The sequence below is a fragment of the Cottoperca gobio genome, chromosome 23 (genome assembly GCF_900634415.1).
Source record: "Cottoperca gobio chromosome 23, fCotGob3.1, whole genome shotgun sequence".
Taxonomy (NCBI): domain Eukaryota; kingdom Metazoa; phylum Chordata; class Actinopteri; order Perciformes; family Bovichtidae; genus Cottoperca; species Cottoperca gobio.
The window spans coordinates 6,878,762-6,950,850 of NC_041377.1; the positions used below are offsets into that span (position 1 = coordinate 6,878,762).

Sequence of the window (72,089 nt, forward strand, 5' to 3'; positions counted from 1 at the left end):
ATTAGCCACTTAGGATTAAAGTGCAGCTGAGACGGATGAGAATGCCATTAGTGTTGCAGGTATTTGATCATCCCAGTATTGGACACATTGAGATGTTGACTTGATGATGGTGCTGGAGGAAAAGTCAGAGGATTACAGAAGTTATTAGGATTCATCATCTCGGCAGCATGAAGATCTGGTACCAAAGTTCATCCTGTAGTTGTTGAAATATTAAGTCTCTGAACACCAGGCGCACCATGTACTACCAGTGCTGTCCTCTGCACGTCAGTCCACCTGTGTGCTAACACCTTCCTAACCTGACGCCGTCATGTGTTCAGGTTGGCCGTCCTTCTTTGACCTTATGAAGGAGGAATCCATCACTGTGACGGATGATTTCTCCTATGGGATGCACAGAGTGGAGGCTACCTGCAGCCAGGTACACTATAAACACTGCACGACACCCTAACAGCATCTGTTGTTTTCTCCTTTAGCACAGAGTCCATCATATCAGAGGCATCATATTTTACAGTGTACAATATCATACCCAGCCAAGGTCTGCATCCCTTTGACCAAAATGTGGATCTTCTGGATCCAGTAAAAACAGCGCCCCTCTGCACCCACGCTGTATTCCACTTTTATATCTTCTGGCAAGTGCACATGCCTGATACTGTAAAACCTTGGTGATGAGTGATGGCACAGCTCGTATGTTGCTTTCTCTTAAAGCTAATCTGTATTTGTTGAATCTAACGACGTCATCATTTTAAGGACGCTGTTATGGAGTAAAGGTTATATACAGTGCTTTTAACTGCTCTGTTGTTCTTATTCTCCAAACCTTTTGGGTCAGACCCCCCCCCCCCCCTTTAAACAACAGAATCTGTAATTGGATTCTCCCATCTGTCGTAGAAATTCAGCCGATACAAACTAAACCAAAGGGTGGTGAGAAGTAAATCTATTATACTGAAATATGGATACTTGGTTAAAGAAGTGAGGAAGGAATAACAAAACAGAGTGTCAAACAGTCTGTCGAGACGTTCAAAGTGTTGGAGAATACAATTAGACTACTGTATATGGTCACCTAGTGGGTGGCTATGTTTACAATCGGCTGTGCAACTAAGCACACGCAGCTGATACAAGAGATACAAGAATGTCAAGGTGACCCGACCACAGTGTACTTTGGTCTCTGTCTCTGTAAGTGGGACAAACACTAGATGAGCATATAGAAAATAAGACAACGTATGAGACAAATCAAAATGACCATTACACATCATAAGTACTAAGCAAACCTTTCATAAGAACAGGAGAAACTGTTGACTCGGATGAAAAACACTTCACGGGGACTGAATCGACTGTTTGCCTTCATCGCTCGCTCGTGTGAAGTTTAGCCATCATTTAAAACATTATCAACTTGTTAGCAAAATTCCAAAAAGCTGCAAATCAATCTTCCCCATTGTGTTTCAGTGTGGCGCTCACCTGGGACACCTGTTTGAGGATGGACCAAGACCCACAGGCAAACGCTACTGCATCAACTCGGCCTCATTGGGTTTCCAGGCCAAAGATGCGACCTCCTCCACCTCCGAGGGTGGAGCTGCCGGCAGCTCGGCGAGCGATGGGAAGACGGAGCTCTGAAAAGACACTCATGAACCACAGCGGACTGACACCTGCGTAGGGAGAGCTCACATGCATACAATTAGTTCTGGTTCTGTGGTTTTGATTCGCAATGTAAAAGTAGACAAGGTGATAATAATGTGAAAGGAAGGAAGGAAGGAAGGAAGGAAGGAAGGAAGGAAGGTAAGGTGCTCAGGCCTCACACACAGACCCTGTACCATGTATAATCTATCACAAGCTTCCAAAACAGTCAAAGCTGCAAGACTCACTGTATCAGCTGATCGCCTTAAAGGGAACTTCTTTTCCCTTAATACCCTTTAATGTTCTAGATCTGGGTAGTAGTAGCATTTGGCCTGCTAATTTAAGTGCTGTGTAGTAGTAGACACACACACACACACACACACACACACACACACACATATACATATATATATATATATATATATATATATATATATATATATATATATATATATATATATATATATATATATATATATATATAGTAAAGCTTTTTTATATTCTAGCTAAAACTAAATATTTTATTAGAGTATATTTTTGAAGTGATATTTGATACTGAGAGGTAGATTTGATGACGTCGTCTATGCAAGCGCTCCCGTCAGCAGCGACACAGGCAGTGACGGAGAATACTGTGACAGTTAGCATCTTATTGTGGCCTTTTAGGTCACTTCCTGTGTTTGTCCCTTTTTTAGTTTTCAGTTTGTGTTCACAGCTTGAATTATAACTGTTGAATAAATAAATGAATAAAATATGGAGAAACACTGTGACTTTCTTGTTCCATGTTTTTGAAAAGTGTTAACCGTCATTATACAGCTAGAGTTACAGTTATAAAGTAATCTCAACTCAAGGTTTACTTACTAGTTTCTTTAGAGCTTTTAGGTTTGGATGTGCCAGCGTCCCCTTGAGGAAAGTAAATAAATCCTGTAAACAAACTTGAAAACCGATTAGAAATAAATCAACTGATGAGAGTGAGTAAAGAAAAAGCCAAATCAATAAACAATTAAGGATTAGAAAGTGGAAAGAACGTCGGGCACCTCGTCTCAAATGGATGTTTTTAAGTTCTAAATGATGTTTTGCATTTTGTAGTAATCTCACGAGTCATGGGAAAACGCCAATTTGTCACATTTAGTTTTAAATTGTAGTGTTTGTTATTAAGACGATGGCCCCTGGGCAAGAAGGGCCCCTATTTAAACACACACACACACACACACCCATCATCATCTATCATTGTTCCTATAGCATGAACTTAAATGTTAGTGGGCATTAAAACTAATAACTATCAATTGACAAAGGTATAGTATTTACATGCAAACTAAGCCTTAATTGGGAACACCTGCAAAGCTCCTTGCCTCACCATGCACGGCGCATGGCGGTAGTTTAGTGAGTCACGATTATTATTTTTATTATAAGAAATAATACAGACAACATTACAGTAGAGGGGTCTAAGTTAAGGGGGTCTGCAACCCGCGGCTCAGGAGCCTCATGCGGCTCTTTAACCTCTCTGTAGTGGCTCCCTGTAGCTTTGACAAAAAACAAAAACATGGAACTAAATATTTATTTTAATGTATTTTTTGTTGCGCAGTGGACAATCTTTCAAAGGGAGGCTGTTGTGAATTGTTTAAAAGCCAAAGAAATGAACACCACCACCATGTGGATGAAAACACACATAAACGGACATATTAAACATGCCACTAATCTTTCCTTCTCTTCAAAAGAGTTTGGTGTTTTCCTTTTGTTGAAACAGTTAAAAAATATCAATACGATCGCAACAGTTTCCTTTATTGTCATTCTGTAATTTCATAAATGCAACAAATATAGTATAACTATATATAAAATGTATAAGCTGTGTTATCAAATATGTTTACGGCTCCAGACAAATCTTATTTGGTGGAAGAGGGGGCAAAATGGCTCTTTTGATAGTAAAGGTTGCCGACCCCTGCAGTAGAATAACACAATCCTTAAACATTAAGGATTAAGTCCGTGTGTGGGAAAGACCTGATGGCTAAGCCCCAGCAATGAGAGCGTTTATGTTCTGGATACAATAAGGAATATTTAAAAGTGAGGTGTGTTTACACTGCAGAGTGGCAGTATAAAGCTGGTGGTGGTGGGGGAGGCTGGGAGGAGACAGCTGGAGCATTTTAAAGCGCCGTCCCGAGGTCACACAAACATCGGGAGGGCATCGGTAGGAGGAAATGATCTATTTACAGACAAGATTCCTGAAGTTCTGATTAGATTTTTTACAAAATGCGGATAAAACGTTGCTGTTCATCGTGAAGAGGGGAAAAGACAATTGAATGCAAGAAAGCATTGAAACAAGCTCAATATTTTAACTGTACACATGTGTACTAACGAAGACCTTGACTAATTGCCTCACTGTAAAGTTAAACACTGAACCACAATGAAACGCTTACAAACAGCTGACTGCCAGCCTGCACACATGCTCTGCAACTGTACATAACTGCTGAGCACGCTGTATTTGTACTGAAGAACATTGCGGTGGGACACAACAAAACAAACTAGGCAAACTATTTCACTTCAGAGTTGTTTGTTACATGCCCACAGTGCTCATTTAGAATTTGAACTGACACTGTAAAGTGTCAGACTGCTGCAGGGATGATGTATTGTTGTCGGCCAACATGAAGGTTAGCGTTGCTCTGGTTCCCTCGACAAAAAGCTAAGGGGAATTTTTCATGGGATTTTGGATTATACCAGAAAATAAACAAAAGCTTATGATAATCTTCGCAGATAAACACCATTTTATGGAGCGTAAATCACCAGAAGTAAAACGCTAATGTTAGGCTATAAACAAACTTCACCAAAGATGCATGACTTTAACCTCACCACCACTGAGGAGATGAGTTTCCCTCTGCAGTCTTATTTAGCCACAAATTCACAAGTGGGGTATTTATTGCCGTATTTGATGTTTTAAACTTGAATATCTCTTAAGCTTGTGTTAACCACAGACCTTATGTCAGGCATTTGACCAAAAACCCATTCAAACAACCCATTGACTTTGAAACAAGCGAACCAGAAGTGCAAAAGTACTAACGCGTGCTAACACTCCTGCAGCACTCACTCACTACTGACAGTGTAGTGTTGCTCCTATGCTAGCCCTAGTGGTAGTATGAGGTAGTTTCCATATAGAGAAGGGAATAGTGTCTTTATAGTCGTGTCCAATGCTATAACTACCTCACAACCGTAATTTAACATGGCGTCAGGACTTCTGCTCGACTAGAAATAGAAACAGAACTTTTGTTCACTAATTGTTCTACCAGATCTACAAATCTACAAATGGTGGGCCGTCTATAAGCGTCTGTTGCCCTAGTTTTTGTCGTGTGTCCCGCAACGTTGGCACTAGTTGTCCCTTGTCTGCGGCTTATGACAAGTCAAGATGGTTGTATGATTGCAGAGTACTGTGGATTAACATTAAAGCACTAAATTCAATTTATACGATTGTAAGTTTGGGTTCAGTTACCTTGAGTGATTTTGGCTGATGTGAGGCTTCCATGTTTGTTTGGTGGTAAGGAAGTATTTGATGCGTATTGCCGTTATAGTTCAGGTTTAGGTGAGAGAAGCTTGTCCTGTCACTCTGTAAAGCTAAGGTCATCGCTACAGACTTTATATTTGGCCTGTTTGGGTCTGAAAAACAACTTTCGCGACATAAAAAGAAGACAAGGAGACAAGAGCTGAGTGACTGAAATGTAGCAAAACGCAAGTTGGCCATTTAGTGTATGACCCAGTGAGCCTGGATGATGGCTGGTGTAATGTGTTTTCCCCCCCAACTCTTTTAATTTATTAAAACAAAAAAGATCTTCCGCCAAGTGCCCCCAACAAAAGATCGGTCCAGACGAGAAAAAAACAACACTTTTCTCTCACATAGAGATCCCACATCCCATCCCGTGTGACCTTTGACCTAGCCTTAGTCCAAGTTGGTGTGTCCAGCACCATAATTCGTCCTGAAGATTTCAAGGTCCCTTTAAAAAATAAAATAAGAATAACACCCTCTACATGGGGGATAATTCATAAATGGCTTCCACATGTTCAGAAACCTTTAAGCACAGAAGTGCAATATTTGCTCTTGAAGGGACTTTGCGCAGCGTTTCCTTTGGAACAAGAGGTTTGTTTGCGGGGGCACTATTACGGGGGTATAATACAATTCATATAAAATAAAGTTTAAAAAGTAATTTTCCATGACCTTTGAAAGGATTATGCTGCTGACAAAAAAATCAGACATTGAAACTTACCATTTGAAGTTTAGTACAACCGAGACTTGAACCTCGCAGGCCAAAATCGGGTCCCATCCAGACATCCGGTCTATCATGCCATGTAAAATATTATTTGACTTTGCAGTCTGTTTTAAATGTACGGTTAAAATTGGGTACATTTCTATGCACAGGCCACCAAATCCGGGGCATGTCCCTGTAAAACGGAGACGTCTGGTCATTATATGCTTGGATGTGGTAAGGGGTTTTGGTACTTATTAAATGTAATTCACCAGGGAAGTGTAACTATACTGCAGACCCAAGTCTCTGCTAACAGTGAGAAGCAGGGTGACAGCTGTTTCATTCGAATTGCAACTACGTCACATGCATGTCTGGTTTCTAAAAGGTGTAAATTCAGAGGATCTGAATGGAGAACCTCCATTATGTCCTTCTTTTTACGCCTTTAAGCTGTTGAATGGGGCTGAAGCACTCTGCAGCACTCATAGAAGCATTGGCCATTTAAAGCAACATTTAAAGGGTGGTGTTGCTTGCTGTTGCAGACAGTGCAGGGGCTGGCCAACACTCTCAGCCTCTCTGGAAGCAGAAACAGGAGAAACAAAGGAGGGGTTTGTCTGTCAGAGGAAATGGCAGGACTGATGACAATTGGGGATGGGACAGAGTGGAAACATATTTAGGGAAGGAGAAGTGAGAGGCCAGTTATTCTTAAAGCCAAGGATGTTTGGAATATGTTACCTACTCATGTTGCTCTTGATTAATTAAGAGGGCTTGGAGGGGCGGAAATGGGGGTTGGGGTGGGAATTTGGGAGCACTTAGCGGAAGAAGCAGCTCTGGGATCAATTATGAACCTGGGGGCTCCGGAGCCTCCTCTTTGTACCCACTGTTGACTTCAGAGAATCTGGGACCGAATGACAGTTAGTCTTTAAAAAGACACGGCAACGCTGTAACACTGAACAGGGCTACTGGGGCATCTGTACTCAAATCCTTTTCCTTCCAAACATACATCTGGAGGAAAAGACTAGATCAAGGCTATGAGCCAGCCATCAGGAAGAAAAGAGATATGAGGCCACCCAAGAGTTATTTATAGAAATAGCAGGATAGCAGCAGGTCCTCACACCACTGGGTTCTACTCCCAGTCGTGAGGACTGTGGGAAACTGAGCAAGAGTTATAATTCAAAGCGTTGTGAGAGAGATGTGCATTAGTGGACGTGATGCACAATGTTTCTTTTATGTAACTTCACAGAAGAAAGACTTTTTACATTTGCATAAAAAGTTTGCTAACCCTAATCTCTTTAATGTCATGCGAACGTTACTAAGTTAGAAGCGTTAGCTTAAAGGATAAGTCCACATGTTTTCAACTTTATCCTAATACTTACATGACGCTGGAGCAAAGAAACATGTGAGCGGAAACACAAAGAGGGAAATTTGAGACGTAACGACATCATCGGTTGTCTCAGCAAGTGTGTTTACATTCAAGTGACAGCGCCCTCTAGCGACCGCAGTAACTACGACGGGGGCAAAAGCAGGAAGTCAGGTGACCGTATTGTAGAGGACGAGGAAGTCGGTTCAGGCTTTTAACACAGAAGACTGCTGTTGGTTTGCTGTTCGTTCCTTAAGCTTAACCAAGTGTTTATTATTGTCACCTAGACGACAAAGCTCATCAAACCTTAGCAAAGCGGTCCCTGTATATGTGTGTTTAACAACACGTGCACCATCGTCATGCAGGGATATTGAATTCATCATCAGTAATAAGTTAAGATTTAGTTTATGGCACTAATATCGAATAAGACTTTACAAAGTGTCTCACAATACATCAGAACATGATGCACCAAAAGCACAATAAGTCTAAGCACACACACACACACACAACACACACACACACACACACACACCACACAGTTGTACTAACCTAACATATCCAGACATTGACTTACTGCATGGAATCATAATTTTACTTTTAAAGATGAACACTACAAATTAGAATGTGTGCACGCTGGTCCAATCTACACATTCTTCTTGTGTGACATGTACATGTGGGAAATGCCTTTTTGTTTTGTTTGTGTCACACTTAACCAGTTACCTTTTTCCTCAGAAGTAATCTGCCAATAAGATGTCTGTTCTGCCCAACACTACCTCTACACCACTGCTGCTTCTGCTATTTGTACTACTGTACTGCGTGTTTCTACAGCTTCCTCTGCCTCCCCCTCTTTCCAACCACTACTAACACAATTTGTTTTTTTTGATAACGTGTCTTTGCCCCGACAACTGTTCTCCCTCCGACTCTGAGCAGCTCACAGATAATGTCAGTCTGGATGGGTGAGTGTTCCTGCTGTTTGGGTAGTGACCTTGTTTGCTTTGAGTCTGCACTCACATTCCTCACATTCCCCACAGCCATCCTCACCCCCCCCCCCCCTCCCTCCTTCTCCCCATCCAGATCCTTTAAAAAATCAGTTTACCCACCACGCAACCTCTCACCAAGTGACAATGCTCAAGACAAGATTTATCTTTGCAAACATTTCTCAGAGTCAGAGCTGCTCTGGACGCAGACATCATGTTATGGGTGTTGTTGAAGCCTGCCTCAAAGAACTGTTAAAGACTGGACTGCTTGTTTATTCATTTATTTTAAATGTATTTATTCCTAATGACTTTAAGGATCCTCTGACTTTTCATCTAACGCAACTCAACCTGACAGTAAACAGACTTTATTTGATTTTTGTTGGTGCCACAGTGTAGAAATGGCGCTCCAAGCGACTGGTTGTTAAGTACAAAAGAGAAATGAAATATTTGGATTGAATCCTCAGAATCATTGCTCGACGATAATGTAAACATGGGGGTCACTTTCATTGCAAATGCAGAAGATTAGCAGCTATAGGAAAGCAGCTACTATAGTCGGTGCTAGGGCTAAACGATACGTATACATACATACATGGGTTACGATTCAATCTAATTGAACATGTATGGTATGGTACCAGGTATGTAATGTAATGATTACCAAAGCCTTCATTCTTCCCAACACTGAGAGAGCGCATAACTTTGCAAATTAAACAGTTGAGGTTGCTATACATCAGCATAGTGTCTCGCTAAGTGTGCTCTCAGAACATACTTTGTAACAATTACACATGTTCATTTTGTACTCTAGTCTATTTCTTCTGGATTAAATGGATAAACGCTTCAGAAGTGTTGATGGTTTATCTTGTAGGTAAGAAGTCAGTGTGGATGGTTGGACATAAACATGACGATAATCTTTCCCTTAGTAGATTTAGACACCTAAACCTAACCGAAGCTCAGTGTGTAAGGCAACGGTGAACGCCCTGTTTTGAGTTTAAAACCATATGTCATGCATTATTTTCATTATACTCATGTATGGGTTTTTGAAACATAGTGTGTTGTGCCGCATTGGAAAAGCTGATGGTCTAAAGTATACATGTATGTGTGTGTGTGCAGGAATGGAGGAGGCGTTGTTCCAAAGTGATACCAATGACCTGAACACTCTTAATGTGGATTAGTGAAAAGTTAAACATCCGCTTGTTGAGACACGCCTGGAGCATGTGAAAAGAAAGACACCTAGCCTGTTGGCTTTGAAGTGAGCCAATTCTACCAGCAGCTGCTGCTGTCACTTCTGTGTGTCTGCCCCATGGAGTAAGCAACGTTTCCTGCCTGCTTTAGGTAACTTTCCCCCCATAAGAAAAGTGTAGGGTGCTTGGGGGGGGGGGGGGGGGGTCAGTTTGAGCTTTTAAAAGTTTCCTTGGGAGCGTTGGAGAAAGATAGTAGCAGCTGTTCTTGTTTTGAAGTGTGCTAAATGTTCCTGGTGGATGACAAAAAAGAAAGGAAAGAAAAGAAAGAAAGAAAGAAAGAAAGAAAGCCCGGAGAGTTGTTTGGTTTGACACATCTAGCTTGTACAATCCAGTCACTTAAAAGACTACATATACAAATATAGGCTGTAATGTCTCTTTGGGTCTATTATGTAAACGTTTATTTCCTGCATCTTCACTGATTCTTTTTTGTCTAGCCAGTCATTACTTTTCAAGGTGGGTGGGCTGGAGTCTATCTCAGCCAGCTTCAAACACCCTGGACAGGTCTCTAGCCCGCTGTAACTCTTAACACAGACAGACTGTAGACAGAGAAACACACAGACATATCCCATTCATAACAGGCATTCGGAAAATAGACCAGTCTGAAAAACAAATCGAAAGTTTGAAGGAAGGAAACACACTTTAGACAGATTCTTACGGCTCTGGAAGGTTGTCGAAGCAACGATCCTTGGTGTCTTCTGTTGCAACACGTGTGATGTAAACAGTACAATTACATCTTTTGTGGTACAAAGTAATCCACCTGGATTGTGTGCTTGCAAATAGTTGATTGGCCAACGATGTGTGTTGCTGGATGATGTCATTGCGCTGCGGCAGGTTCAATCCAGGTTCCTAAAACCAGAAGGCTCTCGGGGTGGCAGTGTCTAGGCTACGGCATGGATTGCCATGAAATCTTCTAGAGGGATTCATGGTTCCCTGAGGATGAATCCTAATGACTTTGGTGATCCTCTAACTTTTTATCTAGCACGACCAGCAGATTAACATTTTTGGCTTTGCCTATTGTTTTGCCAAGGCTCTCTGTAGCCCCTTTTCACACATGCATGCACTGCAACCCAGAAAACTATCTAGAAATGACCTGCTGTATGTGAGAACGCAATCATCCAGTGATGGCCTAGTGGTCTAGTGGTACGCCTTCTGAACAAAACACTAGAAGGTCGGGAGTTCAATACCAGTGCTGCCACCATTGTACCCCTGAGCAAGGTACTCAGGTAACCCTGAGTTGACATCAAACAGGCTCTATCCTGCCAGCTCCCTAGTAATAGGTAATGTCTGATTCAGCCCATGTAGTAATAAAGTAGCTCCTTGTCCAGAGATTTCACTGTGAGGGAGTGGACATGTTGATTACAGTTCATTTAGCTGATGCTTTTGTCCAAAGCGACTTACTGCAAACAATCGTGAGGATACAACTCCGAACAGCGAGAATCTTGCAAGTACATTAGCTTCAAATAAGCCAAACCAATATAAGTGCTAGATACAGAAATACATTTTTATTCATTAGTGGCCAAGGTGCAGTCGAAACAAGTGGGTTTTCAGTCTGCGCCGGAAGGTGTGAAGACTTTCTGCTCACCTGACATCAATGGGGAGCTCGTTCCACCATTCTGGAGCCAGGATAGCAAACAGGTGGGTTTTATTTGAGGGGCATTTGGGTCATCCATTGAGCTGATTGGCCGATGCAGAGCGAAGTGAGCGAGCTGCGGTGTATGGTTTGATGCCTGGATGTAGGAACGGCTTGATGATGACATTTCTATCGCTGTTGGTGTGAACCTGAAGAGAACAAACACCCCAGGGTGAATAAGAAGGGCCACTTACACGAAGACGCCAAAGAAAATGTCCAGCTAGCGAGACAACGAGATTCGGAAACTCTGTTGTTTATGACCAGTAAAAGGGAAACTCCAGACAATGTACGGATCTGATTTTCCTGATATTGTCTGGAGGTCATGTGAGAAAACGGCTTAGTGTGAGCAAGCCATCTGTGTCAACGTAGTAATCTCATTGAAATGAATGAGGAGGCCGTATTTATTTGATGAAATGCTAATCTCAGTCTCAGCAATGACCAGTCCTCCTGATACAGATCAATTTTACATTTTAAGATCTTTCCTCAAATCAGAACTAATACTATACACTGTTTGTAGTGAGGCAAGACAAGGCAATTTTAGCTATAGCGCATATTTACACTATACACTACACTATATACACTACAAGTAAACTCAGTGTGCTTTATAAAAAAGCACAATGCCCAGTAACATGTATAGAGGTATATACAAATTAAAAAAACAAGAAAGAATGCAACAAAAACTAAAGAAGAACAATAAAGTGTTACATGTATATAAAGCATATTCTATTGCAGACGTGTGGAGGAACTTTGAGATGCTCTTGAGGGGCCTTGAGGCCAGCAGATGGAGCCTTCTCCCTACTGATTCTGAGTGTGCCTAATAAAAGATGGCTGGGTATTACTGTTAACCAAAGAGAAAGTCCCGCTCAGCCTTTTTAAAATGTTATGTTTATAACTGATCATAAAACAAAAGGTGGTAATCATGTTTGCCAGCACATCAGCATCACAGCAACACAAGGTTACTAAACCTCTCGTTATAAATCTAAATATGGTGAGATCTCGGCAGAATGCCCCTTTTAGTTGTAATCTCTTCAGGGTGCTGAGAAAGAGCCCTTAGTATAGACTATGTAGCAATGTGACCTCCGACCTCTGTGGGTGTGGTGGCTGGATTCCACCACAAATCCATTGGAGTCAACTGCACTGCTTTAAAGGTCACTGTTTTTTTTTTCTCCTTTTGCTATCGCCTTCCTCTGTATCTGCCATAGGAAGTAAACACACCACTTTGTGACAGAAAACACGGAGGAGAATCACTACTGTGAGGTTCAAATCATTATCATGTTGGTGTACAGTTATGACTTCTCCCGAAAGACAGGTTAGTCAACCTGAGCTCGCTGTTTCAGCTTCATTTAAAGCACTGACTTCACACAGCACTCAACAGAGGTCAGGATGCGAATGTTTCTGGCCAAAGGTCGCAGTGCAATTAAGTAGGGTCAGCTGTCTGGTTATATGAGGCCAAATTACAATAACATGGAAGCAATGACGGGCACTCGAGTGCAACCGGCCAAATAATGAATTCTAATTGGAGACGACATGTAAATAGAACAAAAAGGCCATGTTCAGTTTGAAGTTGGGAGCACACCAGTTTAGCCTTCTCCTGGCAGACCTCTTTAAAGTCCATCAAAAGACCTTTAATATGAAATAATGTTCAAAATAAAATACGTTGTGATAATGAGGAGTTTCGTCAACATTTAACTTCTTGTAACTTAACGTAACATATATTAACATATGCTTCTGTTACTTCAGATCAGGGCTTTAGTTAAGATCACTCAAAGGTCCAATGTGCAACATTTCCTCATTAAATCATCCAAACAACGACTAGACCTATGTTAGATATTTTGTCTAGTTGTGTACTTACATTACATTAGAGAAATCTGTTGATTCGTTTCATTTGGTCGCCGTATCCCCTTTGTCGTGCGTAATGGTTGTTTAAGCCACATTTTTAACATATCCTTTTAGATCTTTATTCTTTTTAACTATATATTTTAACCGTATGAAGGATTTTAGTCACATCTGGATCTTAAGTTATCAGAGAAACCAGCTGAGCAAACGTTAGTGGCAGCCGAACAGCATCGAAGAACAGTGTTTTTTAAAAACTTTTTTTTTACATAAAACTCCTTTATTCAGTGTTTTTAAGTTCTTTAGGAGACGATGAGACTTCTGCGGATAATTTGGTTTCCGGTTCAAACCTCCTGAACGTCTGGATCTTAAGTTATCCGAAAAACAAGCTGAGCAAATGGACATCCTAGTCCGCCAAATAGCATTGGAGAAACACTGATTTTTAAGAAACTGCTTTTATTCAGTGTTTTAACCGGTGGGTGTAAATTGACAAAAAAAAGAACAAGACAGTATCCACTCAATATTCTTCACACTGTTGTTTTACTGTTGGTTATAGTAACACACACACACACACACACACACACACACACACACACACACACACACACACACACACACACACACACACACACACACAACACACATACACACACACACAGTGCTCTGTGGACAGACAGGCAGATTGATGGCTGTCTTTGTTGCTGATATCAGATCTGGTCTACCTGCTGCAGTCAGAGTTACAGCATCCAGGACCGGGACCACACAGTCTGATCATGGCCATGTTCTGCCGGGTGTTTGTGGACAAACAGAGGTCTGCACGGAGCCAGGCTGGTCGGGGCAGGTCAGCAGGATCCTGGGAACGAGACCTGCCTTCACTTGTTCCAACGGTCGCCCACTACATCAGAGTTGCTGCCTTGTTGGTTGTATGAGAGGCAGCAGAGTGCGGAGGAGGGGTTCTCTCCCCGCATCTTATCTTTTCCCATTGCCAACATTAAACAATGGCTATCAGATGCACCTGGGTCACGAGTGTTGAAGATCTCATATAACATGCCATGGCACCTGGAAGACCCTGTTAGTTCTGGATCCGAGGTGAAGGAAAGTTCATTTAAAGAGATGAGGAGTAATGCCTCATGCCATATAAAAGTCACAGCAGTATAACATCTCATAGACTATTAATAGACATGAGTACCCTTGAGTTCACAAGACCCCCATATCACTCTTTGTATGTCTTTGGGTTCTAACGGTCCACTAGAGAGAAAGGAAGAAGACATCCGGCACAGATCATCATTTGTCTGGATAAGCACTGCCCATGCTTATGGTCACCTCTGACATACATACCCCAAAACACACACACACACACACACACACACACACACACACACACACACACACACACACGCACACACGCACACACATACACACACACACACACTTGGTGTCAGACACAGCCTGACATGTGGATGGCTTATTTTATCGACTAGCTTCTACATTTAATTTGTTCATTTCCTCTCCGACAGAGGGGATGAGCCCAGAGACAGCTCTGCTCTCACTACAGTAACCTCTCACAGGAGCTAAGTGTCTTCCAGGAAAGAGTGAGCATTGAGGAAAGAGAAACTGCGTCTGCTATATTTAATTGGTTTAAGGACACCATTTTGGTGCGAGACCCTGAAAATCTGTTGGAAAATAATGTAATCTGAGAGTAGATAGAAATAGAAATGCTCAAACAGTCTGAATTTTGGCAGACGGCCTCTGAGTACTGCGCACCATAAATGCATCACATATGTGCCGCTGCTTTGACGCAGCCCGGGAGGAACATATCTGAAAGGGAAACAGTTAAAACTGACTTTGGGTGGCAAAGAGGCTGCGGTCAAACTCAGATATTTGACTGTGCTGTGGACAATACCTCCTCCTGCTTTGCAAAAAAAGAAGAGAAAAGGACTAAGAATGTGTTTTTTTAAATGCAATTACCAGAAGCTGTTTAAGAGGAAACATGATGTACAAGTCCCCACATTGTCCAAACTGTTGATCTTAAAGCAAAGCTGCATTAGAACATGTTATTCTAAAATTAAAGGATAAGTCTGCCATTATTCTGTTTCTTCCTTATAGTCAACACATTCCATGAAAAGACCTACACCAACACTGTGTTAGTTTGTCTCTCACTACTGTCTGACATCCCTCCCTGTCTACAAGTGGTTGGTTCTTACTGAAGAAGTTAATCTTTAAAAACACATCACATACATATAGTATATATATATATATATATATATATATATATATATATATATATATATATATATATATATATATATATATATATATATATAAAGTTTCATTTACACAAAATGCTCGGTCACTCAAACTGGTGAAAATAGTACATTTGGTGGGGACTATTTTCAGCGGTGGATTAATCCACATTTGTGCTCTGGTGAGTATTTCTGGCAGCAGGACGGTGTTTGTGGGATTGAGTCAAAATAAACTGCAGGAACATGTCACCCAGTGCAACAGTGTGGCTCACATTAATGGTGACAGTGGAGCTCTATGACACAGAGGAAGAAGATATATCACACACACACACACACACACACACACACACACACACACACACACACACACACACACACACACACACACACACACACACACACACAATACTTGTTAGTAAGATATGTACGTTTTTCATTTGGGCCTTTTCATGAGATTTGATGACAATAACAAAGATACATCATTACATGTTATCAGACTTATCCTCTAAAACTTAGTCAATCCTAACCTGTAACTCCTGTAAATCTTTGAGGCTGAAGACTAAATTAAATGTTAACATGGAGGTTTTTTGCAGCCCCATTAGCATTCAACGTGTGTCTGTGTTTGAATCTATTATTGGTTGCCAATCATCACTTAAACCCACATAAATGCATTTTCAATGGTCTTGTAGGCGCAAAGTACACATGCATTTTTATATTTTAGATCTAATTAAGTTTTACAGTTTAAAAAAACCTGTTTACATTGAACACACACTCGTACGGGGGCAAAAATACTTATTGGAGATAAAGTGTGTACGAAGTGCTTGCTGGATATTTCAGTCTAAATGATTCAGCTGTTGGCCGGCTGCTGCTTTGAAAGCAGCTTTGCCAAGAAGTCCTTCCTGTCTCGCGTAGCTCTTTGTGTCCGCCTTGTTGCCTTACACTGTCTGTAGAGGGAATAATTGTCACTGTAAACAATGTGCAACACCGAATGTAGTTTCATACAGAAAACTATGTTTATTTAGCTGACCAGAGCCAAAAATGTGTCCATTAAAGTGTTAGGAATGATGAGCTCCAAGATCAGAGCAAGATGAAATCCATAATAAACGGTTTGTGTATGAGGTTTAATACAAAAAAAAGAAGAAGATAGAAGCAGTAAACATGTCTCTTAATCTTAATCGACATTACAAGACTGTACATAAACAAAATGATCATGTAGTATGACTACAGCTTCAGGCACATATGCAAACCAACCATAACTGGCTACAGAATGCCGTACACAATATATGCCTGTCATTGTGTTGAAGTAACATTTTATTCTAACCCTCCCATTAAGCATTTATAAGCAGTGTATGAATAATTAATAACTGGTTTACAACACTTGTAGTTGCATGTAAGTGTAAGCAGATATAGAGAAACATAAAGGATGTATTAATGTACTTGTTAACAATAATATACTTCTGTCATGAAACATTTAGAACTTGTGTAGAACCTAAAGACAGATATGATTGACAATCTGATACAACAGTTGCAATGATACAACATATGACTATGAGCTATTCTCTTAATTAATTATCTGTATTAATAAAGCATCTGTAGACACCATGACAACTGAGCATGAGATGTAGCTGAACGCTGAGGGATAAATCTAGTAAGTGAGCGAAGAACTTTTTGTCAAACTACTATTTTCACAGTCAAGAATAAACCATTGAGCGCAACAAATGCACACAGTAACGAAAGAAAATCTGAACTATTACGAAAAAGAAAAGAAAAATAGTTCCTCTCATCCCGGTCCCTGCCGACAATGAAGATGATGACATCACCGCTTGTAGAGAAGAGGCTTGGTAGGATTTCCCACAATAATTACAAGAATTTTGGCAACAACAGCCGTACAAATGTTACTAATTATAATACTAATTCTGATATATTTATCTGGTGGGCACTTGAGCCAAAGAAGGTGAAAGGTCACTAGAATAATGACAGTCCTCTGTGTGTCCCTGCTGCTCAAATCAATATCCACTCTGTCACACACACACACACACACACACACACAAAGCTTTCTATTTCATTGCAATAACACATTTATTTCCTCGTTTCATTGTGCTCAACTAGAGCTGCGTGCCTAGCGCAGACGTGTGCATGAAACCACCCCTTGGTAATGAATCTGTGCAGCCATTGATTGTATTGGTTTGATGCTGACGCCGCTCTGTCTGAAGGGGAGGGGTCTACACAAAAACCCCTTCTTTGGGGGTCCAGAGGCTGGTTTTTTTAGTTTTTTTTTTTTTTATGAATGAAGTGAATACCAGCTAAGAATCAACCACACATTCTCCCAATAAATCCACTGTCTCTGTGGGAGGAAGTTATGAAAATAAATGTTTTTGTACACAATGTGCATTTGAATGATATCCCTGTTCAAAACTCCGTATGTGGCTGATATTCACTGAGCATTAAGATACTTTTGCTTGCAGTGGCCAGTGTTCTGCAGTGAGAGCATGGAGCGCAGGCTGCAGGACCGTGGGAAAGGTCCTCCACGTAAGGCACTTTATTCTTTGTGTCTGTTGTTCTTGTGTAATTGATCTCACTCCACGTCCACGGCAGAGTGCTTCAAAGCCACACACTTTTTTTTATGGCTGCACCATTCCATCAAGTGAAAGTATTCTACACGTCTATCGATAGGCTACATGCTGAGCATTGTTTCATACACATTTCCCAAAATTCAGCTTGACTTTGGGATATCCACTAGAATTTCAAATAAAGTTCTGTGGGTTTGAACAATGCAAGATGAAGACATACTTATATCTGGAGAATAAGTCTTCATACAGCCTACTGTATGCACTTAGTTACTCTGCAAACAAAGTCTGCTGGGTAGACGCTGGAGTCTTCCTTCATGTCAGAAACAATTCATGGTTCAGGTTTAACATCCTTACATTTGCATCTGTGTCTACGTGTGTTCTGAATGATAAGGTTTGCGGACAGTGTTTTAAACACACATGCTGATTAAGGATTGTTGAAAAAGGCAACGTTTCCATAAAAAAAACATTCACCTGAAAATGTCAGCTTCACAATAAAAAAGGCACTCTTAACCTGGAGAGTTTGAACATGTGTTTCACATTTTAATTCACCACACTTACAAAGCCTATGCAAAATGTAGCTAGGTTTCACATTTTCACGCCATGTTTGAAAAACACTTTATTAGCAAAGTTATTCTTATAATTATTCATTAGGGATTCAAAATGTTTTGTATAAAGTTACATTCCAGGCGAGAATAAAACAAAGTTATTTGTTATCACACCTACAATTAGGCTGAGCAGGCGTAAATGTATTATTTACTTCTCCAAAATGACAAAATGTTTGTAACAGAAGTTACTGCTTGTATCCATTCTTTTTCTAGAGAGGCGATATTTCTCCCCAACATAAAGAAAATACTTCATATTTCACAAAGGTGAACTCTGAATGGCTGTCCAGTATCCGACAGCAGCGGATTCCATTGAAACGTGTGAAAATGTGAATTTAATTCATAAAATGCGGCCTGCCATGTCTGGCCCGCAGCCAGGATTCCGTCTCCTCTCTGTTTTCTCTGGCTCCCATCCAGACCCCCCTCCCCCGCCCGTGTTATCCACCCACGGGAGAGGTGATTTCTTTCTTTTTTTCCTTCTCCTTCTTCTTCTTCTTCTTCTTCTTCTTCTTCATCTTTTTTTTTTTTTTTTTTTAAACCCATCCTCATTGAGTGGGTACTGGTTTTGGAGTGGGCTGTGGATGCGGTTATTATGCCCACACTTCTCAGACGATCCGTGCCGAGCTGTCACGCCTCGCTGCTGCATGGTCCTGCCCGGTGCCGCGGTGTGTTGTAGCCGAGTTTGAGTCGGAGCCGCTCGGTGTCTCAGACTCCGCCGTCTCCCCCCTCCCCCCCCCCCCCCCCGGTGCTCTGTCTTCTTCTGCTCTCTGAGCCAAACCTTCCAGCTGCTCACTGGCTTTTTATTGTATCGGCTTCAGTCCTGCCGCCTGTGGGAGACTTACAACAAGACCTGTTGGAAGTTTTTTTTCCTGCATTTTTTCCCCCCCTATCGTTTCTATTCACCGGGAGAACGGAGGGGCCGCTGCACCGGGAACCATGAGCGGACGTGGGGACGAGGCCGTGGAGAGCTCTGGCTCCCAGGAGCCCACGGGGGCCGCGGAGCCCCAGAAGAGGAGGCCGGGGAGACCGAGGAAGCCACAAAAAGTAAGTTTGTGCCCCGCTGCCGTTCACAGAAGGCGCTCTGCGGACACACGTACGTCCTGTCGCTGCGAGTAAAAAAGAATCAAATCCAGATTGTAGCCTCTCTGCACATTGTGTGGCCGAGATGTGACTTTTAGACACTTTATTTTGCTCGGAGAGATAAGCCCAAACTTTAGCAGTGAGTGACTACAGGTCTTGTACCAAGGTGGGTATGCCACTTTGATTTTACGTAATGACATTGCACACATTGCGTAATCTGTTTTAAGGTTATTTGTAATTCATTGTTCCATGTTGACGTTGAAGTAGGGTGTGCAACCCTGTGGCATGTGTTTAGTAGCCTATACTTAAACCTATCTGTAAAACAAGGTTATACATTGTTTTTACAAATATGCTGCTTTATGTATGCTGAATACACATGGGGAGGACTGTGCCTGTTTCCAGTCTGTGGCTGATGATCTTTAATTGACAGCATGAGTAAAAAGAAAAGTATGGGAATGTAATTCTGCACATCTTCCTTGAGTTGAATCAGAGACGCCATGGCAACTGAGGGCTTTGAACGTGTTTCTGTGAATGTGTTTATAGATGTGATTCACTGGTGAGTCACATTCCAACCAACATTTCACACCAAAATCACGTCCATTCACACTGCAGGCTGCAGTCACTGTAGGTGAGAGAAACTGGACTCTTTCAGAAACACTACAGCCTGCAGCTGGTTTTTATGTGGAGTTACACTTAGTTGTTAGTCTACATCTTGACACATTATGAAGTGCACTACCAGGTTATTAAGATTATAGAAATACTGAAGGCAAATTGTGCAAAGTTGAAAAGTGGAAGATCTGACTGAATTCATTCCCTCTATGCAGACACAATTTGCCAAACACACACATACATACACACACACACACACACACACACACACACACACACACACACCACACACACACACACACACACACACACACACAAGTACGCACGCCCACACACACACAACCTTTGTCCCTCTTTTGGTCTTGACCCATAAAGCAATGTCCAAATGGGGGGGTTCAAAGCTTTGTTTCCTGACCACCATCCATGTCATGTCCCCCCTCCGTTTCAGGAGCCCAGTGGAGAGCCTGTCCCCAAGCGACCGAGGGGCCGCCCCAAAGGAAGCAAGAACAAGGGCCCCTCCAAGGCAGCGCAGAAGGTGAGGCAGCACCTGAATCACACATACGCTTGCTAATGTCACTTTTTTGGGACATTCATTGGTTTACATTCCGTAACCAATACAAGCCATTTGTTATGCTTCTTTCAGGATCTGTGTAGTTGCCTAAACTTTAGCATCGGCCTCTGCAAAGAAACTCACATTTATTAGGTTCACCTGTACAATCAGACCTGCCATTAATCCTGTTTAGTGAAGCTAAATGCTGAGTTTGTGTCGAGAGTGGATTAAAATATTTTTTGAGGCCGAAGTTAGTGGTGGGCTTATATTAGACTGCACCACCAGGTGTGAATGTACATGAGAGAGAGGATTAAGTACATATTAGAAACATCTTGCAGTGTGATGCAGTTCAATACAGCACCACCGCTGAAAATAAAAACAACCACCATAGGTTTTATTGCATTAAATTAACATTGAAAACTGTGTGTACCCCTTGCAGCACCTCCATTTGAGAAACACTGAGATAGAGTATACAGGTCTTTGTGGATGTACGCAGAGAACAGAAAACAACATGTTCAGGTTCTGTACAGGTATTCACACCTGTGCACGACAGAAGCATGTTCCAGTCGTAAAAAGAGAAACATACCTCGACAAGATCTTCCAACAATAGAAACCCCACTGCAAACGTGAACACATAAACACAGGAGCCTATTTGTGCATCTGGGATGATAGAAACGTGCGGCCATAACTCAGCAGCACTCTCACACACTTGTGTACACAGAGATAGAGCTGATGAATGAGTAAAGATTAAAGTTGCAAAGAAAAGCTGATCCCAAGAGAAGCTTTGGAATTTTACAGCAATATCCTCACCTTTCTGGGTTGTGATGCTGTACATCTCAGCGAGGCCAAGGCAAGTCCCTGTGTCTTCATTCATTAGTTAGATGAAACTGTGTTAGGCTCATGATGACAGCAGCCTTAGTGCTCCCTTGCCACCATGAACCACTGTAAACATTCCCAGCACTTTGAAAAGTGAACCACTCTGCTCTCGCCATAATCCAGTCTCATCTCATCTGGTATTGTTATGATAAACACTGAAGATATCAATCTTTCCAGATGAAAGAGTCCCGGGTCAGCCCACACCTTTAACTTATACTCTTTAAAAGTTCACTTCCCCTCCCCATATCAATCACTTCTGCAATCTCTGACAGGTCCCATGGCAGCTTGTAAGTAGAAACAATTGTACTGCACACCTGCACACCACCAAAATATAGACTAGCTTTTACACCATTTTGAAAAATAAGAAGGCGCTATTCACAGAAAATGTCAGGTTTTGGGGAAGGGAAATGAGATCTCTACAAAATCTGAGACTGGTCGGATTGGTCGTTTGTTTAAACACTTAAAATAACCCCCTGACAAGGCTTTGTGAATAATGACAGTTCTGTCATTACTTCCATTAGAGTGTCAAGGTGGATGGATTGATGACCAAAGACTGTGAATGCTTCAATGTGCCTCGAAAACAAACAAGGTCCTCTGAAGTGCTGTCTGACCTTTTCTGTATGGCCACATTCAAAGGTGGGCCAAAAAGGCCTGCGTTGTCGTAGCAGTCTTGACGTGATGAATTGTACAAATGAGTATAACAGCTTACGCTTACAGACATCCTCTCCTTGGAGACATTCGTAGTGTTGCACACACAAAAAGTTCAGGTTCACACGGGAGTTGAAAAAAAAAAGCCTTGACTATAAAAATAGGTAGATCAGAACTCTCTCATATGACGATCTGGTCTCCTAAAAATTACATTTACCATACAGCGAAATTGCAACGTCAATTACGTTTCCAGGAAACATACTTTGTCTCAACCCTAGGTTAACCCTAACCCTAACTGCGGGCCCTCTGGATTTCACCCAATAACCAAAACACAAATGTCACTAAAACCAATGGTGTGAAAATGCTTTTTATGCTTGCATGTGCGGGGCCGGGCGTAAAGGCATGGTCAGAATGTTTGGGAGAGGGATTAAGAAAACAGTCCAGTGCAGGGCTCTGAGGCATGGCCTTGACGGAGGTCTGCGCTCTCCAAGTGCCCTTCTAGTTTTGTTTTGTTTCATCTCACAACCTTAACCTCATGTTTAAAACTGCGACTGCGTACAAATGTAATTGAGAATGCCGTTAAGTTGTATGGGAACGTAATTTTTAGGAGACAGGTTTGCCTATGAATAGTTTCGGAAGGCACTGACAAATGATGTTGTCCTGATGATAGAAGTTCTAGATCAGAAAATGCTCATGGGTCATTTTTGTTTTTTGTTGGAGGAATCTTTTAGCAATGTTAGCAGCATGGCTATACTGACTGTGAAGTCAGTCTCTCACACACTCTTTTTGTACATATTCATATTCCCGCTCCCCTAAGAATGAAGCCTACAAACCTAGCTGATCACTTATTTAATTTGTCCAGCACTTTGTTTTAAATCATAGCAGGACTAATGACATCATCCACAGTTGCAAATCAGCAAATGTTAGCATGCTAACATGTTAAAAACAACGTCATTTTAGCATTTGGCTCAGACAGCCTTACAGAGCATGGCTTTAGACTCTTAGTCTGTTAGCATACGTTCATATCAGGAACTGAACTTCACTGAAACAAAGATTCCTTGTCGAAACTTCCTTATTGCTACCAAGCAAGTCCGACCTTGAAACCTTGTGATACCACCCTCCTCCCTAAAAAGCTGATGGCATCAGACGATTGTTTACATGCCTAAATATGATCTATGTTTGACTGACAAAGACCCTATAACTTTTGTCTTTTGTGGCGTTGTTATACACCCCAAAAACCTTGTAGGGAAGAGGTCTGGGTGGACGGATTGGTCAGTGTTTGCTTCTCATTTTCGACAGTCAACGTTTACTTTCTTTAACCATGATCTTTCCCCTAGCCAAGTGGTTTTTCTTTTAACCGTCACAAAAAAGGTTCGCTAACCTAAACAAACCCCAAACCCAAACCACAACCCTTCTCTCACCCTGAGAAAGTCATTTTTCTGCCTAAACCTAACCAAACTTAAACCACAGCAGTGGCAGAACCGAAAATGATCACATTACTCTTTTTGTAATGGTGATTTGAGTCAGATCCCTGAGTATTCAGTGCTGCTGCAGATATACTGCATCTCTGTGCTCAGACATATAAAACACACTGATGATTAATTAAACAGGGTGTTGTCTTTCAGACGATTAAATCTCCACATTAAAAATGCAGCATCCCAAACAGAGACCTGGGATTACAGTACACAGATTGGCTAGCCAACAATGTGATACGTCACGATAGAAACCCACAATAGCAGAGCATTGGAACATCACATGACAAGACATCATTATTGTGTCGTTACTTAATATACTTCTGCTTCTCATAAATGGCTTTAATATAACATGTGAAATCAGTCAGATACTTTACATTCTCTTGGTTTCTAAGAGGACTTTTAATTAATGTAATAACTGATGTAATACTAAGCCTCTGGAGCCTCCCACTTAGAAAACCTCGGCTTTATAGTAATATAATAGTAATCAGTAAGCAACATCATTATGTGTTACTAGCATCATGTACAAAGGTGTGAAATGTAAAAGAGCAGAAGTGAAATACAATTACTACAAATTATAATCAAGCACTATTAAAGCACTGGTATTGTGTGATTGGCTAAGATGAACCAAAAGTTCCTTAAAACTCAATGAAAAAGTAATTACACAAGTTTACTCTACATGTAACAACTACGAGAACGTACTCTACAATGTCTGTAAAAGGTTAACAATTTGTAGTTTTATCTTTTTCTTTTGGTATTTTTTAAAGCCCAGTGTGTATTAAAAAACATTCTGTACCAAAGAAAAGATTTTTCTTAAGTGTGTAGAATATGGTTTGTTAAGCCGGGACATTTCCGCAGACCCACAAAACCTGATTCAGAATGGGATCAATTTGGCCGTTAACAAACAAAGTTGCAGTGGGCCATATTGCGATTTTCGATAACATTTTGGTTAATTGTTTAGCCTTACTCTGGCGTCCAGCAGGACACTCCACCTGCTGCCATGTGACCAGGCTGGATGGCTTGCACTCCGTGTCAGGATGACAGAGGAGCTGGTGTTGTTTACTGAGCCAAATGACTTCAGAAAGTCACACACATGCCACACCACCAACACCACCACCACCACCAACACCACTGATACTTGCTTGTCATTGTCTGCAGAATTAATCGCAGCTCAGCAATTTGACTAAGATTTCTAGAGCCAGGGAGCCTGGATATATTCGATGAATTATTGACACAGGTCTGGTCTTGTTAATTGCGGATGACTGCAGAGCTTGGCTTCTTGACTGCAACGAGCCGTCTGCAGGATCCAATCTCTCCCAATTTCCACAAACATCACATCATTCTGCTATCTTAGTAAGAAAGGTAATTCCCTCCCCTCGAGCCAAACACACAGGGACATTCCAGGTATTCATTTCACAGTAAGGGAATGCTCTGTACACGTGCATACTTTAATAACTTGGGTCATGCCCATGCTATTGTGGATACAATATACCACTGTAGCTTTTAGCAAACATTACTCAAACAGGAGGAAATTGTGCGTTATTTGGGGACTATTTTCAGCGGTGGATTAATCCACATTTGGTACTCTAGTGTGTACTTATACTAATACATAACTTAATGTATTTCTATACCTAAAGAATAATTCTGGTTTATTAGAACCTGGACATAATTTCTATCCGCCATGTTAACATTGTACTCAATAAGTTAATACCTGTCATCACACATTGATAAAGAAACAACAAATAAGTCAAGAAGTACAAGCAGTCAGAGGATCGGACAGGTTAAAAACAAACCCCTAGGTTAGTCAAAAACAAAATGTTTAACCCAAACTGTCTGTTGTAAACGTCAGTTTACAGACCCATTGATTCAACTTTGACCTGCTGTACTGGTGCCTTCAAATATACCTTAACATGTGTAGCCAATCAGGGGTTTTATATAAAATGTTTATATCATGAAGTCTGATTGTATTTGTCCTAATCTATGTCTTCACAGAAAGCAGAGGCGACCGGGGAGAAAAGACCCAGGGGGCGACCCAGGAAATGGGTGAGTCATTGTTTTTCTTAAGGTCTGAGCTCGTGTCTGCTGCTGGCATGCTGGATACTGTACACAACACACAACACAAGAGCGGCTGTGTATTATGACTTGTGCCAGTTAATTGAATCTATTTGTGGCAGAAGCCCTGAAAAATATTGAATTTCTACACTTTGTTTCTTATCATTCAAAAGCATTTTGTCTCCCAGTTTTAATGCACATTTAAATGGACTGTTTCACTATTTTGTGCTCATTTCTCGTTATCAACTTTCATTATGTGGCTTTAATACATTCAGAGGTTCCTCTCTGGTTGTTGCTGGTGTATGTGTGTTCAGGGATATCTCCAAAATGTTTGTGTTATCAGTCAAAGAAAATGTTTACTCTCCACGCTGGCCCGCAGGAATACTTAAATAATTCCAGTGACAGCTTGAAGGCCTCAGTGTTTATCAGCTCCAAAGTAACAGGCCTGATTGATAGTGCAGGGAAAAGCAGCCGGCAGTTAGAAGTGCCACCAGGAAGGGCGAGGAGAGATGCAGGGAACGTGAACTTTCTCCCGCATATATCACGCCTGCATTTTTATGTGTCAAAGGGGGAAAAAAATAAATCCTACAAGAAGAAATATTAGCATATTTAGTGTATTCTCCACCGACCAACTTCTGCTGGTTTACTGGTGCATGCTCTTGCTGAGACTTATCAGCTCCATGCGGTGGCTTCAAAAGCTACAGCATGTAAATGAACGGCCGGGTTCACATGCATGTACATTGAATCCTCACGGCCTTCAACAACAGGACGTGTCTATAATGTATTGTAAACATACTTAGAATGCGTTGTAATCTGCGTATAGCACTGTATAATTAAAGTTCTAAGAACTCATAAATATTCACAATGCTTTATAACAATTATGACATTTTAAAGCAATTTATAATGACTTAGAAGCTCAATAATTGCTGGTAACATTTTATATTTTGTATTATAATTCCTATAGTTGTAATGCACTAAAATGATGTGCATTATAATCACTGTTATATTGCATTATAATGTGATTATAAATTACTCTCAGGGATCATTGTTGGCTTGTGAAAAGATATCATTAAATACTTTAATCTACTTTATGACATTGTTCCAGAATGTCCTATCAAAGCTATTGTAATGACCACTTTCTGACTTGTAAATGCCTTCCACGACAACATCCAAGTGGTGATTACAAGTGGTGAGAGATTCTTCTGAAAGCTGTGATATATCCGGCACTAAACAGCACGGGAGTGCCCAGAAGTGCCTCACCTCAGGCAAAGTCCAAGTTGTAAACATGGGAATCTTTCTCTTGTCTAAAGTCCATTTTATATGACGTGACATTAGTTTAACTACTTTGTTTGGACATTGTCAGTTAAAGGTCTGGCCAGCCCTTAAAATAGTTGGGGAAGAAAAAGCTCTGCAACTATTTTAAAATGTTGTCTTAAGACAGCAGAAAGACACAATGAAGGAATGAAGGCCAGGTCCGGCGTGAACCTGTTGTAATCAGGTGTAGTCGCACCACGAGCAACCCATGAACGCCATCACAGAGAACGTCATGTTGTGTTTTCATATTACGTTGTAACAGAAATGCAAGTTGATTTGTTTTGTTCGTCACTGATGATGACCTTAAAAGTCTCAGACCTACCAGATTACTTGGTTTTGTGAACACTGAATTTCTACTGCCTGAGAGTATTACAAACCCTTGTGCAGGTTTAGTGTCTGATAAGCCTTTAAATGCATTAATCTGTTACTCCAACTGGACTGACTGGATGCAGTGTTGTTTTAATGCAGGGCTGTTTTCTTTGCTTTTTGGTCTAAATCCCCGTTTAGGGGTTTGTAGTAATAACAACAGATATGATGTTTACGGTGAAGGCTTACAGTTTGCAAGCGAGTCTTGGCAAGTTGGATTTCAAATTGGATTGAAAATAATTTCAATGAGAGCAATTTGAGCGTTCGTACAATGGTCGGCAAATAATTTTTGCTACATTTATTAAAACATGCAAAAATCGTCGAGATTTGCATTTTATGAGCCAAGTATTGCGTTATGTCAAAGAAGCAACACCAACAAATCAGTTTGTCAACCCAGCAGCGGGCAGCCACTGAACCCTTGGACTGAACTGATAAAACTGTTGAGGTTTACTGCAGCTTTCCTTTGTTGTGCTGCCTGCTGGTGCCTGCATGTCCCAGGTACACACACCAACATCCACCCACACAGCGGACTCCATTGCTTTACGTCAACCCATCTGGCAGAACTCCAGACAGGCCGCACTGCAAACTAGTCAGTTGTGTACTGTAGATAGTGTACCTTTGGGACTGCCGCAGGACATGTGCTGACACCCATATGACAATCAGGCCAGACAGACAGACAGACAGACAGACAGACAGACAGACAGTTTAGGACTATGATTCACTTTAGAGTAGCAGGTACAATTTAATGTGGAGACATATAAAGAAAAAAGTCTTGTAGCAACAAAAGTTGCAAAAGTGAAAATGTTCATCCATCCCTGTTTTGCATCTACCCACATAATCAGTTGACTTAATTAACCTTATTATACCAAAGAGAAACAGGTTCCCCAGTATAACTACTTCTACTTATACCAGTATAATCCTTATCCACGGCAAGGCTCTAAGGACAGAGGGGGTCTTATGCTGTACAGATTGTAACATTATTGGCTGAGCTACAAGAAAAAACAGAGTCTACCAGGAAGGATGCTACAACTAAGTGTCTGATGTAGGATAGGCTCAAACCCCCTGCTCTTGATGGACTAAGTGGGTGTATATATAACGGATGGATCAATATCGATCCAATAGCGGATATCTCCTGTACCACCACCACACAGCTGGCAGGAACTGCTAGGGCTAGCCAGACCTGGCTAATCCAGGGCCAGTCCCTCATCGGTATGTCTTATTGCTCCTCCACGGTATGGCTGCAGGTCCTGTCCTCTGTGTGCAGGTGCTGAGATGGATAGGCAGACCTCTGCCAAGCTGACCAGCTTCCTCTGCTCGTAAAAGCTTGAAGGGGGAGTCTCCGCTCTCCAATAGATTGCATTCATCAGTTGTGCACAGCAGTTCCCCTTTTCTGCTGCCAAATGGCGACTGTCCATTGGATTTTATGTGTTGGTTCCTCTACGGGCAAGCTAAACTCTTTGTCCCTGTTTGAAGCCTTGTTACAGTAAAGCTTTGGCATTCTTAACATTTGGCTGCCTATCAGAAAGGCTTTCTTGTTGGCACGCAATAACAATGAAAGTTGTAAAAACAAAAGTATTTATAGTGCGGTCTTTTTGAATATACTGGCAAGGGAATTATCACAGCAATGGCATACTGGTAGGGGACAAGAACCTGGAGACTCGTGTGTTTTAGATAATTGAAGTCAATTGGTTCTTAATGGTTCTTAAGGGTTAGGGTTAGCAGTCTGTTCTAATTAAAGGTGCACTGTTGAGTTTTCTTGTGCACGTTCAGAGAGTACACAAAGTAAACATCTTCTTCATTCTTCTGTTGGCGATATTGGCGCTGTTCCAACTTTCGTGTCCTGTCCGTGCTGGAATTACAAAGAACGTGGAATTGTCACGGAGGTCAATGTATAAGCAGTCTTATTCTGCAGAATGTGAAACTTGTGCATTTGTGTGAACGTGGGATAAGAGTTTTCGCCATTCAAGTGAATCCAGTTTAGAGTTTTTACAATTTAACCCTTGTAATACAGCAATACATCACAAATAAGGCTTCAAACAAGTGAAACAAAGATGATTAGTCTAGCAATGTTCCAACAATGCCAAGCAGGAATTGCACCATTTGTAGTTCTATAGAAAGGACAGGAAAGCGGAGAAAATATTATTCTGCATCAACCTCTATTTGTGCTTTGCTTCCCTTTCCACTGGTCAGCCAGTTCCTCTGCCAGGGTTTCGAAGCCAAACTATTTCCCTGCCCTTGGGGCTGTCCTGCTGCCTTCCATACAGCTGCCTCTTTGTGTTTGATACTCTGCAGTCACATCCGAAGTAACTCACACCCAGGACACACTCATACCCATCTCCCCTTTCTGTGCCCATGCAAACCCTTATTGGTGTTAAATGGAGTCTACTGTGAGACTAATAGCCTCAGCATTTAATGTGCGGAAATGACTAAGTGAATGGGCAAGGGAGCACAAGTGCTATGGCATGAGTGTGTTATAGGGGAGTTTATATAGTGTGAATGGAAGAGGTCTACTCCCACCTCCCACACAAGACTCTGCTGCTCTTGGCTTTGGGTCAAACACCGAAGGCAGATGCCAGGCAGAAAAGTAGAAGAAAAGTAAGAAAGTCTGGCAGAGGTGATGAGCAGCACGATTAGGAGTTTGTCCAGCGGCTTTGAAAAAGTGGTGAGGAGGCCTGGAAAGTCCTCAGAAACCAGCAGCATCTGAAAACTCCTCTCCTTTGAAAGTCTGCATGTGTGAGGCAGGGGTAATTGTGCAATTGTGTCAGACATTAAGACTCTTTTTATAGCCTTGGCATGCCTCACAGAGAAAATATGGAACTCGGCCTCCAGGGTTACTGGGCAACAGATTCACCGGCAGAGTTCCACTAACTTGCTTTTAACTCTATCTCCACATTTTCATCAACAATGGAGTTTGCTCAGTTAAGATGGAGATGGTTCAGTTGTCTAAAAGTTCCATATTTACGTCATGTGCGTAATGGTCCATCTTGAACTCCTGGTCGATGACCTTTGACCTCTCCCAGTGGATGCTGTGAGTGGTTTTGCTCTGTTGTTGTGCTGTAGGGTTGCCCACAGCTGTCGCATGTGATGTCGTCCTATCTTTGTGTTGTTTGTGGATGTTCTGATGTACTTTGTGTTGAGTACCTAATGTCAGCATGCCAACGCGCTAAACTAAGGTGGTGAACATTGGGGACATTTTACCTGCTGAACATCAGCATGTAAGCATTTGTCATTGTGAGTGAGTTAGCATGCTGACTTTAGCATTTAGCTCAAACTATTGCAGTGCCAAAGTACAGTCTCACAGAGTCTCTAGCATGGCAGTGGACTCTTAAGCTTAATTTCCACTGTATGGTTCGGTTCGTCTTGACTAAACTCACTTTTAGTTCCAGGTCCTTTTTCTCTTATTTCATTTTCCACTGTGCACATGTCGCTAATATTGTGCGTTTCAAAAATTGTGCGGGCTATCCTGTGTCGCGCTAGTGACGATTCTCTCTGACCAATCACTGGTCGGCAGTGTTTGAACTTCACCTTCTTATACAACGGACCTACCGTCCACTTAAGGAGAAAAACAAACAATAACAAAAATGAAAAAATAAGTCTTGATATCATTTTATGTCTGTCATTTAAAGTATTGAAGTATTCATCGTCATTGTTTGAATTTCCAGCTGCTGAATTATGACTTTCTGTAAGTGGTATTCTTTTCCATTTCTCATCAGCTGTCATATTTATCTCTTAAACACAGAAGCTGATTGTATATTGGTTTCAGTATGCTTGCTGGTACTAACCGAGCTCAGCTAGAAAGCTCAGCTGTCTACTCTGGCCTAACTGGCCGGACTCCAGAGAACTGTGCGGTAGCAGATATTTCACATTAGTCTGAATTCAAAAACACACTGAGTCTGGTGTGTACATGTTTTCTTTTTAATCACCTGGAAAAGGTAGTGATGATTCCCTCTAGGAAAGGGTCAGAACAGGGAGAATTTTACAAGCTGGAGCTTCAAGGTCTACTTTATCATGTCATGTAACATTAAAACATTTATGAAATTAACAAAACATACTAAATTGAGAGCAGGGGCAAGTTCAGATTTAAACAAGGGCAGAGTTGGGCAGTGCATAAGATCGTCAGAGGATATTCTTCCAAGTAAAAAATAACTATATAGCTATAAGTAAATCAATAAACATATTATCATATCATTTCCATTTCCACAGCAAACTAATACTCCATTTCCCTCACTTTGCCTTTAAGTTTCACACATACACACACACACACACACACACACACACACACACACACACACACACACACACACACACACACACACACACACACATTGGGGGAACAATCATAATGCCCACACAAGCATGTTTTTAAAGTTCATCCATGAATTGAGGATTTACACAGAAACTAAACTTCCAGCAGGGTTTTTGTGTGAGTGTGTGTGTGTGTGTGTGTGTGTGTGTGTGTGTGTGTGTGTGTGTGTGTGTGTGTGTGTGTGTGTGTGTGTGTGTGTGTGTGTGTGTTTTAATGTGTTTAAATTCTGATTATTATTTGAATCATGTCTTATGTTTTTACAATGCAATTTGTAAATTACTTTGAACTGTCACTGAGTACAGGGCTCAAGACTATTCTTGTACATTGTTTGCACCGGTGCACCCAAAACTAGTTCTCTTTATTTTATCAATGAATTTATTAAATTATTAATACAATAACAAGCAACCAGCTGGCTTTATACCCCAAGTTATATATCTGACCTTTTAGTGTCTTATGTTCCCCCTCGCTCCCTGAGATCCTCCATTATTTTCTTCTTGGCCTCCTAGACTTTGAATCTTACCTGAAGAGATCAGGGCAGCAAACTGTATTGTGTAAAAACCCACCTTTTTAAAATAGATTTTTTATCAAAGAAATAAAACGGAAAGGTTACAATGTCCTAACTTTTAAGATTTCCCTTGTGACTTTTATATAAAAAAGACTTGAGGGCTTGTGAGACGTGTCACATGAGAGTGACATGAACATTGCCGTCACAGTTATGTGAGGAGGTGATTGTCTGGAGTGGTTTAATACATTGAATTAAAATAAGTCATCTTGGTGGCATGATGTAATCCCGACTTGTGCATTTGCAAAGTGCATTTTAACCTAATTAGCAGGAGATAAAGTTGCATGACTTTGTGGTTTTGGCTGTTTATGATAACTATCCAGTTCTTCCTCTGTCAATTCTAAACAAACCGGTAATGTAAAACACATCGTTTTATTTTGTGCTGTTGAACTGCACACAGACACATTCGTTTGGATACAGCGTGCTGAGAAGAGCAAATGTAAAAAACTTTAATAGACACTCCATATGTTTAATCACTAGTGTGTTGTATCACTTTGGTTACATTATAACGTGAGAAATGAGTTCACATTAAAGGCTCATTCTTCTTCATGCTGTTAAAAGTTCTGACACACATTACTAATTTGTTCTTGTATGAAGAGGACAGGAGTTTTTGTATTAAGGTTGCGGTTAATTGCAGTTTTTATGTCGATGGTTGACTGGATGAGGTGCATTTAGTTATTTTTAGATTGGTTCTGCTGTATCGTACTCCTTCCCGAGGCTATTTGTAAGAGAGAAAGAAAGACCACAGAGAGACATAGAAAGGAGTTGGGGGTGGGCAGCAGCTTTGCCTCATTCCCTACATTCTCAACCCCCCACCTTCCTCCAGCCTCGGCTGCTGCCCGGCTGAAAGGCGGAATTCCAGCCACTAGAGGCCTTTGTTCAGACAGGGACTCTACAAACATCAGGAGTTCTCTGGGACCTTAGCGGATTTCCACAGGTCACCTATGACTCCCTCTCCTAACTCCCATACCCGCCCCCCCCACCCCCTCTTTTTTTTTTCTTGCTGCTGCAGCCTCTGGAGAAGTTTAATCATTTCACTCTGCAGTTACAACATCATGGCAGCAACTGCAACACAGATTAGGATGCAGAAAGCAGTGGAGTTTAAGACTGCTGCAGAGATAACATTTAGGTCAACATGGGGTTACTCGATGGTTACGTTACACCATATTGTTATAACCTAACATTTTAGCACGGTTCTCTTTTTTATTGGTCCATTGTAGCGATTCAATATGAAAGCTTTTTTCCTGACAAAAATCCTCTGGCACACAGTGATGCATCATGTTTCACTTCAGGAATAAACAGAGGAAACCCCGGGGAGTTAGCATGTGCGTTGACAACCACAATGGCAAGCCTGGCAAATTGTTTGAATTGCTATAGGAATAAATAACGTAACCTCAAGGTTCTTTAAATGGAAATAAAGAGTGAACATGTGTATTTGGGGCAACATGTTGCTGCCTTGAATATACATTGCATTTTTTATTGGAAAATATACAAATAAATAAATAAATTGGCTTCAGGGCTCCTTCATGAGATCACTATTATCAATTAGGAAATTCAAGTTCATTGAAGAATACCACTAAAAGCAGCAACAACATAAAATAATCGCTGAGCTTCTGCAGGTACATTGTAATGAAAACCTGCTCAAGAAGATCTTAGCATGCATGTTTGTAGTGCAGTCAGACAAGGAGAGCACACATTCACTGTTTGTTTTACACAGGAAGTTACATGGCTGTCCTGTGGTGTCCTGGCTGTTTGTGTAGTGATGGCTTGGATTTTTCCCTTTTCCTTCAACAATGCAGTTCTTTTAAATTCCTTAAATAGATATGGACATTTAAGTCATTAGAGTATTTCTGCTACCACTATTATGAGGCAGGAAGTGAGCTGTTCCAGGGCCGACAGGTTAATTCATAACATCTGCAACGCTCTGTTAAAACAAGGCAGGGCCGAGTGCCATGCATAGAGTCCTTCCTGTTTCAAAGCAGCCATGCATGCACGCTGGGAAACAGCCACATGCATTTGCATGAAATAGTTCCAAGACACTAAAGACTGCTGCGCTCACAAACATAATATACGCTGAACCAGCGTACCTGCATTTATTCTCTAAATGCAAACAAAAAGCAAGAAAATAGTTGTAAAGTCTAGGCAGACATATTGCATTTCTACTTTTCTTTCTTTTTTCTTTTGAGCTACTCTGGGAACAGATTTCACTTCAAACAGCAGAGCCTCCTAAATGGAGCCGATCCAATTTGTCTGCGCCTTTCTTTCCTTCCAGAGCACCCCCCAAAACCCTACCAACAAAAGCCTGCTTGTCTGCTAGGAATTTTCCACATTCCTTGCAACGACAGATATTTTTCTCTTGTACAAAGGGCCCTTCGGCAAATTCCCCCTAATCGCTGGGTTTAGTTGGACTCTGATAGGTGCAATTCATAACTCTGGTGGGGCAATGCTACTTCTGTAGCTGTCTGTAGCTGTAAGATCCCTGGTTTATTTCCATCAGTTCATATCGCATCACAACATATGGCTTTTTTCCAGGATAATGATGGCTTTTCTGGAGGGAAAGCTACTGGGTAGCGATGATGTGTAGGTGTAATTTTTGCACCAGTCAATTGAAGATTTGTTCTTTTGTCTTGCATTCTTTGCTTCTGTGTGTTTTCTGGGGTTGAGCAGTGATAGAGTCAAAAGACGAACCTCCACATAACCTTTTGAATACAATACAATAATCTATAGAGGAATACCTGCGTGTTTGAACAAGTTAGAGTGCCTGATCTGGAGACACTTAGACAATAACAAGCTGTAATCAGACTCTCACACAGAAGACATGTGAGTGTAAGAGACCAAGATTTAATATTCTTTCTGGAACCCAAAGCCTGAATCGGGTTGACCACTCATGTGCGGAAGTCTCACGGGGTCAAGTTCAAGGCCTAGCATTGTTGGAAGAAAAGAAACAAAGAACAAGAGAGGAAGAGAATGGGAGAAAATGCAAGATAGAAAGCATGCACATGTGGGCGAGAGATCAGGAAGTGTGTGTACGGCGAGAAAGGGACAACTTTAGAATCTTATGGTGCAAAAACTGTAAGGTTCGGCCTGAGGCCAATTTTCTGGAGCAAGGGCTCATGAGGTCATCAAAATTGAAGAAGTATGAAAGTGTTCACTTAGGGTCATCTACCTTTCTGACTGCAAGGTATGAACCATGATAAATGTTCGTCGGACCACGGTGAAAAGGTCAGCGGTTGACAAAAACCAAGGATTTCTTTCCAAAATTTGATGCCAATCAATCCGCTAATTGTTGAAATGATTCAGTCTGGACCAAATTGTCGGATTATTGGACTGAGGATGGATGGACAGTTATGTAAAGCCCCTTTTGTAAATAACTAGAACCGCATAATGGCCTATCTTGCAATGTTAATGGAAGTGAAAAATATTTTCTGTATCCGCCCCGTGATTTGGATCCGCTCCAAAATGTAATGGGTTTTACATTTACATTTGTCATTTAGCAGACACTCTTAACCGGAGGGACTTACAGTGAACTAACAGTCCCCCGGGAGCAACTCGGGGTTAAGTGCACAATTGTGGCAGGTTGAACTCATAACTTCGTTCTATTTGGAAGCCTAACCACTAGACCACTAGACCGCCGAGAGTTCTTCCTTGGCCCGTGCCACACCAAGCTTCATGAACATCAGACCAGTAGTTTTTAAACACAGAAACAAACAAACAGAACCCAAAACATAACCATCTTATAGCGGAGGCAATAATAGTATTAATCAGTAAATGTAATAATTAGTGCAAGTAGGTAGTTCTAAATAGTGTCAATTAAATGTACATTTGATGAAATCGCTTTATGGTTTTGTTTTATTAACGTATAAGTTAAGCAATGGATCATAATTATGCACTTTACAATTCTATAATTATTCTATTGGCACTTTGGAGCCTCCATAATAAATTGACAAATTTCCCTAAAGGTTCTCCTGACAGACGCTTCACTTCAGCAGTCTGGGAATTCCCAAGCGTTTAACAAAACTGCCAGATAAGTCAAATGTTTACCTACCTAAGTGCTCTATTAGGCACAGTTACATTTTAACAATTTAAATGGTGAGCATTCCAGGTTTTAACGGCCTCACACCACACTCCGCATTTCATCCGAGGCATATCTCAGACTCCGTGCAGACTTGTGTTTGTTTGAGGGAAGGTTGGTCAAATTATCCATTTGGCTTCAAAGGAGGTCCAAAGGTTAGCAGGCCCAGTAACGGTTAACCAGAGCAAACAGCAGCAGCACCTTTCTTATGGGATAAGGACAGCAGAGCAGGAACACAATGCACTTTATATTCACCCATACAGTACAATCAGGTACACAAATACAGATGTATCAGATACACTTATTAACATGTATTAATGATATACATGCAATCACATGTTAAAAAATAGAAGCGGTAGTCAATGTGAAGGTGTTATTTGTGGTGTTGGTGTAGCTTCAGTCCTATGGCTGTGTCCACACAAGATGCGTTCAGGTGCAGTGTTGAGTGTAGGCCACCTGCGTTTTTGCAGCGCTCAGAGCCCATTGCACAATCACTACATTAAACCGGGGGAAATAAAATAGACTTGAAGTGTGAAAATAGGTTTCGGGCCAGGTTTACATACGTATAGTGGAGAGCAAGGGAAAGTTGAGCTTCTACACGGCCTGTGTTGACAGCTGGATTGTAAAATAGGAGCAAATCTGTTTCAATGACATGGAGGGAGAAAAAAACCGCAACTGAAACGCCTCCTGTGTAGACAAACTGTTGGACCACTTAGTTACGTTTATTTTACATTGTTGCCTTTTTAGGTCTGGTCCGGTCGGTGTTCACACGGATCTTTACAAACCTCGAGGAGTAAACATGACGGTAAACAGACAGCAGGTCATGCTGAGGTCTTGATTCAGTATTGACCTCACAGTGAAGTAGTTTATTTTATAACAAACATGCTATAGTTGTGTGTTTGCCAATTTTCTAATAGTGTTGACCACGATGAGAATAATTGATTATTTTTTAGACGCTTCTCTTCATCACTACATTCAACTTTTAAAAAGATCAAGATTACATTTGAATGTGTGTACACTACTTTGAACATTCAAGTATGTGCTTTGCTAACATGCTGATTCCTTGAATTAGTAATGGCTACAATAATAGGTATGTATCCTGCATGTTCACTCTTTGATGGACACCTTTTGGTTGCTCGGTGCGCACACGATGGTCTGTGAAAATTGCCATGTCAGGGACAATCTGAATCATCTGCTTTGATTTAGAGTTGGGCGTTATGGAGAAAATTAAATATCACAATTATTTTTTTTGCCAAATACCATAATATCGATATTGTAGGGTTGACCATTGTTGCTTTCACAAAAAAATTACACAATGGGATTTTTGATTTATAATCATCAGTAATGTACAAAATGACACCACTTGACTGTAATGCAGCCTTTAAAACCAGGAAAAGACAACACTCATGCTATATTATGATTAATTAAGATATGTAGTGGATAATTAAGGGCTCATAAATTCTAATGTCTCTTCTGGTTACTTCTCCCCAGAGAATGAACCCTGTCCGTTTCAGACACTCCATGAGCCTCCAGGGGACTGAGTTTAGCTGTGCACACAAGTTTCACAGTCTAATAGGGAAAAACTGTCTTATCTGTTTTTTATATTCTACATTCTTAGCCCTATTGCTGGCTCATGTTGGGTCGTGTTGTTTGTTGGTCCAATACTTTTGAATGGTGGAGTAGATTCATCATGGCAGGCTCTGTGTGCTGGACTAGAGAAAAGGGATTACATCAAGCTGTCTCAGAAGCCTTCTACAATTTAAAGAGCTTCTGCAAATCCATATTATATTTGAACACACTGGAAGACGTTGGCTGCTGCATTTCTACGACCAGTTGGAGAACCAGTAAAGTTTCTGGCGCTGGAAAGTGATGAGAACAGCTACTGTGGTGCTGGAGAGAGAGAGAGAGAGAGAGAGAGAGAGAGAGAGAGAGAGAGAGAGAGAGAGAGAGAGAGAGAGAGAGAGAGAGAGAGAGAGAGAGAGAGAGCAGGGTGAATGGCCCACCTCTCTTGATAGCTGGGGCTTTTGTGAATGGTAGCCTGTACAAGGTGCTCAGCAGAGCGGAGGCATTTCTCTCTTTGATCAGAGGAAGACTTCTGGAAAGAGGCTGCTGGGTGGTTGTGGAGCTAAGAGCCTGGAGCGCCACATTCTTGGAGCAGCAGAGGGATCAAGTTTCAGATGAGTGGGGTCCCCACCACAGGGTTCCTACTTTTAGTCAGACTTACCTAGCATACCTTGGAATGGTTGAAGCTGCCCACGCTGCCCTCACGCAATGCCTCAAACGTGCTCCCAAAACACTTGTAGGGCAGAACAGCTCGGTCTACAAGTGACTCACAGTGTAAGGCCCAGGCAACATCAAAGAGCTGCCAGAGCCTGTGAAAGACAATGCTGCCATTTCTCTTTTGTGGGATAAAGGGGGAGTGGGCTGGTTCGGGGCAGTGGGGGAGAGAGGCTCGACTAGCAGGAGTGGCTTCTGTACTTAAAGGGATTGTATTTCACTGATAGTTATTTTGGAATACTTTGTCCCAGATCTACCGCAACTGCAGTTGCATATTTTACCGTCAGACTGTAAACACAAAGGACTTTTCATCATTTGTCTTTATAGTCAGTCAGTGTTACTACACTCAGTTGTGTACTGGTTACTATAGTTCATTTGTATTTTACTTTAAACCCTTAATTACTTATTGTGAAGCCTGTGATCTCTGGGCTGCAGTCACACTCTCAATTAACATTTATGTTGTGTTATATCACATTACGCTTCAAGCAGGGATTGTTTCGTTCTACCAACCAGTGATGCTTAGGTGAGCATAGTGTCAATGAGGAAGAGAAAATCATAGTTTTTTAATTTTTTAGATGATTTGAAATTAGAAGAGGGAAGACATTATTACTACAAAAATATCAAGGATAATCCAATAAACTCCAAGACTTCTTTGGTGTAAAGATACATTATTCAGGTTAGATATACATGTATAACCCCAATTGTCTTGACCTTTACTTTGTATTTATTTATTTCACTAATAAAATCCACAATGATTTATTGAATGCCATTAAAATATTACAAATTAATGAAAAGTATTTTGTTTATAAATATACAAATTATGACAAAGTCAAAGTTATGATTTAGTATATCATTAATTATGTGGTATTTTGGAAGAGATTTCTGATAATTTTTGATCAATTCTCAAGTGGTCAACTAATCTGTGTAACAAATGTCATTCTCAATGTCAACCCGAAACTTCCTTCAACAACTTATGAGACATAACAAAGCATGGGAATGGTCATCATATACTTCCATCATAATGTTCTAAGCCCTTATACACTCTAAACTTTCAAATGTGAATCGGCACCTAGCTAAAAAACAATGTTTATTACAGATTTATAACTAGACCTTCTTGACACACACTGCTGAGATGCATCTCAAATGGATGGTGTGAGCTGTTGTAGGGGAGCGGGAGTTCTTGGCATCCACCTGCCCAACAACAACGCTGTTCAGAGGGTCTGCATCCTCCCCCCTGTGTGTACTAGTTTACAAATTCTTCCTTCACTGCTGCTGCATTCCTCACGCAGAACCCATCCGGTGTTGACGTGGACTCCATTACTGTATTTGAGCCTACAGACATTCCAGCTAGAGCTGGCACAGAAAACACCAGCTGTATGAACTGATCTTGGGTGGGTGTGGGGGGGGGGCGTTAGGGACATGTTACTTTCTTCGTAGGGCCAGCAGCTGGCCGGGCTTACGAGCACCAGCGATCTACATTTTCTTTTTACATTCTCAGAGCTAATGGAGTGCTCAGCTGTTCAGCTCCGCTCCAGAGCTACTTCCTGTGCAGTTGTGAGCTTGTTCAGGGCCTCCTTCAGCCCGGTGTGTGCGGTTTAAGGCTAACATAAAAAAAACAGCAACTTGCAAACCCAGGTTGTATCTACATGTTTCTTCTGCACCTTTAGAGGGCCTACACACGAAAGCACACAAATGTGGTGGAGAAGGGCTGGCGGCAAATTCTTATTCCATGTTGGTAGGTCGTGGGTGTTTTTTCACCTGTTTCCATTTGTAATTTGGTGACTCACCACTATGCCAAACTGGGAGGGCGCTGTAGTAGAGGGTGTGTCTTGTACGCTTACTCGGCCTGCTTGCTAAGATACATGCCACAACAGTTGTCTGCGCTTTTTGTCAAACAAGTCAAAATCTCACAGACACTTTGGTGGATAATATCCCCGATATTGACTTTTTACATGATGACTTTGAGAATGATTGTCATCCAAAATAAGACATCCACGCAGTCACAATTTGCCATAATGTTGACGTGTGAGAGGCAGCTGCATCCTCTACATGTCATCCAGCATGACTCTCTTGGAGCCAAATGCCCCTGTGGTGTGCTGCTGCTTCTGTTTGGCTCTTTGCCTACAATCATTAAACTGTTTAATGACTCTGTTACAGACCAGACTGAAGGCAGGTTCAAATCCTTCTGGGTATGTGACCTCCAATGGAACTGTGCCCCATAGCACATTGACAATAATTTCAAAACTGGTCAAATGTCGAGGATCAGCATTCTGTCGATGTGTTCTGTGGCGAAGTGGTTCACCTCACAGCAAATTTGAGTCCAATGACCTGCTGGTGCCTTTCTGTGTTGAGATTGTATGTTCTCTGTGTGTGCGTGTGTGTGTAATGCTCACCAATATGTCATAGGCTCAGCCATAGACTACTCTTTCGCTACTGTTGCGGCTGTAAAACGGTTGATAAATTGTTTTATCCGCAATTGTTTTAATTCTGTTTTTTTCCCCAGTTGAATCATTTACCAGCCAGGCTTAAATTCCTACCTTAGCCACCATGTGACATTTTTGTTAAATGATGGCTAAGAACTTCTCAACACTAACCTCTCCCTTCTGCTCTCTTGCAGCCACAGCAAGTCGTCCAGAAAAAGCTTGCTCAGGTAAGATAATAAGGATTATTCATATACACCAACACACACAAATTCAACACACTTGCATCAAAATTACTTTGTAATCCTCATTACACTATATGTTATTCTGTATCTCCAAACATTTTTCTGACCTAGTTTCTATGGAAAGATGTTAACTAAATTCAGGCAAAATGCACAAGTTGCTGTTGTGCTGATTGGTTTCCATATCAAAAGGCATTATTTGGTTTGTGTGTTTTTTTGTAGCCTGGCTTACTGTATTCCAGGTGTGTTCACCCTGGTCTGTTGCCCAATGGGAAGATAATGGCTATTGGTGCTTCTGCATTTTCAGATATAATATATTCAATATATATATTCAGCTATTTACAATGCAAGCTGCTGGCCTAACCTTGAGAAGCAATTTGTGTTGAGCAATTGCCCATTGACAGTTCAACATGTGGCCTGGGGGAGAAGGGGATCGCACCGCCAACCCTGCAATTAACTTCTTCTACCTCTTTAGCATCAGCCAACCCTATAAATGTACGAATGCCCCAAACTATTGCAAACAATGATCAAAAACCATGAAAATATCTCATAAGGTTGTCCTGGGTTGATGGAAGAACATGTTAAATCTGATTGTGTTGGCCTCCTAACTGAAGTTTCAGTTTGTTTGCCATTGCTCTCCAAAATCAAACATACCAGAATGTTCTGGTCTGATGCCGCTATCAGCAGAATGACAATGTTTGTCAATGCCTGCCAGAACGGTTAAAAAAGATCATTGCAAAAATGAGTACTCTCTGATCGGCAGAGTTACGAGTAAGTATAGATAGAGACTGGATAAAAACTGACAGTAAACAGTAAAACAAGTGACATTCACCCATCCATCCACCCAACCTCCTCCCTAGTGCTAATATCAACAGCATGCAACACTTCCAACTTTGGTCCTGGCAGTTTGTGGCTCTCATATTTTAAGTGTCTTGTGTGTTCTCATCATAAGTGATGGAATGATGGTTCTTGTGAAGCTTCTCAAAGTCCGGGAACATCCGTGCAGTTGCTGCAACAGTAACTCTACCTGCAGCTAAAGCTGACACTGGTGCTGTGTGTTTTCACTTACGAAAGGTTGAGCCGGATGAGAACTGTGGCAAAAGTCACATGCAGTACGTAAACACAGGAGTAGCTTATGCAAGAAAATAGTTGAGATGAGACATGAGATATTCCTTTAGAGAGAAATTCCAAAGTTAACTGCAGTGCTTCCATGCCTGACTGTTCATAGGTGGCAGATAATTAGATGCTGTTTTGTGATGCATCTACATCAGAGAAAGAATGAAAGTGAGTAATAAGTGAGTGCTACATGACACAGGACCCCCCCCCCCCCCCCCCCTTCCCAGCATTCCCTCACACTCCAGGAATCCACCAGCCTCCCTCTGTTCACTGGTGCGGGCCACTTCTTGGTGTGAATGCATAACTCGGCTCTGATTTGTGGCTGTGTGGGAACAGGGCTGAGGTAGTTGGGAGGCGCTGTGAGGCCCTGGGAGCTGCAAGCCATAAAAATGTCATTTAGCTCTCCCACTTTGATAGGCTGCTTTATCTCAGCCCCACCACCACTAGCCTGTACAAAAACCTCAAACCCCTTTCATTCCAGTGCTCGGGGTGGGGTGGATACATGACCCAACAGAAAGCTACAACTTTACACATGCACATAGCATAGTTTCCCATTGACCAACCAGGACTCCTACTTTTCCATGCTTCTATGTTTTTGTTTAAAAAATATAATTTCAATTGTCTGATTATCTTGGTAAGGCTAACAAACAGTGACAGTGACAGAAGTGGGCTCTTACAGAATCTGTACGACTTGAAACTTTGTCATTTGGAAGGTAATCAGTGGATAGACAAAATAAATGGTTCCCAATCAAGGCCAAAGTTAAAGTTACAGCCATAAATGAATACAAAGTCAATGGAAAGGTACAAAAAGAGGCAAACAGATGCTGATTGGCTCTTGGTGTCACAAGTTGTGGTGAGCTGTATGAGACTACGTCATGAGTTTACAGAGACAGGAGGAAATGAAAATAAGAGAAACACCTTTCAAGTACTCGTTAGGCAAGGAGCGAATTAGAGACTCTACAAAGGCAGCCACAAAACTTTGTTTGTAGTTGGTAGCAATAGACGGATAAGCCAAGAAAGAGTGACTTTAACACATGTTTTTCATCTCTCAATGGTGATATATTTGACCCTTTTCAAGTTCCAGGTTCACTTATGGTCAATCAAAGGTTGCGCAACAGAATGCAAGTGGTAGTCCCTTTATGTGACACAAGAAAAAAGAAAAAACCAGAAGAAAACCATTTTTTACTTTACTTTTTTGTTTTTTTTAAATGTAAAAGTTAGGGAAAAATGCCTTTAATATACACCTTTAAATGTGTCTGGTTGTAACAGCTATGAACACTGTCCCACAAACTAGTCAGAACGCCGTACGTCCCTTAACCCTAACCAAGCCTTGAGTGGCAGAAAACGCAATTATGAATTATTTTTGTAAAATTGATCGGTAATAGTTTGGGAATGCTCTGACAAACGTCTAAAAGAGCTTGAAGATGCTTTAACGATTCAGTTTGGTAGTAACCGTAACTCAGTTGAGTAAATTGCAGGCTAGTCATGGTCACCTTCTGCCTTGTAGAAGGAGTGTGTGAAATGGTGTGGGTGGCGGTAGGGGGGGGGGAATATAATTGCAACTTCTTTTTTGTCCCCCACCCACGTTACCACCAACACAACCACCTTTTTTTCTCTCCTGCTCCCATTTGCCCTCGTCACACATGGTAACATTTAGCGGGCCTTTTAAGACTGAAGTGTGTGAGCACTAATGAATGGAGTTGGTGCTGCACCGCCACAGCCTGGGAAAGGAAGAAGGTTATAAATTGTGTCAGCTAGCCTCCCTGAATAAAATGAGGCCATGTGGAAAATGAAATCCATTTCAGCTCAGGAGGGAGGAGGAACATGTTTTTTCTCTACCCCCCCCCACCCCCCCCCGCCAGGGTAAAGAGAAATGTAAGGTTATGAAGCCATCATTAACAGCGCTGTACTGAGTCCATTTACATCCACCGTGTTTAGGAGCACTTTAATTTTTTGCATAAAGAAATCTAAAACAGTATAAATGTGGCAACGTTTTTATGTTAGAGTGGTATGAAATAGTGGAGTGCTTGAGGTTATGCATTCTTACTTCTCATACACAGCCCATTGAAGGAACAATTGCAGCTTTAAAGCAAAGCAATTTGCATCAAAATCCACACAGCTTCTTCTTTCAGACCGAACACACACACACGACACACACTTCTGCACACACTTTTTCCAGTGATAGTATCGTATAATAGGGAATACCGATCTGAAGAAAGAGCAGAGGGCAAAGTGAGTTTGTGTTTTTAATCCCGTTTAACCTTGTTAGCATTAACTGGAACTTGTTCATCAGAGCCAGAGCAGTTTGATGGTTCTGCATCAGGGACGTTTCTGTCTAATCATGCACATGATCATTTCCTGACAGATTAATCATTCACTTTGTGACCACGTTGAATGTAGCTGCTTCATTAACCATATGAACAAGTGACTGCTCATCCTCATATTTCTTCATGCCTCCGTCCGTCCGTGCGTCCTATCCTCGTCAACGCAATATCTCAGGAACGCCTTCAGGGAATGGCACAAGCATCCACTTGGATTCAAGGATGAACTGATTAGATTTTGGGAGTCAAAGGTCTAAGGTTAAGATCACTCTGACCCCACATCCGTCCCATCCTCGTGGAGGGAATTTCTTCAAATTTGGCACTAAGAGTCCACTTGGACTCAAGGATGAACTGATTAGAGTTTGGGGTCAGGTTCACTCTGACCTCACGTCCGTCCCATTCTCGTGGACAGGTGGGCATTGAGGGAATTTCTTCACATTTAGTGCACATGTGTAGTTGGACTCAAGGATGAACGGGTTGGATTTTGGTGGTCAACAGTCAAAGGTTAAGGTCGCTGTGACCCAATTTACGCGAATGCGATATCTCAGAAACGCCTTGAGGGAATTTCTTCAAATTTGCCGCTAAAAGTCACATGGACTCAAGCATGAACGGATTAGATGTTGGGGGTCAAAGGTCAAGGTCACTGTGACCTAACATAGTGAACACGACCGTGACTTTGTGAACCGTGTTAACATAATCCAGGCTAGTTTGTGGGAAGGATTTGTGCACAGGTGCCGCATGACAGAGTGGGTGGCAACATGTGCTTGCTTCCTGTTAAGACTAAAAGGGTTACAAATGATATCATGTTATATTGAAATGTAGTTAGCCCAAGATCATATCCTTTGACTTCAAAGACAGCCGTCAGTGGATTAGGATCAACAGGTCTTAGAAGTTCATTCATCCCAGTTGAGTTGTATCTGTAGTCAGAGGTGTAAGAGGGTGGACAGAAAGAGTGACAGAACTGTCCCCTGTGGGGCCTCTGTGTTGCTCACACACAGTGTCCGACACACAGGCATATATAATACATTGATAGGCATTCTACAACAGATCTAAAAGACTTTAAATGACTGTCTTGTTTTTATTTACAGGAAGAAGAAGAGGAAGAAGAAGAAGAGGCTGGAGAGTCCTCAGAGGAGGACTAAGCCACCACATCATGAAATCTCTACCTCATTCAGCTGTCAGGTCTTTCAAAGGGAAAAGACTGCCTTGACCACTTATTTTTGACTTTTTCCAACCTGCTATTTTACTCGGTTTAATTTCAGAGAAGATCATTTCTATCTTCAAACAGGCAGAAATGTTCACTTCATGTCTGTTTCTTAAAAAAAAAAAATTACATAGACCATACAGAATGCAGCAAAAAGAAACGTTTAGTAATTGTCCTGCTGCTAGCTCTTATTGGCTGAAAAGATAAGATATAAGCTTTCAGCTCCAGGCATTCTGCCTGTCAAAACCAACAAATGAGGCCAGAGACAGACATGTCATCAGTCCTGTACAACACACTTACACTCCTCAACTAAAGACAAACAGACAAAAACAATGATGTAAGTTAATGTTTAAAAAAAAATGTTTATTCAGGATCCTCAGAGCATCATCTGAGGATGAGAGCGTTAGTAGGTGGTGCATCATACTGCCACAGTATCTCTCTTTCATGGACAGATACACACACACACCACACTCTTTCACACACCCCATCATTGTTGACTGATACTTCAGACATTGATGGCAGCAAAGAGACAGGCTGGTTGTGTCGTACAGACATGTAAAACAACCGTCTGCTGTTCCAACATATCAGTGATTTAGCTCTAAAGCAAACAAACCTGCCCACCCATTACCGATACTGGTGTTCGGCCAACAAACACAGGGAGACACCGAGCTCTTTCCTCAGGGCAGTGGTTTATCCATCATGTTGGCGTGAAGCCGTTTAGAAAAGTTGTTAGCATTGGCTCAGATTTCACTTTTAGTCCCCATACATCATCTTTACATTTGAAAAAAGGCCGAGAAGAAACAGCACCCGATGCAAAGGTTCATCATGTGGGGAACCTGTCAATGCAAATGTATCTCATGTAACCACGGCCTAATACCAAAGCATTAATCAAACATCAATTGAAGATTAGTTGCTTTGATCAGAACCTAAACAAGGGGCACGTTTTAGATAATTCCTTTGCTGGATTAATGTTAATTATAAAGGACAAAAGTCCTCAACCTTTCAGGTAAATTCCTGTAATGTGCGAGATGAAAATAATAATGTAAAATGCTCAAACACTTAAGCATTAGACTATAATGTCGGAGCACAGGGCAGTATTTCAAAGGATGGCTGTTAAATTTAAACAATAACACTGTTTAATTAACTAATAATCTTTATAATAATTCCTTTTCGGCTGTTTGAAAAACACAACAGCTTTAAATGATCTATTAAATCTGGGGTCTGGTTCTTTTTGGATCTGATTCCAGATTGACGAAATACCTGTATTTTCTAAACTAGACTAGATCAATGCTGATTCCATTTTTAGATTATAGCTGAGCGGGTTGAGCAAATTATTGTAAAGTTTCTATACCGAGTAAGGAACAGAATTCTTGAGTTTGAGTTATTTCAAAAGCTGAACCTAAATAAATTAAACAAGGCATCTGAAAGATCCAATTTCAATAATTGATTCGATTGAATGGATTCAAATTCATAAAATGATATCAAATCCCAAAATGAAATTGCAGCTGTTACAGCAGTGTGGCTCATCTCCATTGTTTAAACAAATCCATCCGTTGAACGATCGTAATCGTTTTCCCGCAAAAAAAAAAAAAATTGTACATTGTAATTGTTACCTTTGAAAGTGTAGGACAAATAATTATTCATAACCATCAATCCCCAAACTGACTATTTGAAAGCTAAGCATTGCTTTGAAAACTAAAAGGGAATATCTTTTGTATCCACCCCCTGATTTAGAACCGCTCCAAAATGCAATGAGTTCTTCCTTGGCCCTTGCTACGCCCTTCCGCCAAGTTTCATGAAAATTGCGCCAGTAAAGCATAAAAAACATAACCTTCTTGGCGTAGGCAACTATACAAACATTGGGATGCGTCCAAGAGGCAATCAAGACTCCGAACAATCATTTTATTTACTTCATTGTCAGAACATCAACAGAACAATGAGAAAGAGTAGACAGTCCAGTGCGTCCGGTATACATTTAAAGCTTTAATTGTGATTACTTGACCCCAGGGGCGGTGTCGGTGTTGCTCGATAGACCCGAACATTAGAGCTATACATGAGCTCTGCTTTGCTCTCCCTGTTGTTGGTGGACTGACGCGCCTCTTTCACTGCTCTAGAAAACGATAGAACCTCTTCACACCCTGTCGGTACTCCACTACCAAACAGCTCGACGTTGCATCAGACTACTGTTTGTTCAGACATACATTAACAAGCTTGCGTACATAGCTTCGTTCAGTTTGTTCTTTGCGCAACATAGCTTTAAAACCTTCAATTCCATCACTGATGTGACACTGCAAAGAAATCCACATACTTGCAACAAAACAAAAACCTCAAGGACAAAAACCACAAGAACAAACCACACATTACCTCACAACACACTTGATACCTGGATTTAGTGGCAGCGTGACATTGGACGTTACGCACTGTAACTCCAGGAAGCCTTACCGTTAAGGAAACCTGCTTTCTGGTCACTGATATGCAATATCTTGATACCATGATTTCAAACTACCTCTGACTCAGCACAACCAGCTAATGAACGCTGTTGCTCAGTACACGCAAACAAATGCCCTGGAAGGCAGTTTATTTGTGTTGGAACTTTATACTGTACATTAAAGCGAGGTCATGCCGGTTGGTTGTAGTCTTGTCATGGAGGAACAGCAATATTTCTGCAACTGTTTTGTTTGATTCAGTCAGGTAAACACTATGTAATCCATAAAGAAGCAAAACGTCAGATATGACAGAGCCATGTGCATCAACATTAAAGGAAAATTCAGCTATTTTTACAACAGCAGCCTTATTTTTTCCCCTTGTGACCATCTTTCCTGTTCTAACAGGCCAGACAAGTGTTTTTTTATTAAAACATAAAATTACAATATTTAGCCTAACATAAGTTTAAAACAACCGAAAACACCCCACGTATAATTTGTTACTGCTCATTGTATTGTAAAACCACAAGTTAAGCTGAGAAGCAGAGTTATTAGCTGTACAAGAATCCCAGCAGACACTTTGACTAATAACTTTAACGATACAGTTGTGATTTATTCAGACATAAGGCGGTAAGTACATGAGTTCTCCACCCTGTAGATTGTCTCCAACTCTGTTGTAAAGAGTTGCCAGATCTTAACAATGTGACACAAATGTCATCACAACCTTCAGGCATGGTGGTCAAAACTTTGAAAATAAGACACAGGCTGTTAAAATAATATCCTGAATGTTCCCTTTAATTAGAGCCCGACTCTAAAGCCTGCAGTCCAACATTTGCAATTTATATATTAATATATCCATAATTTGAAGCCATGATTCTTATCTTAAGTCATATCTTTGTCATAGTTTCAGTTTTCAGCTTTGGTAACTGATTGTTTCTATACAAAAGATCTTATAAGAACCAGAATACTGACTTATTTTTGTCATGTATATATATCAATCGATCAATTGGTTGTAATATTTTAAATATGAGTCCAATCAACACATTCACAAGTGTTGTTACGATGCAGTCTTTAGAGTTTGTCTCCATCATCACTTGGCACTGACTGGCCTGACATTTTCCTCTTTAGAGATTTCTGGAAAAAGCCTCGATTCAGTGGTCTGTTTTTTATACTTAAAACACGAAAGCAGCTAACATATTAAGTACTGTTTTTTTTTTTCTTCTTATTTACCTTAATTCTAATTTGTATCTAAACATTGTAATGAAACATATTTAGCATTATCTGCAAACTGGGACTTCTGTTTGACAAACTGTTAACTTGAATTTATTTTGTTCACACAATGGTTCAATGAGTATCAAGTGTTTGTACAACACTACATGATAAAACTACATGTTTTTTTCTTTTCTTTTTTGGCTTTTTAATAGTTAGAGTTGTTTTTCCTGAGTTATGTACTACCTATATATGTACAGTACCTCAAACAGACCGTTAAAAATGGACTAATCAATCGACAAATACCTACCTCCAGTCTCTTTACTTTCTGTATGAGTTACATTGATGTATGATATGATCGACATCAGGACTGCAGAAGCTCCTTACTTAAAGTATTGTATCAGATCAAGCTTCCAATCTCAGTACATTTGGATCCTCACCTTTCAAAGTGACTTTCAGGTTTTGAAACAGATATGTTTGGATTTTGTATATTGTATTCATGAATATGTTTTTCTTGTTTTTAATTAGTAGATAGCGATATATTTGATTAGCTGTTGTGTACTTCACACAAATGTGATTTTCTTTTCTTGTGATATGGTTAAACCAGATGTAAATGTAAATGCTTTGTACTTAGTGATGGATTATACAATTTTTCACCTGTCATCATGGCAACTTTTGAAACGTTAACATGGTATTTTAAATTGGGGCCTGAGGTAGAGCCTCAGAGGAGCTACATTGATCCTGTCAACTTGCCTTCATCAGCAACACCAGTGTGGAACAGGGGGGCTGCCCATAGATCCGACGGCTTATTATTCTGATGCCCCGAAAGTCTGAAAAATGTCCCATTGAACCGAAACCCGTAAACAAATGCCCATTTCCAAAAGGCCCATTTTTCTATACATTTCACACTTTCAGCACATGGCTAATTATCATGCAGAATAGCGTCATCGGACCTTCCCGATTGGCTAGTACTCCTTGCCTTTTGTTGGTTTGGTTGGTAAGGATTTAGGCATGAGGAGTGAGACGGGTCCGTTAACGAGCTGTCGGAAAAACGGGCTTTCGGTCCAATGGGATTCTTTTTTAGGGTTTCTAATGGGTTTCAGAATAATCAGTCAGAACAATGGCGCGACTCCTATGGAACAACTTAACAGATGTTGTGGTCAACTCTCACTAAACAACAACCTGCACATTGTTTTGGACCATCAAGGTGCCTTTCAAAGCAAATTCTCACCTTGCTTTATTTAAAATTTGACCCACACTGTGTCATCGAAAACAGCCAGTGTAACAACTGCACAGATGTTAGCTCCAGCTGTTAACTAACTAGCAACAGTACACAACCACTGTGTAAGTACCTCACTCCTGACAAAGCAACGTTATCTGCTGCCAGACTTTGTGCTAGGATAAAGCTAGACAGAGATGAAACATACATCATCTTAGAAATATCAGAAAAGTGTATTTAAGTGTTGTATGAAGGCCTGAATATGATTTAAAAAAAAAAAGATTTGAGTCAAAAATCTACACCAGTTAAAAAAGTAATATATTAGTCAAATATTTTTGATTGCCTTCAATAACCAATATTTCCAGACACTGTGCAGGTAATGCTATTTCTAGTAACCCAACCAATACAAACAGAGAGAATCACAAGCTGCTGTGTAAACTGTGTGCACCTGTTGATGCAGGCTGATCAGTAGCTTTAAACGCATGGCTTTGAAACAGACAGGCTTCATCATTTAACACCACACCATCCATCAGCCAGACAGTCCGCACTTAGACCTGCTATTAACATGTGATCTGCATCTATCTGGATAAGGAAAAAAAGGCATATCGATGTATCACATGATAATACCAGGTGTAAATTGGGTCTAAGTAACACCATAAGCTCAACAAGCTCCACGTTTTGAGCTTTTGAAGTTTGTCATTTCCTTCAGAGATTTGAACTTGAAGTTCAGTAGAATCTAAAACACCTGCTGATGTTCTCTGGAGGTGATGCTACCTCGCTGTTGGACAGAACGATTGTAGAAGCTGTTGACAAGCTTTCAGCTCTGGGAGTCTTAATGAAGTTGATCTTTTCTCTTCATGATATCACGTTCTAGTACAATCGAATACACATTACTACCTCCAGAATGGCCTACTTATACCTCATTTTCAAACTTAAATACTGTTTAAAATTCAGGTGTCCGAGAGCATATGGAGAACATTTAAAATGTTATATATATATAGTTTATTTTTGTGGGGGATGAATTTTATAAGACTGTTTTTCTCTGCCTCTCAGTCACCATTAGGTAAGACTGGACATGTAACATTTGAAAAGGATTTATCTTACCTTATGCAATGTTTTGTAGTTAGCTGTGAGCGAAGTGGAGAGATTTCCCAGCTCTCCCGCTTCCTTGCTCTTTCTGTATAATTTCAAATATCTTCTACAGTATCTAACTTTTATTGCTTTCTCTAGCCACATAGTATTACTGTCTTTTTCTTCAGTACAATTGTTGCTTGCTTGCTAAACAAAGTCTTTATAGATATTCACTGCGTTTTATCCAGCACAATAAAAAGTATGGCATCCATAACATTGACGTGTGTGTGAATTTTTGATTTGTGTGTTTGTATTTTTAACAGTGTACATGAATGCTGACTTAAATCCCACTGATGTGTCCCTTAAGAATGGTCAGTTCTCTATTGTAACAACACTACCTCTGCAATTTGTTACAAATTCCATACGTACAGGAAATCCATCCTGTGATCAGGGCATGTGGATCCACTGGCTTGCCCAGCAGCAACGCCCAACAGTTTACCTATAAAACAAGCGTGGAACTACTGATTGTTTGATCTCCGGTCAGGGTGCAGTGTGTGACAAAGCCATGTTGTGTTTTTGAAAGAAAGAGAAAGTGTGTGTTACAGCCTTGAAGCCACTTAGTAGTAATAGTTTGGCTGTCTGTCTGCAGGAAGCCTCACTAGATTGCTGTTTCCCTTGTTCATCTATCTTCCTCTCTTTGGTAATAGTACAGCCGGGCTCTCTCTCGATCGACGGGACCCGCGCTGAGCGCGTACATTGAAAGTCGGCTAGGAAACAAGGGATACAGTTCAAATCCTCCAGTCAAAGCTGGCTGGTTGGATGCTAAAGTACACCTGAAGTATATTGCTTGTGGTCACCGGCTAACACGCTCAGTGGTAGTGCATGTTGAGCGCACAAACAGCAGAGTGCAGGTAGAAATCCTGGATAAACTTAATATAGACAATAAAGTTGTCTAGTAGTTGTATTAGCACACTAAGCTAATTCCCACAAGGCTGGTTGTAACTGAGGAAGTGAGAGCGACTCTGGTTTGCTGCCGGTCTCCGCCAATCTCAAGGTGCTAGAACAATGTGCCTGAGCAGCATTTTTGGAGGTTTCTCTCTATCTGAAATGGTTAAATGGTTGAAGTCAGAAAGGAGATGGGGTGGTTCAAGAGCTCTCAATGGTTTCTCCCTCTAGTTCCATTATTGGCATGGCCATTTGCCCCATCAGGAACTGCAACATTATGGATATCCTCCTTGGTAAGCTGCACAGAGCTTAATACAGGGGCCATTCTGTCCCTCTACCTTCCTTTAACTTAGGTCGCAGAGCTGTTACGGTGAGCTAGGTTGATAAGTGGTGGACGGCTGAGCACTTCTTTAGTTTATTCAGAAATTCCATTGGATTGCCAACTTCCATTCTGAAGTAGAACAATTCTTAGATTACATTCTCTTTTCTACAATTCTCCAAGGCCTCTGTTTTCTGTTTTTAACTTTAAACATCTGCTATGAGTTCTGCATTTTCTTTTTCCATTACTTTGAGCTTGGAGTCTGTTTAGTTCGCAGCAGGTTCTGGGGATTCAACTTTGGTCACGCAGGACAAAACTGTGAGTTAATTTAAATAGTCTTTGATGGGTTTGAGATTCAGAGTCCGGCCTTCAGTGTTTTCCTTGAGGCAATTGTTCCAGTCACTTCTGCAAGGTCGGCGTTCGCGTTAGGCATAAACACGGGACCTCTGGAAATCTGTAGTGGGAGCTTAATGCACTCAGTCCGTGCCACCAGAACCAGAACTTCCTCTTGAACTAAAAACTGACCCTCAGTCATGAATTCATATTTAAAGGATAAGGCAGGTGTCAACAAATGCCATGTAAACACCAAAACCAGCAATGTGTATTTTTGTGTTTGTTTCTCAATACTTTATGACTTCCCTACCCCTGTGGCACTCCAATTACACATTTCATTTTATTTTCTATTATTTTTTAAAGCTCAGTGATTTCCTAAATCAGCATAACACTGTAGTGTTTAGCAAACATGACTAAAACAGGAAAACATTTGCATTTCGTTGGGGACTACTTTCAGCCACGGATACGCAATTGCTGTTCTAGTGAGTATTTCAGGCAGCAGGAGAAGTGTATGTGTGTTTGAGTCAAAATAAACTACAGTGTGTGTGTGTTCATATTAATAAAGGAACATGACAACATGTCCTGTTTCAGCTGGAAATAGTAATGAATTGCAACTATTTCTAAGTTAAAGAAAGCAGTAAACTCTTGGCTCTCATCACAACGTCTTGAATGTTTAAGTATGGAGTGGATTTGGGAGAAAGGATTTCAGCATATACGTATCCAGTTCCTGTGTGTGACTGGAAAGTACAGTATGTCATCATTGTGGCGTATTCAGACCGGCACAATAGCAGGCTGCCTTTTGGTCTTTCACATTGTCTTCACTGAATATGAGGACAACTTTGGTTTTTAGCAGGATTAAATATATTTTTTTAAAGATTTGGGCCCCCAGTGCCACACTGGACCCACCCCCCCACCCCCATCCTTTCAAACCCAATCCTCCTGTCCGTAACATCCCTCTTGCTTTCCCTTCTTGGAGTATGTGACCACCTAGGAGCCCCAGACCTCTGACCTAAATGGGATTTCTGTGAAAAAGGGGGCTCCCTCCCTCACATCAAAGCTGGCCGACTTGCTGTTCCCTGACAGGCTCCGTCACTCAGCGGCCGGCCCCCCTCCGCCCCACCTCCTGTTGTTAGTGCCAGCGCTCATCATAAAGCCTTGTGCTAATTCCTCCCGATTGACCCATTTAGAGGTGGAGGTTTCCTCCTTGCCCTTCTCTTAGGTTTACTAATCCGTTCTATATAAGTATGATAATGGCAAACAGCTAAGCACAAACAAGCATGCTAATATCTCTTTCATACCGCAGTGAAGTGAATCAGATTAAATTTTATGTCTGAATACTAATAATAAGTGCTGTTAATGCAGAGCACTAGTAATGGTTGAAAGTCTAATAAAGTATGTCAGAACTGTTTTCTAATAACTATGTTAATAATAGTATTAGCAAATATACAATACAAAATACAAAAGTTAATAATAATATTAATAATACATTTTATTTGTATATCGTTTAAAATATACTCAAAGACACTTCACATGGTCAAAATAACGCCTCACAGATTAAAAGTGGCTTTAAATATTGGGTTATGAGTGCAGTTTTGAAAGAGGGGAGTGAAGGAGAGTGTCTGAGGTATTGTGGGAGAGAGTTCCAGAAGAAGGGGACAACAATGGAGAAGCTCAGGTCCTGTATTTAATGTACATGTGCAAAACATTCACTGTGACCATGTGTGATCAGCACTGTTCTTCCTAAAGTCTGCAGAGATCTCATTTATACTGTTCACGTTGTAAAACAGGTTGTTGGCAGGAATGTACTTGAGATTATGCGAGCGGCCGAAGGACACAGGCTAAACTTTTATTGGCAGTAATTTTAACACGAATACAGTGTTACTATGCTGATTATGCTAAAGAGCTACATTAAAGTATATTTTGTTGACATCTGTCTCCTCCATTTGTGTAAGCACGTAATCTCTATCAGGGAGCATGGCTGGCCCGTGTCTTCACCAAGGACCATACAGTACAGAATATACAGAACTCTATGACCATCGGCTGGTTTGGCCTGGAATGATGGTCTATCCCCTGGTTGTTGATAATGCAACAATCCATAAGTTGGTTTACTTCCTCTTTGCAAGCTGATTCATTGCCATTGCTGATGAGACTTACCACTTCATGATGTGGTTCGTGCTATGTTTAGCAGTTGTGGATCATCAGCGCTGGGAATGTGGGAGCTTCTCACCCTATTTCTAGGGGTGAGCTCAGCCTCCCTGTGAATCAAATCAAATCAAATCAAATTTATTTGTATAGCCCAATATCACAAATTATACATTTGTCTCAGTGTGCTTTACAGACTGTACAGGTTACGACACCCTCTGTCCTTAGACCCTCGCATCGCACAAGGAAAAACTTCCTAAAAGAAACCCCAAAATTAAAGGGGAAAAATGGTAGAAACCTCAGGGAGAGCAACTGAGGAGGGATCCCTCTCCAAGGACGGACAGACGTGCAATAGATGTCGTGTGTACAGGATAAACAACATAGTACAAATACAACATTTAACAGAAATTATGTTGTGAAGGAAACTCATTTTGGTCAAAGATCGACCAGTAAATGGAGACAAATTGGTTGGACAGGATTTCAAATCTATTGGATAGTGGATCCAAGGGTCAGTGTCCAAATATCACACCCCATTACCTCATAGTTTATATCTCTTCAGCCTATCACAAAAAAATTATTGATTTTTTTCTTCACATTGCTGGAAAATGTGCAGAGGATCCCTTCCTCCAAGCTTTTTGAGTACGTCAGCAACATCCACAAGAGAAATGGACATGGGTTACCCAGAACCTTCAGCTCCTATATGGAAAGCATGAAAGTGGGGTTCAGGATTGGTTTTCCTTCCACCAACTGACAGATATACCCTCAGGTCAGTTCAACAGTTCTCCTCCATTGCTGAAAACATTCCCTACCAGTTTGCCAGATCCTCTGGGGATTGCTGAGTCCCCCTTTTCTGTAAAAGCTTCATGGCAACATATCCAATATTTGTCAAAATATTTAACTCTGTTCTTAAGTGGTGGACCAAATGTATTGCCATCCCTATAGCACACTACTAACATGGCTAAATATCTCACAGTGGCTTTATATGGTGTAGACAATATCTATACTATACATTTACACAGCTACACGAGGGACACTTCTCTCAGCATCCACTACCCACCATGACTTCAACACTCTCTAAACTGTTATTTCTCACATTTGCAAAGCTGAAAATAATATGATGTCCTATACTGATAACACGTTATGGTAAAAGGCAACTCCAGTAGAATATGTGGGTAGTGTTTGTACCCATCTGGGTTCTTGAGGACAGGGACAATGTTAGAAAGAGAAGGTCCGTACAGACTGTGAGCCCTGTTACAGTATGACTTTCTGTTTCTAACAGACGAGCAGAACACTGAGAAGGATTTGCAGTGGCACCCCATGATAAACAAACTTTGTAAAAGTAGGATATACCACACCACCACTCCATCCACTGCCCCTAACACACAACATATACACACTCCAGACAGGCACTTCCCCAGACCTCTTGAGTAAATAACCTAAATATCCCACTTCTTGTGTCAGGAAGTGTTACTTCCGGACAGCTCCAGAGAAGAGGCAGGGAGACAATCACCCCCCTGGCTTTTCTCTTCCTCACATTCCCCAAAACTACAACTACAAAACTACTAACTGAAATGTTTTATGGCTATACGTAATTGCACCCGGCAGGTATAGGCTGTATATTTAGAATTCTTCAGCACCTACACATGATAAAACCTGCTTTTTTCTTCTTTTTTTTTTTCATATCTTCAAAACAGTCCTGCTGCCTCTTGAGTTCAAACTGAGGCTATTTCCAACATAAATTATCTCAAAGCCAGATTATTCACATTAATTAAACAGCTACAATGTTTTAATTCAAATGTTCTCATTTCCTGGTATCACTGCCAACATTGAACTAATTGTTTAAATGGATAATAAAGTATTCATCCATCCATCGTCTACCGCTTATCCGGGGTCAGGTCGCGGGGGCAGCAGCTCCAGTAAGGAACCCCAATCTTCCCTTCTCCGGGCCACATCCGCCAGCTCCGACTGGGGGATCCTGAGGCGTTCCCAGGCCAGTGAGGAGATATAATCTCTCCACCGAGTCCTGGGTCTTCCCCGGGGTCTCCTCCCAGCTCGACGTGCCTGGAACACCTCCCTAGGGAGGTGCCCAGGTGGCATCCTTACTAGATGCCCGAACCACCTCAACTGGCTCCTTTCAAGGCAAAGGAGCAGCGGCTCTACTCAGAGTCTCTCACGGATGGCTGAGCTTCTCACCCTATCTCTAAGGGAGACTCCAGCCACATCTGAGAAAACCCATTTTGGCCGCTTGTACCCGCGATCTCATTCTTTCGGTCATGACCCAGCCTTCATGACCATAGGTAAGGGTAGGAACGAAGATCGACCAGTAGATCGAGAGCTTCGCCTTCTGGCTCAGCTCTCTTTTCGTCACAACGGTGCGGTAAAGCGTATGCGCTCGTGAACAAGACCCCGAGGTACTTAAACTCCTTCACTTGGGGTAAGGGCTCATTCCTTACCCGGCATAGGCAATCCACCGGTTTCCTGCTGAGAGCCATGGCCTCAGATTTTGAGGTGCTGATCCTCATCCCAACTGCTTTACACTCGGCTGCGAACCGATCCAGTGACTGCTGAAGGTCACAGACCGATGATGCCATCAGGACCACATCATCTGCAAAGAGCAGCGATGAGATCCTCAGGCCACCGAATTGCAACCCCTCTCCTCCACGACTACGCCTCGATATCCTATCCATGAAAATCACAAACAGGATTGGTGATAAAGTGCAGCCCTGGCGGAGGCTAACATCCACTTTATCCCAGTGGATAATAAAGTATTGGCACAGTTAATTGCTATGTAACTCTGTGTCTCTGATGGTACTGTATGTCAGTTGGGTGCACAAAATTAAGAAGATTGACCCGTTTCAACTTCAGATATTCAATGAGCTGTCCTGCTGCCTTCTGGCTCTGTCCACACACCGCTTTGTTATATCACAGACTCTCCCTTCACTTTTGCCAACTTCTTAGGCATTGAGGAGCTACAGTGTTTATTGAGCAAACTGTAAACTTCACTGTACATTTACTGCCCATAGACAACTTCACTGCTAACCTTTCCCTTGCTCAACCACACTCTCGTTACGCACACAATACGCACTGTCCTGTTGAGATACGATCATATGCATGGGTTACCCTGATAAACACTATCTTATCTGGGCCAGAGACTTTATTTTTTACAACCAAGGCTCAGTAGAGCTTTGTGAACTTGTGAGAGTCAGATATGAGTAACAGAGAACAGCTGAGCAAGGCACGATAGGACAGGCTCAGAGCTTCTTCTTGCAACATGTACTCCTGTGTTTCTGGAATCAAAGATTGAACCAACAACAACATTATCAAAATGAAATCTGTGCTTGGAATGTCTTAATAATCTAATATGTGGAATGCTTTGAACAGCTTACTTAGAGTCTGAGGAACAACCCTATCTAAGTTATATATCATACAGTGAATGTGCGGGAGTAAATATGTTTTATACAGCAGCATACATATCTGCAAAGTGTTCACTGCCAACATATTGGTTATGGTTAGAGAAAGATTGTGGTCCTGGTTAAATATTAAAAAAGGCAACAATTATGTTTTCCAGAAAATACATTTGACAAAGCATATAAGCAGGATATAAACATTTTGTAGGATTCAGGGTTGCAAGGAGATCACCCAGTTGCTTTATCGAGCGACATCTTCTGGAAACACTTCATCTTTTTTTTTTGTCCCAGAACAGCAAAATTCTTTTTTGTTATAATTTCTTGGATATATTACTTGGAGGTTTTTAAAACAGACCTGACCCTAAAAGGGACCTGTTGACCCTCAGACCTTATCCAAATAGATTGAGGATTAGACACTATCCAGACCTTAAAGGTTCAATGTGTATTTTCGAGCCACCTGCTCCAAAGAAATAGGGGGCAGTATTTCACCTCTAAACTGGGCCGGATACAGCTGGGTCTAACCTGTATAACGGCAGCAACAGAAAATTTGACGATCCAGCGTAGAGTCGGTTAAATTGGCGCTATCTGCTGACTGCTAACGGAAGATTCCGTCTGACTCCCAGCTGCCTCTACTTTCGGAGAAGCAGCCTCCTGGCTTGAGTCGAGGGTACGAGTCGTTTTCTCGTTTTTGCCACTTTGGATTTAATCAACCTATCAAAACGTGCAGGGATCATGGATGTAATGTTGACAAACCCCGAGTCTGCCCCAGTGAGGCAGCTATACTTCTTCCTCTGGTCTGAGGGCAGACTGGAGCTACAGTGACTCACTATCACCTCCTAGACTGGACAGAGCAGGGCTAGTCAGTTAGCATGCTAATTTCAGTAGATATCTCTGCAACACAATACATAGACTGTGACATAATGTCAACACTGTTACCTCTTCACAATCTGTTGATTATGTTAGTTAATTTGTTCTGGCAGATCTTAAACATTGAACCTTTAAGAGGGAGAGAACATCATTACCAGTATGATGCTCCACTAACAAGCAGCTTCAGTGCAAAAGAGAGGCAGATTATCACCTTTCACTTCAGAGTTAACACTTTGAGCGAGTCTGCTTTAAGTCTCTACAGATTTAGTGTCATTATAACATGTTCTAGATTGACGTGAAAGCTGAAAACTATTGGAATTGGATCTGAACTAGTTCCATTTAAAGTGTAAATTCTTTCTGGGCACTGATTAGTTTCCTATCACCGTGAGAGGATATAACTGCTTCCTTCTTCAACTCTTGTCGGTAGTCACAGACTGCCCATCTAGGCATTCTCACTTCCTGGAGAAAGTGCAAATGGTGGAAAAAGGATGTCTGAAAGTCAAACGTACCAGAATGGGATAAATTGTTTCCAGGGATTTAACAATGGCCTGGAAGATGGAGGAGGGTTGTGTAAACATACTAAATACTTAATAAGGTTGATAGAATATTACATTTGTGAAAATCAAATTGTATACTTAAACATTGAATTTTGACAGAAAAGAGGAGGAGGTACAGCAACACACCATGACCACCTGACAATGCCAAGAAACATGACGTAATAATAAAGAAACAAACAAATAATTAAATCGATTTATTATACTAATGTCAAATTCATAAGAAGGCATGAATAATTAGTCAATAGTGTGGTGTAGATAGCGTTTCACAAAGTATGTAAAGAAGTTTGGAATAATTGAAAATAGAGAGCACCACAATAGCGTTGCAACCGCGCAAGATACAGTCACAGATGTTTACAGTGTGTGTACCGTGTGCAGTTGAGACCAAAATGAAGGTTGAGTTAGATGATGGCCGTGGTCCTTCAAGCATGCAAGATACAGTCACAAAACTTCACAGGTGAGTGAATTGGGTTTTGCACCCCCACTTTACACCCCTGGCCCGATTTGGCATTGCAGCTGGAGTAATGCTTTCACAAGATGGTCTTTAGTTTTTTCTAATAATATATATATATATATATAAATGTATTTTTATTTTCTGAATACATGTCTTGTTTTTTTTTCAACTCTAACCATGTCGCTTGCTCGTGAACATATGCATTGTGAACATTTTCGTTTGAACTACTTTCTAATGAGGAATAGTCCGAATGAACAACGGCATTGAAGTCTGAGCAATAATGCAGAAAACAAGCGCTTCAAATGGACAAGGACTGGAACAGCAACATGGCAAATCTTTCCTTGGTAGAGCATAAAAGTGTCCGTGAATGAATAAGATGCCGTGCCTTTTGCCAGTATGCCATTGTCCACTGCGGTAACTGGATCCAGTGGGATTGCTGGGAGTAGCTGTTTGAAGGTGTGAGTCAGCTGCCATGAAAGAGTCTCCTGCCTACACACCCTGAAACTGGGTGGATGTTCTCATTTTATTTGAGGTTTAAGACTCGGATTACCTTTCTAGAAACGTTCTCCCAGTTGCCCTGAATAATCCACAGTGTGAAAACATCTGGTTCTATTTATGCAGGTGTTCATCAGTTCAATTTCTAAACTGATAAATTATATTGTACTCTTTTATTATTTGTACTCTTTCATTTATTTATTTTTCTATTATGGTTTTCAGATTTTCAATATTCCAAGTTAAGGGGGCTAACAGTTGATTCCACTTGCACACATGTTTGTCACTGTGTGGGTCTTTGTATTTCAGTGCATATATATAGAATTATCTAAATGCAATGGCAAAACTTGAACATGCTTGAACAAAATATGACCCTACATATGTTTTAATTGAATGTGAGTTTATTATATCACATCACTGCCATTATGAATAGTAATTTACAGATAATTGCATTATTAATGCTTTAAATTCAGCCCTCATACTTTGAGAATACATGTACACATGTGTCCTGTAATGCTGTTTGTTGATTTCAGCTCAGCATTCAACACAGTCGACCCCATGAAACTGATTGGCAAGCTCAGCTCAGAACTTCCTCACAAATAGACGCCCAAGCTGCTTGGATCGGTGGTCTTACCTTCTCCACTCTAGTGTTGAGCTCTGGAGCTCCCCAGGGCTGTGTGCTCAGTCCCCTCCTGTTCACGCTGTACGCACACAACTGCAGTCTACGACGTGGAGAAAACTTTTGTTTGGAAGTTTACAGATGACACTACCATCATCGGCCGGATTACAAACAATGAGACTTCCTATTGATGAAGACACACGCCCCTGTCTACATCAACGGAGCTGAGGTGGAGCGGGTGAGCAGTTTTAAGTTTCTGGGAATCATCATCACTGAGAACCTGACACGGTCATCTCACATCTCCACCCTGGTTCAGAAAGCACAGAGAAGGCTATATTTCTTAAGGAAAGATACACATTTAAAATTCCCAAGCCAAGTTCTTGTTAGCTTTTACAGAGAAGCAATAAAAAGCATCTCAACTGGAAACATTGCAATCTGTCCTCAGGCTATGAAACTCCTAATCTCCACCTCATCCTCTGCACTCAACCATAAATAAATTACATAATTATAATGTATGAGTTGTATGTAAGTAACTCTAGTTTTTTTTATTCAATTGTGTTGTATTCTAATTATAATATGTGTATATATGTTGTGTGTGTAGCATGAGGGGGCTACAATTTACATTTCACTGTGCAACCTTGTTTTGTAAAATTACAAATAAATTAACCTTGTAGTCAAAAGCATTCTTGCCCTGGCTGAGAAGGATAAATGCATGCAGACCCTGGCTAAGTATCCTCATTGGGTACAATTTCAGCACAGGCTGCTGGGACATAATGAAATGCCAGCCTTACCAAAGACACAGAAGTAACGTCAAATGAAATATACTGTAGCACTGTGTCACGCACAGACATTCTTAAACATTTAAACGCTAAAGCTCTGCTGCAATTCTATATAGACTATGCAATGGGGCAGTGCCACCAGACCTGTTTGGGGGCGGGCAGCACGAGTAGAAAACTGATTTGAAAGCAAAATATGTTACTGTTTCACAGTGGCTCTTGTATTGTAACAGTTGTGCTCTACCTGGTCAGCCAGTCTGCAGGGCTGTAGTACTTGATTTCGGTCTCCAGTCCGGACTCGAGACCACTTTTTAACTCGTGCCTTGTTCGACTTGGAATTGTCTTGGCCGCCGGTAAGAAGCGTAACACAAATGAGAAAATATTAGGAGCCAGTAATCTACTTTTAACTGAGCTACATTTGCTTTTTATACCTTCATTACAACAACAGTACAATCAGCTGTTATTCGAGCTGTGTGCTTGTGGTTCGACAGGAGAGCAGAGGATTAGCATTGGAAAGGCACTGTGGTCTTGAACAGGAGTCAATTTGCTCTGGACTCGTTGTTGACTGCATTTGGACTGGACTGGATCTGGTCTTGGACTTGACTCGGACTCGATTAAGCTGGTTTCGCATCGATTGTTGGAAGGTACATTTCTGCCTTTAGTGCAGATACTTGTGTGTGAAGCTGGGGCAGAGTTCTTGTCTGCAGGGGCATGAGAAGATGAATCTCCATAAGTCAGCTTTAGCTTCTCCAGGCTGCTTTTTCAGCAGGGATGGCTCAGATATATTCACGGAACAACGTACTTTAGGATCCACCAGATATTTAGAGTTAACCTGGAGTAACACACGGATAAAGTACAGCAATCAAACCTATAACCTGAGTGTCTCCACAGAGACGCTGTGATAGTTACAAGGTTCTAGATGGGTAACTTTATTTACAGTAGTAGGGCGACTGTCTTCAGTGAGGAGCAGTGAGTGGACTCGTGTGACACAAGAATGGCATGCAGCTCAGAGATAGGAGCCCACTGACTCACTTCCAGTCGGTTCCGTATCTCAGTGAGTCAGATCCCTTTCACTTTCACCAGAGTACAGTCATCGAGGAACAATTTCCCCAACATCCTCCTCTCCTCTTACTCTTTCTGTGATTCATTTGGGCCTCAGTTTGCCCCCTGCTTCACTTCTTATAGTGGCCCTCCTTCTCCTCCTCCTTGGCTTTGAGCATGATCTCAGTTTAATGAAGCACAGACCCGGAAGGCTGACCGAACCACAACGCCAAGGAGCCTCCCTTTCCACTTGCTGCTCAAAACTACCCCTAAGTGGCATGACTGTGTGCATCGTTCACATTTCCGCAAGGATCAAAGACATACACTGCTATTCAGAGATGCATCTGCAAATTCTTTGGCAGCTGAACAGTGAGATGAGTCAACAAGACTTGACTGGAGGGAAAACACATCCTCTCTGGATTCATGAAAAACGAGATCGCTATGCACCTAGAAGACCGAGATGTATAAAGGTGGCAGATTTCTGTTGGTAGAAAAACAAAACTACAGCGGTAACCTGAGTCTGGTTTTAGGGGAATTCCACCTCATGTGTCTCATGACAAAACATATGGGACACTAGAGTTTGAGAATGCAGGTCACCCAGGAGCCAGGCATACTGAGGTGTTTACCATTTGGCACAGGGGTGAGCTCTGTCTGCACTGCAAACATATTTATGTGCAAGGCATGAGCACTCTTGAAACTAAATTTTGATCAAATAATAATAATAATAATAAGCTTTATTTGTATAGCACCTTTCATACAAGAACTGCAGCCCAAAGTGCTTCACAGTAAAAACATAACAATTAATACAAGATTAGACAGAATAAGAGCATTTACAGTACAATAATCACAGTGTAGATGTAAATGAGTCTGAAGTACCATTATAAAAATAGCAGAATTAAAATAGTCTAAAATAACATTGGCACACAATTCTTGTAAATGTTTTAAACTATCAGGGCCATATTTTGAAAGGTTGAGATCAACAATGGGCCCCTGTGGCCCTTCAACTGGTTTACTCCCTTTGCTACACATTATTTACGTTTACAGCGTCAACCTCTTTATTGACCTTTTAACGTATAAAACACAGACGTCTCCGTGAGTCCAGATTCTTTTGGCAAAATCTGAAAATATACAAATTCTGATTTACTCCCTCATAATGCTAGTTGGGATATATATATACATACATACATACATATATATATATATATATATATATATATATATATATATATATATATATATGTATATATAGTATAGTATAGACACATTTCCCCAAGATTCAGCCTGACATACTTGCTATATTATAAATGTTATGATTGCCACTGTAAATTATATTTTGGTTGTATGCTTTTGAAGGAATTTTGGCAGCATGAATCCAATATGTAAAGACAAAAATAGTGTCTACTTTGCTAGTTCAAACTGCATTGAACGGTGCACTTTGGATCAAAATCCAGCACTGCACTGACATCTAGTGGAAGCTCCGGAACATCATGAGTTTATCCACAGCGTCTTGTTTACCTCATTACAGAAGAAGTAGAATCATTATGAAGTCACTATCATTAGGTATAACAGTAAGCAATGGAAATAAAGCAATTGAAACAACTAACATACATCACCTTGTGTCAAGGCTGCACTATGAAAAGAGAGAGTTGTTTAAAGACTATAAAAGGCAGCTCATCTGGCTCACATTTAAATGGTTTACACATACATTGTTTGTCGTATTTTTGCACTGCACTGCCTTGTTAAATGTCTGGTGTTGGACCACACACACAAACAAGAGTGTCAAACCTCTCCTGTGCCGCACACAGTCACCACCATGCAAACGTAACAATGTATATTAAGTTTTCTTCACAAGGAATATATAACAATACAGGGCCTCACTAACATACAGTATGTCTCCATAATATTATGCAGCAGCTCCATGGTAACCGGGCAGGGCTTTTGGCTCAGACCTGGGCTCTCCCCAGCCACAGATCCTATATGTGCCTCTGCATAAGTCTGGAATGCAACAATTACTCAAGCATGTAAAACGTGCAGGCTTACTAACTGCTTGCAGGGAGAGACCCTGTCTGTACATAGTGGCTCTTAAACATGAATGTGAGGCCTCTCCTCTCCCTATTGTTCTTTGGAAATGTTAAGACGGATGAAAAAAACATATAAATATAATTCAGGATTAATTTGACATTGGTTTCATGACTGAAAAAAAGAGCACAGCGTTCTAGTTTGACAATAAACCTGCCTGATTATTATCTGGTTATATCTTCATCCATATAAATGTTAAGCTTTCTGGGTAAAAGAGGAAGGGACCAACAATGGCCGGATGCTGGAAAAGCCTACTGTACTATACTGCGCACTTCTGTGTGTGGTAGTCTGTGGTTTTAGCTAAAGCCACAATTCAGTCATGAATCACACCAACTGAAAAATACTAGTGCAACCCAAAGCATTTAAGAACTAATCAGTGTTTTTGCATGTTTTACTGATCATTCTACAAAGCATAGCATTAATATGTTGCTTTATGTTACATTTGTTTTAACTCATTTGATTACACTTAAACATAGCCCCACCCTCATCAGCTGTAACATTAATGTGATGTATGTACAGAGTATTACTACACATCTGAGTACTTCTTCCACCACAAGGAATGTATTACATGCATTATGACTGTTAGTTAGGTAACTAGTATCAGATATCGGGCAGCAATGTGTGGTCTTATTTATACTATTTTATTATTTGGAAATGACAATGACCGACACAAGACATTCCCGAAAGTAGTGGCGCAGGTAACTCAAGCTGTTTATTATGCCAGGAAGTGGTGCGTTAAATGAGCAGGTGAATATTCTGGCCAACAAAAACAAAGACTTACAGTAAGCATGTAGACATGTTCTGTTATTCAAATCTGAAGCCAAGACATGTACTAGGACATATGCATACATCAGTATGGCAGGAGTTTCGGAACGATAATGAAACTGGAAGACATCTATATAATATACAAATACATGTTGGTGCTGGGAAGATGGTGAGCTGGAAACGAAGGAAAGGAAATATCATGACTGGTCTGAGGATAGGTCATACAGGTCTCAAACATATACAGTATACGGTATATATATATATATATATATATATATATATATATATATATATATATATATATATATATATATATATACATATATGTATACTGTAAACATACATTATACAAAATAGGGAAGCACCTAACTGAAAAAGCACACTGTATTCATGTAATCCATGTTTCTGCAGAATCTCTTGTTCCACTCTGGTCCAGTTGGTGGCAGTAATGCGCCTCTAAGCTGGTTTGCAAACTACCAATAAACACTAAAGAAGAAGAAGTGGACAGTTGACAGCTCACTTCAGCTAACAGTGACGACTGCAGCTCATCTCAATATCTGCACGTGAATACAAACTATCTGTCCTTCAACATGTCGGCCAGAAATCCAGGGACGAAGCTCGGTAAGTAGCTTAAAAAATAAAACGCTTAAACTAAATTCGGCCCCCGTTAAACTGTAACGCTAATAATGTCTTATAAACACACATCGTGTTGCTGTGGCTTTACCACAACTTTTAACTTTACCAGCATAACGTAAAGTTTGATTAACATTTCCTAAAACAAATGAGCCTTGCCCCATGTTATAAGTTTTTTTAAAATTGAAAACAGAACAGTCAGGGAAGCTAACATTAGTTAGCTAACTTCAGTATAGCTTAATCTTTTAAAAGTTTAACGTTAATAAGTAACATTTTAAAGGCAATTGACCTTCTGTACATGTTACTGTGTAACTTCAACTCACTGTAACATACGCCATAGTGTCATAAAATAATATATATGTTTTAGAAACACTTGTCAAATAGGGTGAATGTGATAGTTCACTTCACTTCAGTTTTACTATAACACAATTAGGCAACGTACTGTTAAATATTATGGGATACGGTTGCTGTGACTACAGTGACAGTGTAATTGAGAACTCATGACAGTCTCTAGTTAAACCCTTCTGTACCTCAGCTCTTCATTAACATGTTACTTTACTGTATGCATCAACTTGTGTAAGTGGATGTTAAAAATACTGTTTCAGTACGCCTACACCAGTTTACACTCTCTCTCAAAGACTGTTTATAGTTTACACACTGGGGTAGGCTACATGCTGGGTGTGAAACATTAAATATCATCCCTTTTGTATGCAGTGCACTAGACACCAGCTGCCAACACATTCCCCTAACCCTAATGTAGGATTTTAATTTCTATGCATATATCATTTGTTCATGAATGTTTTGAATAGTATTTACTTAAATGCCCTAATGCATTACAGAGTTGTGTCAGCCTTTGGTGAAATCCTCCTCCTTTGACTTTCCCAGAGTCACATGAGTTTAGCACAAAGACTGGAAGGAGTTTGATCAAAAGTGAAAAGTATACAACTCCAAAACTCTCTTACACGTTGGATATTTGTGCTTTGTGCTAAGCTAGGCTAAACACACTGGGAGTTTGTATTTATATTGAATACAATTACCAAGATACAAGTAATTGATTTTTCTCATATGGCCACAATTCTCATAATGTTGTACTGCTAAGCTTTATAATGAAGTGTTGTTTTACCTTCTACATTCCTTTCTCATGGGTGTCAGATCTGGAGTGGATATCCAAAGTGAGAGTGAATACACATGCTATCCTGAAGAGAGCTCAGCACATCCAAGGACAGAAGATCCCCAAGAAACAGTGGCAGGTAGACCTCCCCGTTCACCTGCACCTAGTGTGTGTTACACTGCACATACTGGGACATGATGACAGAAAACCTATACTACTTTACCGGGGACCGATACCACAGTATTAACAGTGTGACAAAAACATCCAAGGGTTGATCATTTGATATTGTCTCACCGTATACGTAGTTGTGCCGCCCAACCTTACAGATGTCGCACTAATCTCCGCACTGTTTGTTTGACAAAGCCTCCTGACAGCGGTGAGATTCTGCTCTGAAGATGCAGACCAAGTAAAACTATTTGCTCTGATGTTCGGTGCCATTTCTGCGTGTTTGTCCTGCAGGCTGCCTGGCTGCTGAAGGCTGTCACATGTATCGACCTGACGACTCTTGCTGGAGATGATACGCCGTCCAACGTCCATCGGCTGTGTCTGAAAGCCATCCAGCCGATCCGAAGCGACCTGCTCAAGGAGATGGATATGCATAACAAAGGTCTGCTGCCAGACACACCACATAGCGTCATTCTTTTTTTTTTTTACTAACTGGTGGCTTGGAACGCGAGGCCTGTAGAGTTGGAGCCTTTTACTCACTTCATATCCCAGAACCCCGAGACAAAGTTTGACTTATTTAAAGTCTCATTCTATCCTACCAACAGTTAGAAACCCCAGAGATATTCAGTTTGCTATGCTTATTTGGACGGGACAATGATTCAACACAATTCAACCTGCAGAGGGCGACACAGACCTCGTCATCACCGTGTTTCCTCATCTTCGCTCTGCTTTCTGTGTTGTGTTGCGTTCCAGGAGTGACAACAGGAGCAGTGTGTGTGTATCCGTCTCGGGTGGCCGATGCCGTCAAATCACTTAAAGCGGCAAACTCCAGCCTTCCTGTTGCCTCGGGTACGTCAGCTGAAATGGAATCACACCTGTAGTCACCGTTTACTGCAGGGGTGACATGAATTGTGAGCTGAAATGTGCGTGACTGTGTCCGTGTAGAAAATGAATTAAGACTTGTACCTGAGCTTCACCGACAGTGTGCTCTCCCTCGTCTTCCCAGTTGCCACTGGTTTCCCAGCAGGCCAGACTCCACTGGAGACCCGCCTGCAGGAAGTCCGCTTGGCCGTGGCTGACGGCGCCTCAGAGATCGACATCGTCATCAACAGGACGCTCGCCATCACAGGACGGTGGGAAGGTACGCTGACACCACATGATGAGAAAGACACAGAAAGGGTTTTTAACACGGGTCACTCGGACGGAACCCAACTTTGCTTTTAGGACATTTTGTTCATTTCGGTCTTCATCAGCAGAAGCCATTGCGCGGCTTTCATAGATCTGTAGATGTTCAAACTTCTTGTTATGCCGAACCAGTGTTTAATCAAAAGTTCAAAGTTGAGCTTGACAGTTTCTGTTCTACTTCTCTTACCTTGGAAAGGGCAGTTGACAAAACGATCTTCATCAAGCAGTTGAAGTGAATATAAGACGGTTGACCTTGAGTCGACATTGTTTGGTCTGCTGCTGTTTTCAAGGTCAAGAGAAATGTCAAGATCAGAAATGGAAAAGGTTTTTTTTTCTAGCTGTAATAGTGAATCAGTTTCTCTCCCTTTGAACTCTGATGGCTGCGAACAGAAAACATGAACACAATTTCTGCTAATTACTAAAAAGCAAGAATAAATATTCTATGTGATTTAAATATTAAGTATTCCACATGAGTCCTCACAGTGTATCCACGTGTGTTTGACTAAAGGACAAAAACTATATCTTAAAGTGTTTCGTGTAGTTTCTAACTGATCACAACTGAAATAGTTTATGTTTTTAAACTTCTGGTCTGTGTATTGAAATCTATAGATATATAGTTCAACTGCTGGTTGTTCACATGGATACATTATGTTTAGTAGACGTTTCCTTTCTCGCCCTACAGCCATGTATGATGAGATCCGTCAGTTTCGGGAGGCCTGTGGTGACGCCCACATGAAGACCATCCTGGCAATTGGAGAGCTGGGCACCTTCACCAACGTCTACAAGGCCAGCCTGGTTGCCATGATGGCCGGTACGTTTCACCACAACTTAACAACCTGCTTTGACACTTTGTCAGAGAAACGGTTTGTGTCTCTTGTTCGCTTTAAAGGAACGGTTGGCCGTCTTCTCAGAGAAGACTTGGTTAACATTTGAGAGTGAGGTGAGAAGGTCATGTCTTCACAGTGTGCTGTAAAGGCCTTTTTCTCATTTGAACTCTGGAGAATCGCATCACATCTTCTGCTGCCTTCATATGTTTGGCATAATGATAACACATTTGACTCGCCTGACGACTCATTTCGGACGCGTTCTTCAGCCATTCGTCTCACGCATCTAACGGAACAGATGCACTTTTTAATCAATCACGCTGTCTACACGGGCTGTGTTTAAGGTTCACGTTTTAACCTCTTAATATTTGGGATCAGGGGCCGTAGCGGGGTTTTACAGCTAGAGTGAACATACTGGTATCATTTGAAACAAGTAAACCTGAGGAATCTATTGATTCAAACCATGTCACAGTAGCTCGAAACTAAACTGGTAAAGGGGAAAGTTGCACGGCCATATTCACAGGGGTCACAGATTTATGACTCGAACATCTTGACACAGTGCTGAGCTGCATCTCAAATGAATATTTATGTTCCCAGCTTTCATATGACGTACATCACGTCTATGTGGCATAATCTGTTAACCTGCGATCTCCCCCTACTTATGACCTTTTAGTTTGGCTCACGTCCCATCCGCTAACATGGAGGGGACGAGGTTTATGATTTATACTGTAACCAGCCACCAGGGGGCGATCGAGGTGTTTTGGCTTCACTTTTGAGGTCACTGGTAATGGGTCCTCATTCTCAGCTGATGCAGGTGTTTCTCCTCAGTCAGCAGCTGTTGGTAAATATTAGTTTGTCTTCAGGCTGATGGATATCTGTAGGGAACAGACGTGTCACAAATGAACTTCTGTTAAACTGCGATGAGGTTCATGATGAGGTTGAGAAGACTCATAGAGGGACAACACACACAGCTCACTATATTTAATGACCTCCGCCTTCTCCGTCCTCTTACGGTCCGGCTGTGCACATATCGCTGTACCACAGCGCTGTGAAAAAACAAGGAGCCTCCAAATCCGTGTGTTTCGTCTGTTGAGTGGAAGTGGAAGTTCTTGATGCGATGACATCGGCCTGATTTTCATTAAGAAGTCTAAAGTCAGTTAAAGTTAAAGACCTGGTGTAAATCCTGCGGCCATCCAGCTTGTGGCGCTGCTGCATAGCTTTTTCTTTTGCCTTTTGCAAACCTGATGAGTAGAGCTCTCTCTCTCTCTCTCTCACACACACACACACACACGCACGCACGCACGCACGCACGCACGCACAGACAGTATGCTTAACTAGCCATCACATAATAAGCCGATTACAGAACCAAATTGTCAGGGGCTCTGATAGAGATCATTATTAAAATGCATTGCTTTTGTCGCCACACTCGCTCCTTAATCTCCCCTTGTTCCTATGAATTGCATATGAGATTCCTGAAATTGAATGATAATTTCACCTATTAATCTCTGATGCAGGCTATTTTACTCTGCTGTTCCCCGCCAGTATCCCCCTGCCCACGCAAATGAATAGAGCTTCATTACCGCCACCCGCATTTAATAACCGTTATCCATTATCTGGTAATTAAGACTCCCCATAACGAATCTTAAGGATTATGCCAGTTTGAGGAAGAGGGGAGAGGGGTTGAAAGAAAG

General features: G+C 41.2%; 3 protein-coding genes across 7 annotated transcripts in view; all 3 read left to right on the plus strand.

The window, feature by feature from the left end:
* The window catches only part of msrb3 (methionine sulfoxide reductase B3), a 10,641-nt gene extending 8,622 nt beyond the window's left edge, over positions 1–2,019 (plus strand). For all 5 annotated transcript variants that reach the window (XM_029462295.1, XM_029462297.1, XM_029462298.1 and 2 more), the window contains 2 exons: positions 318–415; positions 1,438–2,019. In XM_029462295.1, coding sequence (XP_029318155.1) covers positions 318–415; positions 1,438–1,605 — 266 coding nt within the window. In that variant the 3' untranslated portion in view covers positions 1,606–2,019. The remainder of the gene's footprint in view (positions 1–317; positions 416–1,437) is intronic.
* Positions 2,020–19,214: 17,195 nt separating this feature from the next.
* hmga2 (high mobility group AT-hook 2) lies at positions 19,215–55,343 on the plus strand. Its single transcript, XM_029462518.1, has 5 exons — positions 19,215–19,322; positions 20,416–20,502; positions 25,506–25,556; positions 41,080–41,112; positions 55,254–55,343. The coding sequence occupies exons 1-5, from the start codon at positions 19,215–19,217 to the stop codon at positions 55,341–55,343; spliced, it is 369 nt and encodes a 122-aa protein (XP_029318378.1).
* An 11,604-nt stretch (positions 55,344–66,947) lies between these two features.
* The window catches only part of dera (deoxyribose-phosphate aldolase (putative)), a 7,087-nt gene continuing 1,945 nt past the window's right edge, over positions 66,948–72,089 (plus strand). The window contains exons 1-6 of the mRNA XM_029462149.1: positions 66,948–67,101; positions 68,266–68,363; positions 68,684–68,831; positions 69,143–69,238; positions 69,396–69,530; positions 70,257–70,385. Coding sequence (XP_029318009.1) covers positions 67,071–67,101; positions 68,266–68,363; positions 68,684–68,831; positions 69,143–69,238; positions 69,396–69,530; positions 70,257–70,385 — 637 coding nt within the window. The 5' untranslated portion in view covers positions 66,948–67,070. The remainder of the gene's footprint in view (positions 67,102–68,265; positions 68,364–68,683; positions 68,832–69,142; positions 69,239–69,395; positions 69,531–70,256; positions 70,386–72,089) is intronic.

Bases quoted from the DNA above. Each gene is read 5' to 3' on its own strand.
- hmga2 (XM_029462518.1), top strand. From the start codon at position 19,215: ATGAGCGGACGTGGGGACGAGGCCGTGGAGAGCTCTGGCTCCCAGGAG. The intron at 20,503-25,505 runs GTGAGGCAGCAC...ATGTCTTCACAG, and splicing joins CCTCCAAGGCAGCGCAGAAG to AAAGCAGAGGCGACCGGGGA. The intron at 41,113-55,253 runs GTAAGATAATAA...AATCTCTATCAG, and splicing joins TCCAGAAAAAGCTTGCTCAG to GGAGCATGGCTGGCCCGTGT.